The 72,089-nt window shown below is 37.2% G+C and overlaps 2 protein-coding genes and 1 pseudogene across 2 annotated transcripts; 2 read left to right on the forward strand and 1 right to left on the reverse strand.

The window, feature by feature from the left end:
* Positions 1 to 28,180: 28,180 nt before the first annotated feature.
* LOC149162395 (ABC transporter B family member 25 pseudogene) lies at positions 28,181 to 29,236 on the reverse strand (annotated as a pseudogene).
* A 13,389-nt stretch (positions 29,237 to 42,625) lies between these two features.
* Positions 42,626 to 44,361, forward strand: LOC149162396 (disease resistance protein RUN1-like). The gene is made up of 3 exons (XM_089435177.1): positions 42,626 to 42,713; positions 42,775 to 43,090; positions 43,212 to 44,361. Exons 1-3 carry the CDS (start codon positions 42,626 to 42,628, stop codon positions 44,359 to 44,361), a joined length of 1,554 nt encoding a protein of 517 aa, XP_089291303.1.
* On the forward strand, positions 44,350 to 46,193 carry LOC149162397 (uncharacterized). The gene is made up of 2 exons (XM_089435693.1): positions 44,350 to 44,709; positions 44,811 to 46,193. The coding sequence occupies exons 1-2, from the start codon at positions 44,425 to 44,427 to the stop codon at positions 46,065 to 46,067; spliced, it is 1,542 nt and encodes a 513-aa protein (XP_089291819.1). The 5' UTR covers positions 44,350 to 44,424; the 3' UTR covers positions 46,068 to 46,193.
* The last annotated feature ends 25,896 nt before the right edge of the window (positions 46,194 to 72,089 follow it).

The following is a 72,089-nucleotide window of genomic DNA, read 5'->3' on the forward strand; positions in this document are numbered from 1 at the left end:
TTCAACAAAGAATGGGAAGAACACTTGCAACATATTCAGTGGGTCCTACACACTTTACGATAACACAATCTATGTGTTAACTTGGAAAAATGTTCTTTCAGCATGGACAAGGCCCAATGCTTAGAATACATTATTGATGAGAGAGGAGTGCATGTGTATCTAGCCAGGATCCAATTCATTCAAAATTGGCCAACCCTAACGACTCTAATAGAGCTTTGCTACTTCTTAGGCCTTGCTAACTTCTAACGAAGGTTCATGCTAGAGTTCTCTTATATGGCTTGGCCCTTAAGTCAAGTAACCAAGGGCAGAGTTTTTTTTTGGTTTGAATCACTATAGAAGATGTTAAATGAGTTAAAACACTGCCTTTTCTCTGCACCCGTCCTCACCCTACCAGACCTGCAACAGGAATTTGGGATCGACACATATGCCTCTGACTATGTTATTGTTGCAATACTTACTCAACAAGGACATCGTGTGGCTTATCATATTGAAACCCTCTTTGATATTGTTTGGAGATACCCCACCTATGATAAGGAGATGTATTCTATTATGTAGGCCTATTGGAAATGAAAACAGTATAGTTTGGGGAAGCATTTGATCATCCACATAGATCCTAAAACACATCTTTCATGTGATTGGAAGTCCTCAGTCACTCCCATAGCCTTGTCTCCATGCGATTGGAGATTTTATGGCACTCCGATGACTCAACATGCATGCGACTGGGGTGAAGGATAGTCAAAACTCAGCCAAATCTGCTCAAAAACTTCTCAAACTTCTTCCAGAGCTTGACAAGCCTCTGTAGGACCTCTAAAATTGTTTGGAACTTCTTCAAAACTTCATCAAGTCACTACAATATCACTAACATCATCACAAGTCAAACTAGGTTGACTAGGATGCCAACCAACAACCAAAGTAAACATCTGAGCCATAAAACTTCTCCACGACATCTCTTCCAATAGTATGCAACTCTTGAACATGTTAGACATACTCCAACACTTATACAACCATCTCAAGCATCCACTAACACATGTATATCCTCTCCAAGCCCAAAATATAACTTCATCAACATGAGAGACCTAATCCGAGACATGGAGACCAATCAACAAGGCTCCTCAACTCTTACTCCTGTAGCAGCCACTAACATATGTATGCAACAACATGATCAAGGAGATGATCATCATATACAAGCTAGTCCAAGCTAGTAGATATGCCAAGGACCATCCATCACATCTCCAAACTAGTCCAGGCTAGTAGACATGCCACAAACCATCTACACCTAAACCATACACAAGTCACCTGCAGCCACCTATACACATGCATATCCAAAACACCTATAACCTAAGCAACCAGGTTGATATCAATGCGAACCAACCAACACATTTGCAACAATGCAACACACATCAATGTCAAAAGTTAAATTTTAGACTTTATCCCAATTCAATTCTTTAATTAGAAATATTTGATGAATAATTAATATTTCCAATCATCAACATTAATTAAATATAGAACAGTAAATACAATGATAAAGGAGACAATCAATGCATCAACAATAGACACCATATTTGTGGTCAATGACCAGGGAAAAACCCACTATGGGGAACCCTTGGTAATTATTCTTCTATTAGATTGTCATGAAATGTTTAACGGAGAGTACGATGAGCCAATACAAAATAATCCAACAAAATTAACCCAACGACATTTAGAAATATGTTCCCAACATCAATCCAGATTAGAGACAACTTTTCCTATTTGTGGACAATTGTGGTCAAATGTCAATTTTCAACCCTAGATCCCAACTTGGAATGGAGGAAGAGTATCCATACGGTTGAGAGCTTCCAGGCACACAGATGATCCTGCATGCCTGCGGTTATAGCCAAAAATTGACGATGTTAAGCCCCCAGTCGAAAATGAAAATCCTAACACATGTGTGAGCTTTCGACCCTGCAATATTGGACCTGTATGAACCAATTTCCTCAACCCAGTCTTAGGCCTTTGCGAACCAATCAATGAAGAAGAGAAGAAAAATGTGCTTGGTCATGTACAAATGAGCTTGAGGTCACTTGTATTTATAGGCTTCCAAGGGTGTCCATTTTCCTATTAGGTTTGATCTAATCAAATGTGACATTGTGGGATTCAATTTAAAAATACACTTTCCCTTGTCCAAATTGAGCACTTTAATAGTCAAAATTGGTCCTCTTGAAAAGAAGAATCTACTCCCATGGTCCAAATTAACACTCCCTGTCAGCTAGGGAGAAATTACAACTACATCATGTAATCACCATAAGTATCCTATCATCATATCATGTCCCATATCTTCTCAACTTTATCTACTAAATCATTCTCAAATATAAAGAAGAAGAATCATCTGGGAGATAGAGCTACCACCCTCTCAGACAATGAGGAAGGTCTTATTGGACACTCTCACCTCATGTCTATGACAATGGGGAAGGTCCTATTAGACACTCTCACCCCATGTCTATGATGGCGGGGAAGTTCCTATTGGATACTCTCACCCTATGTCATCTCATTGAGAAATAGGAGAAATGAAACTTATCGAGCAAGGATCACAACCATCCCATGATGTAATCAATGGGCGAGATACTACTTTATATATAAAAGCTAAGGATCACATCCATCCTATTGCCTGTCGATCTTTCAAGAAATGAACCTCAAGATTCATGTGGTAGAACACCTACATCATAATCAGCTTGGTTGAGATACCTAATTTACCAAAGGTGAGGATCACACACCTCCAATCTCTCTCTCAACCCATTGGCTAGACGGGGAGCGATAATCCCAACAAGCCTAACTTGTGGATATGATGTCAACTGCGGTATACTCTGCATGGACCAATATATGGGAGAAACATCTTCGACCCTATGGGTAATGGATAGGGTAATAGCCTATTTTCTAGAGATCTCTCAACCCTAGGAGCCCTCAATGCTCCATTCCTTCCTAGGGAAGCTCAACATGGGGGAAGAGTTATGCTCAGTGTTCTCGATTAGTTATTCCCCTTATTAGGAGGGGTCACATCTATCAGTCCAAGTTTATCTTTGAAGACCAAGAACTTCCCTTTCGGAAAATCCTTGGTGAGAATATATGTTATCTTTTCATCTGTCGATATGTGATGGAGTCTAATGACTCTTCTCTATACCATGTCTCAAATGAAATGATATCATATTTCTATGTTCTTAAACTTGTCAAGAAATACATTATTATCTACCAGATAGATCCGACCCTTGTTGTCGTAATATATCACTATAGTGTCTAAGACCTTCTCAAATAGCTCTCCAAAGAGATTCCTCAACCAAACTTCTTCGTAGACAACCATGCTAGCGGCAATGTACTCTTACTTGCTAGTGCTCAGTGCTACGAAATTCTTCTTCATGCTCATCCAAGATATCATGGCAGATCCAAGGCTAAAACAACATCCAAACATACTCTTCTTGTCAACAACATTTCCTGCCCAGCAAGCATCAGTATATCCATGTAGTCGAACATATTCAACAAAATATATTAAACAATCCAATGTGCATGGAGAGGCCCAATCATGAATTGGCTCAGTGTGTTCACTGCATAGCATATGTATGGATAGGTATCCACTAGGAACATCAGAGCCCCAATCAACTTTCTATACTCAGATGGATTCGCCAAGTCGGGCCTTTCAGCTGCTCTACATAATTTATTAAAATCCATTTCCATCAGTGTGGGCAAGGACTTGCATTCTGTCATTCCAAATCTCTCGAACAACTTCACGACATATTTTGATTGTGGAAGGGAAATATTCTTGGGTCTTTTCCACACCTAAAGGAATAGAAATTAGTGCATTATTCTAAGGTCCTTCATCTTGAATTCAGAGGCTAACTCACTCTTACACTCGATCATCAAGGGATCACTACCTGTCAAGAATAGATTATCAGTATATAAAACCAAAATCAATGACATGCCTTTGTAATCCATTGCAGTAGAGGTTGGTATGGACATTACTTCTTGTGGATCCAAACTTCACCAAATAACTATCTATGCAGGTGTACCATGCTCTGTGGGATTGCTTCAAACCATATAATGCCTTCTTCATCCTGTAAACATGTGTCTTTCGATCCTCTACTTCAGATCCATGTGGCTGCTCAACGTACACTTCTTCTTGTAACATGCCATGGATGAATGTTGTCTTGAGGTCCATTTGATCAAGAGTCCATCCTTGACTTGCAGAAAGAGAAACTATTGAGCATATGGTTATATATCGAGCCAGAGGTGTAAATATATTTTCATAATCTTCTCCCTCTTTTTGGGAGAATCCTTGAGCCATAAACCTTGCCTTATATTTCTAAATTCTCCCATAGATTCCATGTTTGATCTTGAATATCCATTTTGAAGACACCACATATTTCCCCTTAGGCCTCGACACAACATCCCATACGCCAATCTTCATAATTGATTCATATTCTTTAGCCATAACATCCTTCCAAACTTGTTCTTTCATGACTTCTTCGAAGGTGGGAGGTTCGAATTGAATCATAGTGCCGATATCTACAACATATCCCTGTTACTTGCATGGATTCTTTCTTTCTCTAAATGATCTTCGAATGGGAACACATATCTCGTCATCCTGTAATGTGTCATGAAGCCAAAGTGGCTTCTTCCTAGTAGGAGGATCACATGGAGGAGGATCTAAGGGGCCCATGGGCTTCATGGGATCATAAAAAATGTATATCTTGGATTGAAGCATGGAAGGACCATCTAAAACATTAATGTCATCACTCTTCTTCTCATGAGGAGGAGGAAGAGGAAGGTCCCTTGTTTTTCTAAGGGCAAGATATTCATTAAACGTTACATCCCTACTAATTTCAACCTTCCTTTGACCAGGAATATATATTCTAAATGATTTATAATTTTCACAATATCTAACAAACGTACCTTATCTTCCCGTGGCTTCTAGGTTTTTTCTTTTGTTCTTCGGCATGTGTAAATATACGGGGAAGAAAAATATATGGATATGGCCAACCTCGGGCTTGACACCTGTAAACACTTCTTTGGGGGTCTTGTTATCCAATGCTTAATGAGGCACACTATTTTGAACATATATGACAACATTTTTTGCTTCTCCCCAAAGGAACTTCGACAACTTTTGATCATGCGTCATGGCTTGAGCGACTTCTACAATGGACATGTTCTTTCTTTCAACTACATCATTTTGTTTGGGACTATAGGGTACAATCGTCTCGTTCTTGATACCTTCCTTCTTGAAAAAATCAATGAACTCATTATAAGCATACTCTCCACTATTGTCAGACATGAAGATCTTAATTTTCTTCCTGTTTGATTTTTCAACAAACATTTGAACTCCTTAAACATTTCAAATTATTCATCCTTATGCTTCAATAATATATCCACATCGTTCTTGAGAAGTCATCAATGAAGGTGATGTAGTAGAGATGGCCACCAATAGAATGTACGAGCATCAGACCACATATTTCAGAATAAATGAGATGGAGGATATCTTTTGTCTTGTTCTCACTAGAGGGGAATGGTCCCCTTGTCTTCTTTCCACTGGCACAACTTGAACATACTCCATCGTGTTGGGCTTGAACATTAGGAATACCATAGACTAATTTCTTTAATTTCAAAATAGCATCATAATGTAGATGGGCCATTCTTCAGTGTCATATCTCGCTTAAATGATTAGTATCATTGACCAATTATAGAAGAGGTCTATGAGTGACTCTATATAGTCCTTCAAATATCAATCCCAATGTGAATGCATATCTCATAGAAATTCCCATAGAACAAGTAAGAACCTTTCCCTTGATGAAGGAAACCCTCATCCATTTGTCTTCTAAAAGAGATATTGGTACCAAATTCTTCTTCAATCTCGGCACATACATCACATCATGGAGAAAAATAGATTCCCCGCAATCCAAACGAAATTTGACGGACACAAAGCTTTTAATGGGATGAGTGGAGTTGTCTCCAAGAATAATTTTCAAATTGGACTCCCTCTCTACCAAATTAGAGAGAACTTCCTTATACCAAAAGAAATGATGAGTTGACCCACTATCGACCAACCAACTAACCCACGAATCTGGAGGAGAGGAACTAGTGAGATGAGAAATAAGAATATATTTAGATTGATTTGCAACATTAATTTCACACTTTGAATAACATGACTTCTTTTGAGGATGATGATCTTCTTTATGATCACTTGGAGCATCTATTATTCTTCTTTCATATCTTCCATTACAATCATTCCTTCGATCATCTCTTCTTCTTGGATTATTAAACATGTTATTGTTTCTTCTAGTGTTGTAGCGAGGACCATTTTTCATATCAAGGTAGTCTCGAGCATAATGGCCTTTCTTATGAAAATTGTAGCATTCAATGTGTGATGATTCCTTTATTCCTCCATTCCTCCTATTCGAATTTCTAGGAGGAGGCTTCTTTGAACTTAATGAACCTCTTTTTACTTTCTTCTTCTTCTTGTGACTGACAAATGAAACTGGATCTCCTTCTTCATTCTTTTCTATCGTGCCTCTAAAAACCATCCTTGATTCTTCTTGAGTGAAATTTCCAACAATATTATCAAATGATGGGAAAAAATTGTTATTTATTATAGTGGTAATGAATGTTTACAAAATAGGAGGCAGACCTCTAAGGGTTACAACTACCAATTCCTTGTCAATCACCATTTACCCAACTCTTTGCAATTGATCTATAAGCTGAGATATACTCATAATTTAGGATTGGACAGGATCTCCTTTGTTCATCTTCATGTCTTTGAGTTGATATTTCAAAGAGATGATTTCACTCAAATTGTTGACTTTAGACATGCTAACTAGATTATCATACATGTCCTTAGACTTCTTCAAATTTCCAACATATGCAAGTAAATTATCTTGTAAACCATCAACTATAATTTTCTTTGGTTTTAAATTACCTTTCTTGTACTTGTTCTAGGAAGCAACAAAAGTGTTCTCTAGAGGCTCAGGTACCTTTCCCTTAATGTATTCCAAAAACATCATTGCTATCAGCTATGATCTCCAACCTAATCTTCCAAGCAGAAAAGTTAGACGAGTCACCCAACTTCTCATTTTCCTTGAAGTGAGAGGAAGACATATTGACTTGATTAGATAGGCTCCTTCAAATTTCAAGGGATGATTGCTTCAAATATTATCTTATTTTGGGCTTGTCCTTTACCTTAACTCTAATACCATGTTAAATTTGAGATTTATCTATGTTGTTTCAATTACTTTAGCCAAATTCAATTCTTCAATTAGCAATATTTAATCAATAATTAATATTTCAAATCATTTAACAGTAATTGAAGACATAACAATAAATGAAATGATGAAGGAGACAACCAACACATCAACAAGAGACATCGGATTTTTGGTTAATTACCAGGGAAAAACCCACTACAGGGAAAACCCTTTGTAATTCTTCTTTTATTAGATTGTCATAAAATGTTCAACAGAGAGTAAAATAAGCCAATAAAAAATCATCCAGTAAAACTAACCCAACAACATTCATAAATATGTTCCCAACATCAATCCAGATCAGAGACAACATTTTCTGTATGTGGTCAAATGTCAATTTCCAACCTTAGATCCCAACTACATGGAGGAAGACGTATGCATGTAGTTGAGAGCTTCCAAGTGCATGGATGAGTATATGCATCTATGATTATAGCAAAAAATTGATTGTTTCAAGCATGAGGTCAGAGAAAAAAAAAACCCTAACACACGTGCAAGATTTAGACCTTGTAATTTTGGACCTGTACGAACCAATTTCCTTGACCCGGCTTTAGACATGTGTGAACCAATCAATGAAGATGAAAAGAAGAAGATGTTTGGTGATTTACAAATTTTCTTGAGGTCACTTATATTTATATGCTTCCAAGGGCATCTATTTTCCTGTTAGTTTCGACCTGATCATATCTGATATTGTGGGCTTCAATAATACACTTTCCCTTGTCCAAATTGAGGCCTTCAATAGTCACAATTGGTCCTCTCGAAAAGAGGAATATAGTCCCATAGTTGGGATTTTTCAATGAGTTGCCAAATTAACACACGATCCACGTTACAATGGAGTTATCGAGCATTTATATGCTCTTGATCCACTTAACACATAGAATCTTCAACTTATCTCTTTGCAATCTTTTATGCATCTTCTTCATCCATATGTGCGTCCGCATAATGGGTTTCACTTTTACAATCTTAATGACCATCATCCACATTTGAGTGGGATTCTCGAAGCTCTATTGTTCTCCTAGACTTTCTCAACTACTCTCAGACTTACAATTTACTTCTATATTGATTCTTCAACAAATTGTCACACAAATTGTTGTTGCATGCCACTTTCCCTTATACCAAATTATTCTTCCAAGATCTTCCTTGTTTCCTAAGAAGATGTAGCTTTTGCTATCTTGAACTGTAAAAAATTTGCATCCAATGCCTATTTGATAAGATCCATTACTAAAGCATCACATACTTCATCATACGGGTTATTGGACCGGTACTAAATCAAATCTTTACATCGAAGAAAAGTTTTCATTTGACAACCCAAAAATCAATTTTTTTATCAGTAAATTTTGGAAGTGTTACTGGATCCATCTTGATCCATTCATCCTTGTATTGTTCTACTTAATCTACTTGTAGTTTAGGTGCCTTAGCTACAGCAAGAACGTCTATGAGCTCTTCGAAATACTCTTAACTCTTCCTTTCGATTTCTTTTCTTGGTCTACTTTAGTCTCACTTTGTGACCCATCATTGTTTCCTTTATTTTGTCTTCTTTCCTCATTGCATCAAGCTTCTTTCCATATCTCCCCCGAAAAAAAAATATGGCTTTTAATATGCACCCCCATAAGCAGAAAAATTCACCAAATTCATGTATCCTTATTAAATAGAGGGATTTTTCCAAACCCAAAACACTATCATGCTTGACAATTTTTATTTTATTTTTATAGACCGACACGCAATTATGTTCTCAATATCACAGTGGTACTTTAGACCACTCACAACCGTTGGTGACTATTTCCAACAATGGCACTCCTCTTACAAATCACAACAATCCAAACAACATGGCACCTTTTTTTATAAAGCTTAGATAAACTATTTCAAATAAAACCCATGAATAAATAAAAACCCTTTTTTTAATTCTCATTTTCAAATAATAATAAAATAAAACTTTTGTCCATAACTGGTAGCACAATTGGAAAAAATCATGTTGAAAATCCCTTGTGAATTTAAGCGATCGGAATTTCAATTACCGTTGGACATGTCTCACCAGCCAAATTTTAAAAAATAAAAATAAATAAAACTTTTATTATAAACCTCGCCTTCTAAGCATTCCCACAAAAAATATTTTAAAGCACCATTTATTATAATATACTAAAAAACTTTAATAGCTCAAAAACTTGGATAGATAGTTAATGCTTTTTCCATTTAAAACCTTTGCAAATAATTTTTTTTGAAACTTGTCATCTGGCTAGTCCTCTCCCTTTAAACAAAAAAATTGTATTTTTTTTAACTTTCAAACATGCCCACACAACTATTTACTTCTTTGGTCTAAACAACTTTCGTTGTAGAACACTCGTGACAATTTTGAAATATTCACCGTTTTGTAAGTTAAATCATGATCATCGCACTCTCATTACTCTCGGTTGTGTCTTTTAATTTTTAAAACCCTCATAAAGTCATAGTTTTACCCTATCGGGTATGTAGAGGATTGGTGGATTAAATGGCATTACTTCAGGTAAAGACAGGGGTAGAGTGTACATGGGTACACTATATAATTTAGAAAGATGGTCAAAATGCTAGGTATATCCCAAAATAATATAAATGTATTCCTCAAGTATCTGGGGATTCTACACAACCATATGTGAAAGCAAGTGATGTTCTTCAAACCCAAAATGATGGATGTGACTTGTGTAAGGGCACAATACCTAGAGAAAATAGCCCAAAAGAAAGAGAGGAAGAATAAGTGGAAAGGAGGAAAAAAAAATACAATTGATCTAGACGGATCCCTAATGGTCAGAAAATTGAAGTCTTTAGATCTTATCCAAACCAACATTAGATCTAAGAGCTTGTCGCTAGAATTCCAATGGCATAGATGACACCTCAATCCAACTCGGTATGTAGAAGTTATCATCAGTCAAGTTCTCGTCAAACTAGGCCAAATGACAGGTTTAGCAGAAAAACAATGAAAGTTGGAGCAGTTCCAAAGTTGGAAATTCGACTAAATTTGGCAGACTCTGGCTAAAATTAGCAGGACTGCCAGATAAAAGTAGTGAGAGTACTACTACATTTAGTGACACTGCCAATTTGGTGGCACCCTACCAAATATGGAGGAGAAACGTGTCCCAATGATGTGGGACCACGTGGCCCAATGAAATGGTGCCACGTGGCTCCCACTTGGCAGCCAAATTGGCCGGTCCATCCAAATTTCGCCACAGTTTTAAATGGTAAGTTCGGCAGGTGAACTCTATTGGTAGTAATGATGGTTATATTGATTGATTGGCAGTCATGTTAAAAATAATTGGTAGATTGTCATATTAAATGCCAATGGCTATCTTTCTTATATTAACTGACAGTTTCGGAAAACTAGTGCGGCAATATTTACCAACTTGTGACAACATATGTCATGGTTAACAATTTAAAACTATGCTAAATATATATATTTGGTCGGCGGCATAACCGACAGGAAGATATATTAGACGGGTGGTCACATGTTACCAATGGCAACAATTAATGTTATATAACTCGATGGTGTTTGAAATAACCAACATGCAACCGAAAGATAAATGGTTCACGATTACAATTATTTAACATGTGGTTCCAGTGAGAGATTAATATGGCCTACAGTTAACATATATCACTAGCGGTCTAAATGTGGCGACATCAGTTATAACTACATGCCTAGAAATTCTTGGCAGTGTTATTTAATAACATGTTATTATTAACAGTGGTCTAGTTATTTAAAACCCGTTGTTAAAATAAAATGTTGGGGCCACAGGGTTTCACCCTTGTACCACCCAAACCATGATGCCTTGATATTTTTTGTGCCAGCTAGGATACCACCAGATGGGTTTTTGGAATGACTGTCAATGGGCCCATATAAAATACCTTCATTACCACTCAAATGAGATTGGTTGGAGGTGGCAAAGACGTGACCATGGAGCAATGAGCAGAGAATGAACAGACGAGTCATGGGTAGAACCTAGCCTTTTGGAACCATGAACTTGACGGAACACTAAAATCGACGAAACCTTGAGTAGAAGAAATAGGAGGGCATGGTTCCAACAGAGAATATTTCATGCAAAATCTTCGAGGAATCTAAAAGATTTCCCACGGGGCCAGAATTGCACGTGGCAGAATGTGGTCGATTTTATACTCATATTAACCAAAATTCCACAAGGATTGCAATGGTTGTTGAAACTGTAATTTCCAACTGCCCGCATTTATTCCAGCGAAACCACCTGTTTCTTATCGCACCGCCTTTTGCCGAGCATGGTATTTTTGGAGGGGGCTCCGATCAGTGCGACCTATTAATGCGTGTCCACTGTACGTTTTCAAAACCGCCCATCCCCTGGAACGTAAAGTTCGTGCAAGTGGAGCCTCCGGGGAATTGATGACAGCCATTCGATTAAATCAATGGTTGTGTACAGGCCTGAAATTGGAGATTGTGTAAAGTTATTTTGACCGCCAGTCCTTTTCTCCGTAAAAGTCATTAATGAAATTTAATGTGGTTCGTAGGATGGTTGGTAAATGTTTTAATTTTATTGTTTTTTTTACTTACGGAGGTATGGGTAAGTCAATGCATTGTTAAGTTTTTTTTTGGTTTTGGTATATGTAATTTTTGTGTTCATTCGCATATGTAATGCAAAGAAAAAAGGCACAACAATGCGAAAAAGAAAAGAGCAGGGGTTAATTTTTCAGAGAAGGCATTTTGAAATGTGCAGCAGCGCATATAAAATTTTTATTGGTGGATATGTAATGTAACAAGCGCAGAAGCATGAAAAGGGTGAAGCAAGTTTTTTTTGTTTTGTTATTGAAATGTATTCTCCAGCAATATGAATATAATGAAACCAGAAGTGTGGGAATGAAAAATAATTTATTTTGTTGGTTGAAAATGAAATGTAATGAGCTCCAGCAAATGTATTGAGATTGATTTTTTACAGCTATAAATGTAAGTTTTATTTTTACACACAGTAGTGTAAAAATAAATTTTTGGAGCTGAAACAGAGTATTTTGTTTTGTGGAAGTTCTTGGTGAATCCCTCTGAGAGAGAGGAAGAAATATGTAACAGGCAGTTTATTAATGAATAGAAATTTTTTATGTGTGTTGCAAAAATCTCTATTCTCAAAAAACAATTTAGCTTCCCTATGTTAAAGATCCTGTGGAGAAAATAGAGCATTATTCTTTGTTCTTTTGTGTTTGAAATTACCAGAAATTTCCAACATGGTATCAGAGCAGATCCAGGCTCTTTGAAGGTGTCAAAGAAGCTGAAGGAAGGAGTTTTTTTTGCTGCAACAACTTCTCCAGCTGAGTGAAGTCTCAGGCAAAAGAATCCAAGGTATTTCTCAAAGTTTTTTTTGTGTAGTTGTTGAAGACAGTCAGTGTTTTTTTAAATACACAGTCAAATATTTGAAGCATAGTTGAGAGTGCATGGAATGGCCAGCACCGGCACTAGTATGGGTATTTTTAATACTCAGCTCCCACAATTTAATGGGAAAAAGTATGACTATTGGGCAATAACCATGAAAGCCCTGTTTGCCTCACAAGATTTATAGGAACTTGTTGAATATGGGTTTGAAGAACCAGGAGATGAAGATGAGTTTAATAGATTAACTCAGGCAGAGAAAGATCTGTTAAAGAGAAATAAGAAGAAGGATTCAAAAGCCCTTGTATTTTTGTATCAAGCAGTGCATGAGAGTGTGTTTCCAAGGATAGCAGCAGCCAAGACATCCAAAGAAGCATGGCAAACTCTCAAGACAGCCTATCAAGGCATGGAGAAAGTGAAGACAACAAAACTACAGTTGCTGAGGAAAGATTTTGAGAATCTGTGCATGAAGGATTTAGACAATATTGACGCATTCTTCACACAAGTAATTGTTCTGGTTACACAGATAAGGACTCATGGAGAGACTCTTGAAGAAAGGAGGATCGTGGAGAAAATATTGAGAGTCCTACCCTCAAGTTTCCATGTGATTGTCACCACCATAGAAGAGACAAAGGATCTCTCAAACTTTTCAGTTGATGAACTTCATGCATCACTGATAACACATGAGCAGAGGTTGAGTAGAAATGAAGACTCATCTCTAGAGCAAGCCTTCAAGACCCAGATGTCATTTGGAAGAGGAAGAGGTCAAGGCAGAGGAAACAAGAGAGGAAGAGGCTGAAGCCAAAACAAAGGTGGAAGGAACAGTCCAGCAAATGCTCAAGGAAGAGGCAGCAATCCAAATCAGAACCAAGGTCAAGGCAGCAACCAACAAAGTGGACAACATCATGCTCAAGGACAAAGGCATGAAAAATCCAATGTCCAATGTTATTATTGTAAAAAATATGGGCATTATGCCAGTGAATGTAGGAAGAAGCAGCATGATATGAATAATAGATCTAGTGCAAATATCACTAGAGAAAATATCAGCCAAGATAATGTGCTTCTAGCTTATAACATGGCTGAAACAAACAGTGATGATATATGGTTTCTAGATTCCGGTTGTAGTAACCATATGACAGGAAACATAGCCCTGTTTTCTGCTCTAGATCAAAATGTGAAATCACAAGTCACACTTGGGACTGATAGTAAAATTTCTATCATGGGAAAAGGAGAAGTAAAAATATTTACAAAGAAAGGTGAAAAGAAAACAATAGCAGATGTCTATTATGTTCCCGGAATGAGATGTAACCTCTTAAGTATTGGGCAACTTGTTCAAAAGGGTTACAATGTTTTCTTTGAGAATGATGTATGCACTATCATGGATAGAGCACCCAGCAAAAGATGTATTGCTGAAGTGAAGATGACAAGGAACAGGATGTTCCCTCTCAGAATAAAGGCAGATTTGAAAAATAAAGAAGTAATTGCAGCAGTGACACAAGAGGCTTTCCAAAGCGTACCAAAGGATGAAAATTGGTTGTGGCACTTGAGATTTGGACATCTCAACTTTGGAGGTCTTAATTTGTTGAGTAGAAAAGGAATGGTAAGAGGATTACCATTGATAGAGAAACCGGACAGCCTTTGTGAAGGTTGTATCTTGGGGAAACAACACAGAGAAAGTTTTCCATCAGGGAAAAGCATCAGGGCAAAATCACCCTTAGAAATTGTCCACTCAGATTTATGTGGACCAATGCAAACTCCATCACTAGCAGGCAGCCAATATTTTCTAACATTCATTGATTATTTCACCGGAAAGACTTGGGTTTATTTCATGAAGAACAAAAGTGAAGTGTTTGAAAAATTTCGAAATTTCAAAGCACTTGTGGAAAACCAAAGCGGGCTGCATATCAAAGTTTTAAGAACTCATAGAGGAGGTGAGTATATCTCCAAGGAATCCTATGATTTTGTATAGAAAATGGAATACACAAACAGTTTACCACAAGGTACACTCCGCAGCAAAATGGAGTAGCTGAGAGGAAGAATAGGACCATCATGGATATGGTGAGGAGTATGCTAAAGGGAAAGCATTTGCCAAATGATTATTGGGCTGAAGCTGTACACTGTGCAATATATATTTTGAATAGGTGTCCTACAAAAGCAATCATGAACAAAGTGCCGGAAGAAGCATGGAGTGGGAGAAAGCAAGGAGTCACCCACATGAAAGTTTTTGGTTGTGTGGCTTATGCACACATTCCAGATCAGCTAAGGTGGAAGTTGGACATCAAAGGGGAGAAATGTATTTTCATTGGATACAGTGAGGAATCCAAAGCTTACAGGTTGTATATCCCATCTACCAAGAAGTTTTTTGTGAGCAGAGATGTTCAGTTCCCCAAACCGCATCGCAAACACAAGGACAGCAAGGGACACCCTTGAGGAGAAATGAAAGTGCTTCTCCAAGCACACCGCAAGGAAGAAATTCAAGTGCTTCTTCAAGCACTTGTACACCAAATGAAAGAGGCAAGAAGTTCAGAAATTTAAGTGATATTTATGAGCAAGAGGCAGCAAATGAAGGTATGAATTCTTTGTTTGCATTATATTGTCGTGTTGATGATCCTATTCATTTCGAAGTAGCAATTAAGGATAGGAAATGGATAGAAGCTATGGATGAGGAGATCAATGCCATAGAAAGAAACAAAACATGGGATTTGGTTGAACTACCAAAAGGTAAAGAGGTCATTGGAGTTAAATGGGTTTACAAGACCAAGAGTAATGCTAAAGGCAAGATAGAAAGGCACAAGGCAAGACTTGTTGTCAAGGGATACAAGCAGCAGTATGGGAGAGACTATGAGGAAACATTTGCACCGGTTGCAAGAATGGAAACAGTGAGAGCAGTGCTGTCCATAGCAGCACAAAACAAGTGGGAAGTTTACCAAATGGACGTGAAGTCAACATTCCTAAATGGAGTGTTAAAGGAAGAGGTTTACATTGAACAACCTCTAGGCTATGAAAGGAAAGGCCAAGAGCACAAAGTATGCATATTGAAGAAAGCTCTTTATGGGCTGAAGCAAGCGCCAAGAGCGTGGTACAGTAGGATAGATTCCTATATATTGGAAAATGGATTTGAAAAGTGTGAGGGAGAACCCACCCTCTACATCAAAGAAAAGGATGGTAAAATTCTAATTGTTGTGTTATATGTTGATGATGTTATCTTCACAGGTAATGATGAATATCTCATTGAAAATTTCAAAGTAGTCATGAAAGAGGAATTTGAAATGACTGACATGGGTTTGCTGAGATACTTCTTAGGAATAGAAGTAGATCAAAATGAAAATGGAATTTTTATTTCACAAGAAAAATATGTAAATGAAGTGTTTGGCAGATTTAATATGCAGGACAGCAAGGTAGGAATCACTCCCATGGTAATGGGATTAAAACTCAGCAAAGAGGACAGCAGCAAGGATTTTGATCCTAGCGTGTACAAGAGCATAGTTGGCAGCCTTATGTATTTAATTGCAACTAGGCCGGATATTATGTTTGTTGTTAGTTTAATTTCCAGATTCATGGAGAGGCCGAAAGAAGCACATTGGCAAGTAGCAAAAATAATTATGAGGTATGTTAAAGGTACAAAAATATTTGGCATTTTATATACTACTTCAAAATGTTCATATTTAATTGGATACACTGATAGTGATTGGGCTAGAAGTGTAGGTGATCGGAAAAGCACATCCGGTTATGTCTTTCACATGGGTTCAGGAGCTATTTCATAGGCTTCTAAGAAACACCCTATTGTAGCGTTGTCTACAACAAAGGCTGAATATGTGGCAGCTATAGCAGCAGCATGTCAAGCAGTTTGGATGAGAAGAATGTTAAGGAGCTTAGGCCAAGAGCAGGCAAAAGGAACGGTGATTTTTTGTGACAATAGCTCAGCTATTGCATTATCCAAGAATGCAATGTTTCATAAGAGAACGAAACACATTGACACAAAGTTTCACTACATCAGGGAATTGGTGAACAATGGAGAAATTATTTTAGAACATTGCAGAACTCAGGAGCAGGTTCCAGACATTCTAACCAAGCCATTGAACCAGAAAAGTTTTGAATTTTTGAGGAAATGTCTGGGTATGACTAATAACCCAACAGTTGAAATTAAAGGGGAGTGTTGAAACTGTAATTTCCAACTGCCCGCATTTATTCCAGCGAAACCACCTGTTTCTTATCGCACCACCTTTTGCCGAGCGTGGTATTTTTGGAGGGGGCTCCAATCAGTGTGACCTGTTGACGCGTGTCCACTGTACGTTTTCAAAACTGCCCATCCCCCAGACGTAAAGTTCGTGCAAGTGGAGCCTCCGGGGAATTGATGACAACCATTCGATTAAATCAATGGTTGTGTACAGGCCTGAAATTGGAGATTGCGTAAAGTTATTTTGACCGCCAGTTCTTTTCTCCATAAAAGTCATTAATGAAATTTAATGTGGTTCGTAGGATGGTTGGTAAATGTTTTAATTTTATTGTTTTTTTTACTTACGGAGGTATGGGTAAGTCAATGCATTGTTAAGTTTTTTTTGGTTTTGGTATATGTAATTTTTGTGTTCATTCGCATATGTAATGTAAAGAAAAAAGGCACAGCAGTGCGAAAAAGAAAAGAGTAGGGGTTAATTTTTCAGAGAAGGCATTTTGAAATGTGCAGTAGCGCATATAAAATTTTTATTGGTGGATATGTAATGTAACAAGTGCAGAAGCATGAAAAGGGTGAAGCAAGTTTTTTTTGTTTTGTTATTGAAATGTATTCTCCAGCAATATGAATATAATGAAACCAGAAGTGTGGGAATGAAAAAGAATTTATTTTGTTGGTTGAAAATGAAATATAATGAGCTCCAGCAAATGTATTGAGATTGATTTTTACAGCTGTAAATGTAAGTTTTATTTGGAGCTGAAACAGAGTATTTTTTTTTGTGGAAGTTCTTGGTGAATCCCTCTAAGAGAGAGGAAGAAATATGTAACAGGCAGTTTATTAATGAATAGAAAGTTTTTATGTGTGTTGCAAAAATCTCTGTTCTCAGAAAACAATTTAGCTTCCCTGTGTTAAATATCCTGTGGAGAAAACAGAGCATTGTTCTTTGTTCTTTTGTGTTTGAAATTACCAGAAATTTCCAAAAATGGTGTAGTCAGTTTTCACATCTAGGTAGTATAATTTAGCGGTCATGGCAGAAACCGGCCTTTATCATTAATTAGTGGGCACGAAATTTGAGATAACAATGCACCTTTTAGAAGTAGGTCATGTTTAAAATCAAAAGTATCAAGATGAAAAGACATATCTACTTGTGCTATGATTGTTACAATTTGAATAGTCTAATTTCAAGTCACTCTTAAAAATGGAGGTATAATGATGTATTTTTCCATGTACTTTCCTTTCTTTTGATGAGATGAATGAAATGTTCCCACCACTATTAAAGCAGGGCCCGAAGATGTAGTCCACATTTGACGAAATGTGTTATCAAACTTTTTTGTGCATGGTTTCATGCTCCCCTTTATGTTGATTCTTCTTTAAGTGTTTGCATACGGTTTTTACATGCTCATTCATGTAATTCTGCTAACATTCAATTGAAGAAAACATTTTGGATAATGTTGGTAAATCAAATATTTCGGATCAATAATAGCCACAAATTACTAATGCAAATATCCCAACAATCACTGCAACTAGTGTAACATTGATGGTCATATAGAGAAGTGTTGGAAGTTGCTTTCAAATCTCAACCCAAAGGACCAAAAGGAAGATATTAAGAAAACAAATCTCATGGCCATAGAGTCGAGTAATCAGGTAGAAGGTACCTTGGGCATGGATGAGAATATTACATACACAACAATATAGAAGGGGGTGAATCTAAGTAGCCTTCAAAAACATAACAACCAAAATCTTCCATATAAGGATATAGGTCAAGAACGCAAGAAGTGATGCACTATTCAACTCAGGATCACAAGTGAATCTCATAGTAGCATATCTAGTTAAGAAAATGAGATTGGACAATCATGACCATCATAACCCATATCCATTGGGATGGTTCAGCAAGGAGGCAAAGTTAAAGGTAACTAAACAACATACAATCAAATTTTCTCTTGGTGTTGCCTTTATTGATGCAGCAGAAGCAGATGTAGTTAGACTAGATGTATGTGGTGTTATGTTTGGGAGTCCCTATATGTACATGTGGGATGCGGACTTCATGTGGAGATCTACCCAATACCACCTGATCAAGGGAAAAATATCCTTGGTAATCAACACACAAAAGGGAAAATCGAATATTTTGTTGATAAGTGTCAATTAGGTCAAAAAGTTAATCATTTCTAGTAAGAAATATGTTTTGTTGTTTTGAAGAGAAAATTAGTCTGTAGAAGAGTCCATGAGAGTTATGTCATCCCTAGAGGGGTCTACTAAGGAACATTAAAAAAAAACTCTAAGAATTACTATAGGGGTACATGGTTGTGTTCTAGGAGCCTAAAGAGATACCACTTAAAAGGGAAGTGGAGCATGAGATCCAATTGGTGCCAAACTCTCCATTACCAAATATTGGGTTGTATAGGTAGTCTATTATAAAGGCGAACAAGGTGAAGAAGTAGTTGCAACAACTAGTAGAATAGGGTGTTATTCAACCACATACCTCACAATGTGGGTCACCCATTATAATTGTGCCTAATAAGGATGGGACTTGGTGGATGTGCATTAATTATAGGGTGTTAAATAAAATTATGTTCAATAACATGTGCCCCCTTCCTAGGATATATGATCTTTGGATCAATTGCAGTAGGCTAAATAATTCACCAATCTAGGCTTAAAGTTAGGATATCTCAAAGTTCGGGTCAAAGAAGAGGATACATGGAAGGCCACCTTCAAAACCAAGTAAGGTTTGTATGAGTGATTTGTAACCTTTTTTGGCCTATGTAACACACCAACTAGGTTTATGGGGTTAAGGAATGATATATTGCACCCATTTATAGATTCATTCATTATCGTTTATTTTCATTATCTAGTGGTATAAAGTGCTACCTCAGAGGAGCACATCTTACATTTGATGTAGGTACTAGAGACATTGAAAAAGCACCAAGTGTTGACAAATCTCAAGAAGTGTGAGTTCACACAACAATATTTAGTGTGTCTAGGACATATGATAGGTTGGGGGGAGCTAAAGATATATCTTACCAAGATAGAGGCCATCATCAGGTGGTTGGTTCCTACTAATGTTTTTGAGGTTAGGAGTTTCATTGGCGTAGCACAATACCTAAGGAAATTCATAACCTCATTTTCAGTAGTAACAACACCACTCCATGCCATAAATGTGAGTGGCAAGAGTTTTAAGTGGGGAAAGGATCAATAGAGGGAATTTGAGGAGTTACCATGACATAGACTATAAATGAAGTTTAATTCTTTCATGTGTGCATGATTCTTCTTTTTAGAATATACACATTATTAACATAAGTGCATGTTTAGGATCACTTCCTACTCCATGTTGGGGTGCAATGTGAACAAAAACATAAGGCTATGATCATAAGATGGTGAAGTGACAATATAAAACAACGATTAACACTACTTTTGTTTCCAATGGTGCAAAGTTATAGTCTATGCATATTCTTGGACTAGATCCAAATGAAATAATTGTAAATAGATTTTTTTATGGATTTTGTAATCCCCTCACTAAATCACCCTAGGTTAAATTCATTTTCATAATTTTCCGCCAAGATCGATCATGGTAGATTGGAAATATTGGAAGTATAAATTAGGTGTTTAGATGATTTGAAAGCTTTTATAACTTCATTGGCTTGTTCGACTACCATAGTTCAAATGATATTATTAAGTAAAGTCTCAAGGTCTCATTTAGAATCATTCCTATGTGCAAACATCCATCATATCTTTAATCCCCTTGACACATGTTTTTCTTTGGATTATCAATGGAAGGCAAGCCATTAGGGACAACCATAGAGTGGATCATCATGTGGTTAATCAAATTGTTCTTATTATCCTGGCTACGTTATACTGGTTGTACTTTACGTTCACAAAACTAATAATAAATCGCTCATCCACAAGCTTCATAGTCACCTACATCATGAACTTTATGTGCCCTTAACGAAGTAAAAGAATGAGAATAATATGGTGTTGCCAATTACAATTAATATCCATTATTCCTTCCTTTCTCTATTCCACAATCTCACCTTTCCTTACAACATAACACTTTCCATCCTCTGAATGCTTATGGGGTTTGAAGGAGGGAAGTCGTAGTAGACTCGATTTCTATGGTTGGAGAAAATATTAAAAGTCATACCTAATTTGTTATTTCTACTAAGAAAAATCCATGGATGAATGGTTAACCCTAACTTCATTAATTAATTATATAATTACGCCGTAAGGCGTTCCTCTATGAAATCAACTCTCCTCTCAATATAGTGTACATTTGTGGGCCTTTGATTTTAGTGTTAGACAATTAAAATAATGTGAGCCATTCGATTAATTTGACCCTTGCCCTTCTCGACATTATCTGGATTGCTCTTGTTCAACTCTACTTCCAGGTGCTTGACCACAGGAGTGGAGCGGAAAGGTAGAGCCCTGTACCCTCTATGATTGGTATTGTTCCTCTCTTCATTCATGTCGAGACTACAGAGTCATTGCCCATCATATCCTTCTTCCATGGTGGAGGGTTTGTTGCCCATGGCACAAAATCAAAAAACCTTTTGTGTCTCCATGGCAGAGCATTTTCTACCCTGTCTTCCGATTTCGTGTTCTACGACATTTTCTACAAACAAATGGGGCCATTCACTGCCATATAAATGCTCTATAAGAGTTTTCAGTTAACCCTAAGTTGTTTTTCTTCTTTACTATCAATTTTACAAATTCTTTCTTTAACCTTGTGTTTTCATCATGACCACAGGAGTGGAACGACAGAGCCCTATACCCTCTACAATTGGTATTGGATATGCGTTGAGTAGTGTTATATTTCTCCTCCATGCCCCAACGGGAGTGCAGGTTCCTCTCTTCATTCCTGTCGAGACTGCAGAGTCATTGCCCATTGTCTCTTTCTTCCATGGTGGAGGGTTTGCTACCCATGGCATGAAATTGGAAAACCCTTTGCATCTCCATGGCAGAGCATTTGCTACCCTGTCTTCTGATTTCGTGTTCTACGACATTTTTTGCAGATGGCTAACCAAGAGACGCAGTGTTAGTGATCTTCGTGGATTACAGGCGATCACCATAGCACCAATTTTCCATTCCATACTACGATTGTGTGCAGGCCATCACATGGTTTAGCTTTGACAATGGTAAGCCCCATTTGCTCCCCCACGTTATTTCTCTTGTTGCTTTCTCTCGTTGGTGTTTGGGCCTAATCCTCCCGAGCCCGATATCTTGGCTTTTCCTCCCCCTCCTGGTTTGGTGGTGGTGGGAGGTCATGATACACTGCAAGATTAGTAGTTGGGATATGCTAAGTATCTGTGGAAGATAAAGAAGGTTGTTGAGGTTCTATTATACAGTGAGGGTATTCATGATTTTCACATATTTTAGTAAATGTTTAACTAGAAAATAATAGAATTAGTGTCCTGTCAATGTCTGGTGTATTCTATGCCTCATACATGATTCTCACATGTTCTGTTGCAGTAAATCTAATCTAATATTGTGTCAAAAATTTTCTTGATCTCGTTTTGATTATCAATGCTTCAATGCTTCTTCTGATTTTTTTATTTTTTATTTTTTTGCTTCTAATTCAATAAAGTTGTGAAACTTCTACTCCTTAATTATTCCAACTACGTGAGGTTTTAACATAGTGCTTAGTCTTTACAGGTTCACCTCTTCCTCTGGACCCCGACATAGTTATCTTGATATGGATTTTCCCTAAACTTCATCAAGCTCAAAAAATTTAGTTAATATTTAATTGCTTTCTCCAAAATCTCTGAAACATACCTTTCAAAATTATTGGGAGTTTGATTTCAATGGTGGCATTCCTCCCATAGACTCGTTCTGGAAACCCATACAATTTTTGTTTTACATGTTTTTTTCTGTTCTATTTTGATTTACTTAACTGCTTCTGGGGATCCTAGTTATAAATACTAAATAGTGCTTGGTATTATGTTGTTTTGAAGCTGATTGTGGTTCAATGAAGTGCAGCGAATAACATCAGAAGAAGCCCTCAGGCATGAATGGTTTAGGGAGGCTCCATTGCCAAAATCAAAAGAGTTTATGCCAACATATCTAGCTCGACATGATCATGATAGGTACGATGCTTTAATTGTTAATGGCTGTGTCATTTGTTAGCATTATTAAGGAAATTGCTATTGGATCAATATGCAGATCATGAACATACTGTGTAGCTACATGGCTAATCAGATATGCTTTTGGTTTTAGGTGAATGCGGCGGATTATTTAGAGTCCAGATCCTTTAGAAGAGTAGTGGAGAAAGGAGCTGCGACAAGGTGAACTAGGTGCTGGCGGGTTATTTTGTTGATATTACCAACATAGACATTTATGGGAGAAATTGGCATGCATTTTGGCAGGGTGTTGATTCCTGAGGTATAAATGGACATCATTCTGATTAAACTCTTCAAGGCCAGATATTATCAACACTGGGAGTAGGAAAAATTGTCTTCGAGTGTTCAATAGTTCATAATGTTGATGAGCAAGCTTACGAGATCAGATTTGTAAGTGGAGGAAGTCAATCAATTTGGGCTTTTGCTACCAAGTAAAAAATGTTATGGATTTGTTTATTGGTTCATCGGGGCTAATGGTTTTAGAGTGCGTCATGCATGCAGTTTGCATCGCAAGGTGTGGCATAAGGACTTCCATTGGGGTAACCTCAGTTTCATTTCAAGGTTGTGCATGTAACATATTTCTTTGGCATATTGTAAGAGATAATCAAATTTTCACCAAAGTTGTGGGAAATGATATGGATGGTTTTTTTGCAATATGCGCAATTATTATTTTTTAATCTTGCCTTGTGTGTGCAATAGAACACCTGGTGATAAGTGGAGGACAAGTTCTTTGATATTTATACCATAGAACGGAAGGAAGGCAAAATACTGCATACAAGGTAATGATGCTTATGCAATCTTTCTAGAACCTCCACAATGAAGTTCCAGATGGTTTTTCTTTCCATCACTGATGGATTATTATTGGTGGCAGGTAGAAGGAATAGGGGAATAACTACTCTATTATGACTATCTTGTTTTATAAAAAAAGTAGTACTTTTACAGAGTATGTTACATGACTGGACAATTAAACAATTTAATGATAAGAAGTTAAGGCATGGAAGTTTGGAGGGTTTTGTTCGAATCATTGTGTTAGTCATCTTTGGGATTATAGATACACAAAAATGCCTTGTTTTATCATGTTTTTATTCCACGAAGTGTTCATCCATTTATTTTACTTGGATATTCAGAGTGAATCCTTGTCAATAACATGCTTTTAGAGGATTTCAGACTACTTTACTGTTAGTTTCAGTGACTACATTGTAATGAATTCAACAATTTAAAAGCAATTAGCAACATGCTCTTCAGCCAAGATAGTTATTCTCTCGTGATACTTTCTCTTACCCTTGAGTCCATCAGCCTTTCACTGGGTGGCACTGTAAACAAGTTTTGGTAACTTTTTCCTCAGATATTTTGGAATGCAGTGTGATGGGTTAAAGAATATGGAGAAGTTGAGAGTCTGAATTAACCATATATTACATCTCTTACTAGTCCATGCATAAGAAGATCAATTTATGTTTCCCGTGATTTTTAAGAGCATTATCTTCTTTAAGAAGTATAAAATAAACAGTAAGCAGGATTTGCAATAAGTCCAGGAGACAACCCCAAACACATGAAATACTCAACAAGATTTCCTTCCATAAAATTATAAGCAAGGATCATCTAACAATTGTTAATCGTCAAATTTCTGTGTTAGTGACTCTGGTATCAGAGATTCAGACTAGATGTAATTAGCCATCAATGTAGTATGGATTTATGAAACGCAACTCGAGTAGTTTGCTCCATGTTCGTTCGGGCTAAGAAAACTTAATTTTTAGTTTTGGATCCTTGCAGTTGCCTTCGAATTAGAGATGCATAGATACCATTCTTTTTCAACAATTCCTCATGAGTGCCAGTTTCAACTATTTGACCGCCTGACACAACTGCCACGGTAGTTTCACTTTAGACTGCTGAAAGTCTATGTGCTATAACTAAAACCGTTGTCCTTTTATCAATTGGTCCATGGCATCCTGATTAAATACAAGCAAGGGCATTGTTAAGGAAGAAAATAAGATCAGACGAAAAATCAAGAGTAATAGAAGAACAAAGAGGCTACCATGGTTTGGGTCATGGTATCACCTGAGCCAGGTATTCACTCTTTACATCCAAAGCACTCATAGCTTCATCCAAAAGAAGTACACGAGGATTCCTCAGTAATGCCCTTGCTATTCCAATCTGTTGTTTTTGACCCCCTGACAACTTCACACCATGCTCTCCAACAAGTGTATTGTACCCTTCCAGAAAATTTGATACAAACTCATGGGCATTGGCCATTCTCTGTATTTGTTGAGTCAGAAGTGGACAATGTTTCAAATTTAGGAGAATTCCATATTCATTGAAATAGTCAAATGAAGCAACTAATTGTACTCTCAATTTGACAATACAAGTCGCATGTTTCTAGTTCAAATCAAACGAGATTTAAAACATGTCTAAAGGTTTTTGAAATGTACGACAACATTTTCAATGTCAACAGTGCTGGCTCTGCCTTTCAGTCCATATAGAATATTGTCTACTACTGAGCAGTTGAAAAGAACAGGTTCCTGGCTCACAATACTTACTTGCAAAATTTGCCAGTTGGTTTTAAATGAGTGCATGAAAATCAATTTTGCTTCCAGGTTGGTACTTTCCCCTGAAAAATCGAGTATAGTAAACATGAAAATAGATTGCCCCTTGTTTATATCTTCTAAAAATGCCTGATTATAGTAGGCACCCGCATTAACAGGTGTAATAGATGAACAAATATTAGATAATATCGACACATCGTTCACTGTTGATTCGAAACATGGTGCAACTCCTAGCTCATCAAACAAGTCTATAGTCATTGCCTGCAACCCAGCAGTGCCTCCACACACTCGTGGTTGATGCCTAGACGACAAAAACAATACATTCTTTAAACTTGTCTACTCTCAAACATTTCGAATACTCCATTGGAACCAAATTTAACAGAACCCCAAATCGGAATTACCTGTACTCCCATGGACCCAAATTTAGCAAATTCCCAAAACAAAATCAGATTATATGCATGGCTCATCCAAGGAGAGTCAAGATGGTTGCACAGTAAAACAGGAGGGAGATAACAGATATGCTTTTGAGGGACAAGATATTACAACAGGCCATTCTTTTAGAGATTCCACTAGGAGCAGACAAGTACTTATCTTCATTAAAAACAATCAGTGATGTTGAAGTGTCAGTCTACCAAAAAGGTACATTTATATTCTGTAATGTTCTCAATCTTATCTTGCCAGCGTTCTGCATAATCGGAACTAAATTCTTTTCAGAACTCTCATTTGATGTCAAACAACTCTCCATTGAAAAATATGTGACTTGAAATTTCTGATTAAGGCTATGCATAGCATGTACCATATGTTGATGCTACTTGTATAATGATGGCATTTCAAGGAAACTAGAAAAAGCATTGTTGAGGCATTCACTGGACACTTTTGAAGCCAATTCTGAGATTTCTGCACTGGCAGCTTCTAGTCCAACAGAACCCAAATTGTGGCCAGCAACAGTTTCCTTGGCCTTCTCTAGCACAAACTACAAGTGAAAGAAATTGTAAGACAGACGTGTGTGAGTTTGAGAGAGTGTGACAACGATGATGAAGATAGAGAGATACATACCAAGGTATTGTTAGGCATTTCGTAATACCATTCATTAACAAATGCTGGGAATATAGCCTGGGCTGCCCTGACAAAAATAAGCATCGCTTTCATTCCCATCCATTCAAAGGAGAAAAAATGGTCTCCTTAAACCCCAAATATCAATCTAAAAAATCAACAAAATCAACAAACACCGTAAGGGAGAAATTCAATGTCATTGCAAAATTGGATATTCATTTCAATAAATTTATTTTGCAATGGGGATTCATCTACACTTCAGGTCAGGTTTATCAAATAGGGCTTATATATCTACTATTTAAAAATATACCTTGCCTATTAGTTATCCAACCTGGCAGTCATATGAAGTTATTCAGAAGAATGCTAGAACACATCCATCTTAACATTGAAATTGTTGCATCAAGGAATTTGATAGCGTTAACCACATCATAGATCATGCATTAATATGGATTTGAGTAATTATACTAAATTATTCACTGCTAGATACATGCCATCTTAGTATTTCCACGAGTGCTGAGAAATACCAGAAGATAAAAGGCCAAGAAAACAAGCCCTGCTGCTCCTGCTGTGAGGCAAACATATTATTTTTTAATCTTGCCTTGTGTGTGCAATAGAACGCCTGGTGATAAGTGGAGGACAAGTTCTTTGATCTTTATACCATAGAACGGAAGGAAGGCAAAATACTGCATACAAGGTAATGATGCTTATGCAATCTTTCTGGAACCTCCACAATGAAGTTCCAGATGGTTTTTCTTTCCATCACTGATGGATTATTATTGGTGGCAGGCAGAAGGAATAGGGGAATAACTACTCTATTATGATTATCTTGTTTTATGTAAAAAGTAGTACTTTTACATAGTATGTTACATCACTGGACGATTAAACAATTTAATGATATTAAGAAGTTAAGGCATGGAAGTTTGGAGGGTTTTGTTCAAATCATTGTGTTAGTCATCTTTGGGATTATAGCTACACAAAAATGCCTTGGTTTATCATGTTTTTATTCCACGAAGTGTATAGCTACAGAAAAATGCCTTGGTTTATCATGTTGTTATTCCACGAAGTGTTCATCCATTTATTTTACTTGGATATTTAGAGTGAATCCTTGTCAATAACACTCTTTTAGAGGATTTCAAACTACTTTACTGTTAGTTTCAGTGACTACATTGTAATGAATTCAACAATTTAAAAGCAATTAGCAACATGCTCTTCAGCCAAGATAGTTATTCTCTCGTGATACTTTCTCTTACCCTTGAGTCCATCAGCCTTTCACTCGGTGGCACTGTAAACAAGTTTTGGTAACTTTTTCCTCAGATATTTTGGAATGCAGTGTGATGGGTTAAAGAATATGGAGAAGTTGAGAGTCTGAATTAACCATATATTACATCTCTTAGTAGTCCATGCATAAGAAGATCAATTTATGTTTCCCGTGATTTTTAAGAGCATTATCTTCATTAAGAAGTATAAAATAAACAGTAAGTAGGATTTGCAATAAGTCCAGGAGACAACCCCAAACACATGAAATATTCAACAAGATTTCCTTCCATAAAATTATAAGCAAGGATCATCTAACAATTGTTAATCGTCAAATTTCTGTGTTAGTGACTCTGGTATCAGAGATTCAGACTAGATGTAATTAGCCATCAATGTAGTATGGATTTATGAAATGCAACTCAGGTAGTTTGCTCCATGTTCGTTCGGGCTAAGAAAACTTAATTTTTAGTTTTGGATCCTTGCAGTTGCCTTCGAATTAGAGATGCATAGATACCATTCTTTTTCAACAATTCCTCATGAGTACCACTTTCAACTATCTGACCGCCTGACACAACTGCCACGGTAGTTGCACTTTAGACTGTTGAAAGTCTATGTGCTATAACTAAAACCATCTGTCCTTTTATCAATTGGTCCATGGCATCCTGATTAAATACAAGCAAGGGCATTGTTAAGGAAGAAAATAAGATCAGACGAAAAATCAAGAGTAATAGAAGAACAAAGAGGCTATCATGGTTTGGGTCATGGTATCACCTGAACCAGGTATTCACTCTTTGCATCCAAAGCACTCGTAGCTTCATCCAAAAGAAGTACATGAGGATTCCTCAGTAATGCCCTTGCTATTCCAATCCGCTGTTTTTTACCCCCTGACAACTTCACACCATGCTCTCCAACAAGTGTATTGTACCCTTCCAGAAAATTTGATACAAACTCATGGGCATTGGCCATTCTCTGTATTTGTTGAGTCAAAAGTGGAAAATGTTTCAAATTTAGGAGAATTCCATATTCATGGAAATATTCAAATGAAGCAACTAATTGTACTCTCAATTTGACAATACAAGTCGCATGTTTCTAGTTCAAATCAAACGAGATTTAAAACATGTCTAAAGGTTTTTGAAATGTACGGCAACATTTTCAATGTCAACAGTGCTGGCTCTGCCTTTCAGTCCATATAGAATATTGTCTACTACTGAGCAGTTGAAAAGAACAGGTTCCTGGCTCAAAATACTTACTTGCAAAATTTGCCAGTTGGTTTTAAATGAGTGCATGAAAATCAATTTTGCTTCCAGGTTGGTACTTTCCCCTGAAAAATCGAGTGTAGTAAACATGAAAATAGATTGCCCCTTGTTTATATCTTCTAAAAATGTCTGATTATAGTAGGCACCCGCATTAACAGGTGTAATAGATGAACAAATATTAGATAATATCAACACATCGTTCACTGTTGATTCGAAACATGGTGCAACTCCTAGCTCATCAAACATGTCTATAGTCATTTCCTGCAACCCAGCAGTGCCTCCATACACTCATGGTTGATGCCTAGACAACAAAAACAGTACATTCTTTAAACTTGTCTACTCTCAAACATTTTGAATACTCCATTGGACCCAAATTTAACAGAACCCCAAATCGAAATTACCTGTACTCCCATGGACCCAAATTTAGCAAATTCCCAAAACAAAATCAGATTATATGCATGGCTCATCCAAGGAGAGTCAAGATGGTTGCACAGTAAATCAGGAGGGAGATAACAGATATGCTTTTGAGGGACAAGATATTACAACATGCCATTCTTTTAGAGACTGCACTAGGAGCAGAAAAGTACTTATCTTCACTAAAAACAATCAGTGATGTTGAAGTGTCAGTCTACCAAAAAGGTACATTTATATTCTGTAATGTTCTCAATCTTATCTTGCCAGCGTTCTGCATAATCGGAACTAAATTCTTTTCAGAACTCTCATTTGATGTCAAACAACTCTCCATTGAAAAATATTTGACTTGAAATTGATGATTAAGGCTATGCATAGCATGTACCATATGTTGATGCTACTTGTATAATGATGGCATTTCAGGGAAACTAGAAAAATCATTGTTGAGGCATTCACTGGACACTTTTGAAGCCAATTCTGAGATTTCTGCACTGGCAGCTTCTAGTCCAACAGAACCCAAATTGTGGCCAGCAACAGTTTCCTTGGCCTTCTCCAGCACAAACTACACGTGAAAGAAATTGTAAGACAGACATGTGTGAGTTTGAGAGAGTGTGACAACGATGATGAAGATAGAGAGATACATACCAAGGTATTGTTAGGCATTTCGTAATACCATCCATTAACAAATGCTGGGAATATAGCTTGGGCTGCCCTGTCAAAAATAAGCATCGCTTTCATTCCCATCCATTCAAAGGAGAAAAAATGGTCTCCTTAAACCCCAAATATCAATCTAAAAAATCAACAAACACCGTAAGGGAGAAATTCAGTGTCATTGCAAAATTGGATATTCATTTCAATAAATTTATTTTGCAATGGGGATCCATCTACACTTCAGGTCAGGTTTATCAAATAGGGCTTATATATCTACTATTTAAAAATATACCTTGCCTATTAGTTATCCAACCTGGCAGTCATATGAAGTTATTCAGAAGAATGCTAGAACACATCCATCTTAACATTGAAATTGTTGCATCAAGGAATTTGATAGCGTTAACCACATCATAGATCATGCATTAATATGGATTTGAGTAATTATACTAAATTATTCACTGCTAGATACATGCCATCTTAGTATTTCCATGAGTGCTGAGAAATACCAGAAGATAAAAGGCCAAGAAAACAAGCCTGCTACTCCTGCTGTGAGGCAAACATAACTAAAGTTGTACAGTTGTTTGTTCAGTGGAATAAAATTATAATCTATATAAGCTATTTGAAACATAGGCCTTATGACTGGCAAGGTCAATACAAATTAAAATCTGATTCTATTCTGCATTTGCATATGATGCAACATAGGTATTAGGCCTTATATCACCCTGGAGATCATGGTTTATTGCATCATCAATGTAAATAAGGCATCGATTTGAAGAACAAGGTACTTAATTTTTAACAGCATGTTATTCTTGACAACGTCATGGCTTATTCTGTGTTCTAATTTGCATACAATCTCTTTGCTTTTTCCAAGGAGTGATGTTCTTCACAACATATCTCCCTGTGGGTGTCCTTAGTTCAAGTTTGGTGTCATTGGTGCACACAAAAACAAGTTTTCACCAAAGTAATTATATAGTGAGCTAGTGATAACAAGGATCTTCATATATGATACATGGAATTAACAAAGAGATTTTTTCCAAGATTTTGATGCTCAATGGAGACGTAGTGGGTGCATATCGTTCTACAACATTCCCATCTTTGTCCACCAGAAACTTAGTGAAGTTCCACTTTGTTCCATTACCAAAAAGCCCACCTTTGCCTAACTTCAAGAACTTGTAGAGAGGAGCTGCATTGCTACTATTAACTTCGACCTACATCACAGAATTTCTACTTAACACCAAGGATCCAATGAAGCAACCACATGGACTGGTTAAGTTTAAACTTTAAATGAATCCTCTAGCATAAAGAGAGAAGAAATCCAAGATGGTATAAAGATCAGAAGAGGCTGTCAGATTAATAGTTAATAGTTAAGAAAAAATTAATAGTTAGAGTTTCTTGTTGCTAAACAATTTCTTGATGGCTTAAGGGTTTCTCAATGGTTTCTCCAAAGGAGAATTTATCTTATAGATATTTTGAGTGTTGAACGTGAAATATCATTTTTGGTAGATGGACCCTTTAAGGAAACCAACAATATTTACTATAGGGCAAGTTCTTGCGTGTTCTTTCAGAGGACTCATGTTCATTTCTATGCGGGAGAGACCACTGGTGGATTCTAACATTCTGGCTGCCCTCGGCTGTGAATGTTTTATATGAAGGAAAAATACTGCATATAAGGTAATGATGCTTATGCAATCTTTCTGGAACCTCCACAACGAAGTTCCAGATGTTTTTTCTTTCCATCACTGATGGTTTATTATTTGTGGCAGGCAGAAGGAATAGGGGAATAACTACTCTATTATGATTATCTTGTTTTATGTAAGAAGTAGTACTTTTATAGAGTATGTTACATGACTGGACACTTAAACAATTTAATGATATCAAGGACGAAGTTAAGGCATGGAAGTTTGGAGGGTTTTGTTCAAATCATTGTGTTAGTCATCTTTGGGATTAAAGCTACACAAAAATGCCTTGGTTTATCATGTTGTTATCCCACGAAGTGTTCATCTATTTATTTTACTTGGATATTCAGAGTGAATCCTTGTCAATAACAAACAAGAGGTGACATGTATTTTTGGTAGAGAATCTGGGTCACCAAGATATTATTCGGACTGCCAGTCTTTTTGTACACTGATATTATGAATAATATTTGGCCTTGCTTAAAGCAATGACATATTTCTCCCCTGAAATATGAATGTACAGAATTCTTATCTCTATTGTTCAAAATTTTTAAATTTGTTTGGAGAAAAAAATGTATATTTTACTTGTCAAGTTTTTCAAAAAGTTGAATTTTGAAAGATTTATGGGAAGTAGTTGAACTTTTTACAACTGTTATCTCCTATTTACTTCTCGTCATATTGTTCTGCCTTCTCTCTCTCTTTTTCTTTTCCCCATTTCATTCTCCTCTGTTTTCTATTTGCTTCTCGTCATATTGTTCTGCCTTCTCTCTCTATTTTTCTTTTCCCCATTTCATTCTCCTCTGTTTTCTATTTTCTTTGTGACGAAATTCTTAGAATATTATATATTTAGAAAAATAAATTTTTATTTTGTATTTACCAAGCATTTAACTGGATTTCAAATTCTTAGAATATTTTGAAATATTATATATTTAGAAAAATAAATTCCTCACTGCGTTTACGAATTCCAAATTCTTAGAATATTTTGAAATATTATATATTTAAAAAAAAAATTCCATGCCGGAAACTATTATATGAACCGCCCATTTCCGCGGATACATAGATGACCAATTTTTTAAAATATTTGTGCAGATTAGATATCTCAAATTCTGAAAAGTTGTCCTAGAAGCTCTCTCCGAGGAAGGAGATAGTTTCGGATTTGTTGACAGGAATAAAATTTGATCTTAGGAGAGATTATATCATAAATATTCATGCGACACTAAAAATATCCAAAATATAATTAATACAACCGATCAAAATTCCATGCTCTGCTAAAATCGAGTTATGGAACACTTACAGGGACTAAGATTGTTGACCATGTTGATTCTCATTGTCATAGTTATAAAAAAAAACCAGCTACATCAAACCTATAAAGCAGAGCGCCCTTCATTAACCAACCATTTTTGTCATGTCTTAGCCTTGCTAGTACAACATTTGAGCGAATCTATTCACTAGCTCACTAGCTTATTGCGTAATATCACAACTTGTACCAAATACGCTGCCACTTTTTTTGGTTTCCTGTCAGAACTGTCGTCCTCTTTAAACTTTCCTCTCGATATATAAGAATTTGTCTAACAAAGGTGGGAAAATTTCCATTCATTAACAATTAAAGAGCATTACTTTATGCATTATTTATTACATTTTAGTAGAAAAAATTTATAGGAAAAAATTTAAATTATTGTTTCTTAGGTGGACTTTTTTGCTTTGACACATTTCTATTTTATGATACTAGGCTATTTTTTCAAAATCTAAAAAGGAAAATTACATTATATTCATTGAAATTGATATCTACATCTTTTGAATTCAAAAGTTTAAGGAATTTGTTTGAATTTAACACGTTTTATCGAATTATATCATTTCAATTAAAAGAAAAGTATCTGTTTGCATTTGTTAATTTCTTTATTTTTCAACCTCTTTTAACCCTCATAACATACTTTAACATTCTTGACCCAAGAATGTATTTAAAGTCTCACTTGGTTATTATTAACTAATTACGGGTTGGTATAATGTAAGTGATTTCTCTTTATCTTCAAACTTTGAATGAAATTTTGTCTATTAATTTTTATTTAGTAATTTTCTATATCTCATGATTCTTCTCGAAAATATAAAAGTATAATGTAAGTGATTTCTCTTTATCATCAAGTTTTGAATGAAATTTTGTTTACTAAATTTTATTCAGTGATTTTCTTTATCTCATGATTCTTCTCAAATTTATGCCTTAGGGCGTTTCCTTTGCAACATCTCGTGCAAATGCTAGTTAATTCGCAACGGGAACACAATGTGACACACAAATTATTCATCAAATTTGACAAATGCTTTAGGATTGAAATTCCTACCCTGATTGGCAATTAACAGAAAATGGCTTTATATGTCTTCACCGCTATTATAGCTAAATTGGTGCACTCAATTACAAAAACGAACAACACATCATATGACAGGAAAAGTGCGAAACGTGGCGAAGGGGGAGTGGTTAGCTTGGAATGTCGTTTCACTCATCGACATTGCGAAAATACGTTGAAGGCCAAAGTCCGCGATGTTAGGTGGAATGGATGGTGTTTGGTGGAGTTCTGTGTGATCGTTGATCGTGGGTAACAAAAGCATTTTATCCGATCGTCATTACTAAGCGCACTATTCTTGGAATTTCGAATCTGAACAGCCGTCATATTTGACTGTTTTGAAAACTTCAGTATCCCATTATAATGGTTTTGACAATTTTTTTAGTTAATTTGGTTACAGGATTTTGAATTGGGTTGAATCTATTTTTACTATAAGGGAAAAAAAATTAATTTATTTTTATTTTTTTAAGTATAATGAGAAGAATTTTTTGGTGGAGATCACATTATAATATTTTTATTGACGCGTTTCGAACCAACGAGTGTGGTTCATCCAGAAGGCAAATTGAAAAACCAGATCATGGCTACAGGGTAAATAGGGAGAGCAGATATTCCAACGGCTATATTTGACTACAAAACAACTATTTTGACAAAGAAACAGTTAAATTTGACAGGCCAAATTGACTCAGAGAGAGGAAAAGTTATTAAAGTTATGATTATTATCAAAATTATTGTTATATATATTACAAGCATTTGATTTTTTTTTTTAAATTAATAAATTAGTTGCCTAATTATAATAAAAATATATAAATGGTTAGTAAATCATTAAGGAAGTTAGTTTTTTGGCTAACTCAAAACTGCTAATAAGAATACTAGTTAAATGATTTTGCATATTGTGAAATAATTATAAAACAAAAAAATACATCAATATTATAGTAAGGAAAGATATGTAAAAATATACCTTCCTAATTTAATAAGTAAATAGTCAATAAGTTATTATGTGAAAAAGTTCCATTTATTATTAATATTATACACATAAGATATAATAATTAACTCACAAGACCCTGGCCTATTAATAGCCTATCTAAAACACAAATAAATGATCTAAAAAGGATGAATATATATATATATATATATATATATATATGGAGAACTAAATACATGTATATTATGAAAACAAAACTTTAAATCATTTACTGAATAAATATATAAATAGTTAATTAGTTGTTATGCAAATTAGTTTTTAGAGAAAAACAACTCACATGACCTAAACCTATTAATTTTCCTATCTATAAAGAAAAAAAAACCAATTATAAAAGGATATATATATATATATATATATATATATATGGAGAGAGTGAAGGAGAATAGAGAGACTAGAAGGGAAAATGACAACAATCAAACAAGGCAAGGCAAGGAGGGAAAAAAAAAGAAAAACCCAAGGAAATTTAGCCGGGACAGGGGAGAAGGAGGGAAAAATGGGGAGGTGGCTAGGAGGAGAGGGCATTGATCCAACAACTACTAATCTTCCATCCCTCATCCCTATTGAGGTTTCTAGGTCTTTTTTCGATTTCTATAGCTTCCTTAAATTTATGGGGATAGAAATGCGCCACTTTGGCGATAACATGAGCTTCCTCAATACATACATGGTACTTCATCTTCTCCACATGTTCAGCCAACCTGGAAGACTGGAAAAAAAATAAGATTTAAGCACTCTCAAAGGAAAAAAAAACATAAAAAAAATAAGATTTAAGCACTCTCAAAAGAAAAAAAAACATAAGATTTAATCACTCTCAAAATTTTATTTTTTTCAACTTTTTAATTTGTCAAAATTTCACCATCCCGGCGGACTTGTGGCCTCGGTAGACAACGACAACACTGTTATAATGGTTTTGAAAACTTCGCTGGACTTGTGGCCTCGGTAGACAACGACAACACTGTTATAATGGTTTTGAAAACTTCGCTGGCCTATGGAAAAAATTTCCGTATTCCACACGCCGTTTACCCGTAAAATCCCATTCCTTTGGGATGCGTTGGACTGAAGGCATTGACTGCTCCATTAAATGAGCTTGCTATCTATGTCCTGCCCACCCTCTTGTTCTTACTATTTTCTTCACCCAGATCGATCCCAGTTTTGAAAGCTTAGACCGCTTTATTTATGCGCATGGTCACCTGCAGTTTTCAGTGATCACTGCGCTTATTGTTACTATTTTCATCCTTACAGCAATCATCCAGAGTCCAATTCCAATGACACAGCTTAAAATCGCCTCTAGTCTCTCTACCGCTCCTTCTTTTGCCTCAACCTGGTATCCCCGCTACGATGTTTTTATTAATCATCGTGGCCCTGATTGCAAACACACATTCGCCACTTGTCTCTACCGTCGGCTTCGTGACCAGGGATTGCAAGTTTTTCTGGACGACAAGGAATTGAAAGGGGGGCATCACATTGTTGTTGGGTATTTTTCAATGGAGAAATACCAAAACCAAATAGAATTCACCACAGAGACAATGCTCTGTTTACTCTGTCCAGGATCTTTTGCAGACAACCTCTTAAAAAACAAACTCACTCAGAACACAGCATTACACAGTCACAAACACATTTCTATTAATTTAAAACTGAAACTCTGTTACATATTTCTTCCTCTGTGCAAAGAGGGAATAAAAAAAACTCTGCTGCTCTCACAGATTTTCCACTGCTGTGGATATTACAAAAATTGTCTTCTGTTCTTCAATGGCTAAAAACAAAACATTTCATTCCAAATTCTATAACGCACTGCTGTGCTTTTTACAAAGACAATCGCACTCACATGCGTAACCACCACTCACAACAAAAAAAACTTACATGAACTACATACACTCACGGGCTCGACACAATGTTTTATATAAAACATACATCCCCAAAAAAAAACTGAACTACCGCACGTAGTCTATTTACTACATCATAAAAAATATATAAAAAAACATATAATAATATATGCCCATGACTATATTAAACACATGGGACGTATGCCCATTATCTCATTAATGGCCGCCACCAAAACTACGTAAACACATTAAAAGCATTTAATCCCCTTCTCGGCGGTCAACAAAAACTTCACGCAAAATCTGACTTGTCGTGGGCCCGTGCACCTTCCGGAGATCGACGGCGGAGATCGCGCGTCCAAAATACTTGGCTGATCCAACGAGGTTCGCACACCAACCTCCAGCAAAACAAACGGACTTTAGCGTCCGGGGAAAGCAGTTTTCGGTCGCTCGTACATGGGACGCGTGGCGGCGAGTGAGGGTGTTCGGAGCCTCCGCTACGGAAACCGCCTTCAGCGAATGGTGGTGCGGGGAGACCGGGCTGGTTTTCGAAAACCTCCACCGCGCTGTTCAAATTAACATTTTAACACTCCCCTTTAATTTTAACAGCCGCACGTTCAGTCATTCCCAAGCATTTTCTCAAAAATTCGAAACTCTTCTGAACCAGTGGCTTTGTCAAGATGTCTGCAACCTGTTCCTGGGTCCTGCAATGTTCGAGGACAATTTCTCCATTGTTCACTAATTCTCTGATGTAGTGAAACCTTGTATCAATGTGTTTCGTTCTCTTATGAAACACAGAATTCTTTGACAAAGCAATAGCTGAGCTATTGTCACAAAAGACCACTGTTGCTTTTGCCTGCTCTTGGCCTAAGCTTCTCAACATCCTTCTCATCCATACTGCCTGACATGCTGCTGCTGTCGCTGCCACATACTCTGCCTCTGCTGTAGATAATGCTACAATGGACTGCTTCTTAGAAGCCCATGAGATGGCTCCTGAACCCATGTTAAAAACATAACCGGAAGTGCTCTTCCGATCATCTACACTTCCAGCCCAATCGCTATCTGTGTACCCAACCAAATCTGAATGTTCTGAGGCATGATATAAAATTCCAAACATTTTAGTGCCTTTGACATACCTCAAAATTCTCTTTGCTGCCTGCCAATGTGCCTCCTTTGGCCTCTCCATGAACCTGGAAATCAAACTAACAGCATACATAATATCAGGCCTAGTTGCTGTTAAATACATAAGGCTGCCCACAATGCTTTTGTACAGGCTAGGATCAAAATCCTTGCTGCTGTCCTCTCTGCTGAGTTTTAATCCCATCACTGTGGGAGTGATGGCTGCCTTGCATTCTTGCATCTTAAATCTGCCCAAAACTTGATTTACATATCTTGCTTGAGATATAAAAATTCCTTTTTCATTTTGATCTACTTCTATGCCTAAGAAGTATCTCAACAAACCCATGTCAGTCATTTCAAATTCATTCTTCATGACTGATTTAAAATTCTCAATAAGATAAATATCATTTCCAGTGAAAATAACATCATCTACATACAAGACAACAATTAAAATTTTACCATCCTTTTCCTTGATGTAGACTGTGGGTTCTCCTTCACATTTGTCAAATTCATTCTCCAATAGATATGAATCTATCCTGCTGTACCATGCTCTTGGCGCTTGCTTCAGCCCATAAAGAGCTTTCTTCAATTTGCACACTTTGTGCTCTTCACCTTTCTTCTCATATCCGAGAGGCTGTTCCACATAGACCTCTTCCATTAACACTCCATTTAGGAATGCTGATTTCACATCCATTTGGTAGACTTTCCATTTGTTTTGAGCTGCTATGGACAGCACTGCTCTCACGGTTTCCATTCTTGCAACCGGGGCGAAAGTCTCCTCATAATCTCTCCCATACTGCTGCTTGTAGCCTTTGACAACCAGCCTTGCTTTATGCCTTTCAATCTTGCCTTCAGCATTGCTCTTGGTCTTGTAGACCCATTTCACACCAATGACTTCTTTGCCTTTTGGTAGCTCAACCAAATCCCATGTTTTGTTTCTCTCTATGGCATTGATCTCCTCATCCATAGCTTCTATCCATTTCCTATCTTTAATTGCTTCTTCAAAATGGATAGGATCATCAACATGACAAAACAAGGCAAATAAGGAATTCATTCCTTCATCATAAATGTCACTTAGATTTCTAAACTTCTTACCTCTTTCACTTGGTGTGCAAGTGCTTGAAGATGCACTTGAATTTCCTCCTTGTGGTGTGCTTGGAGAAGCACTCTCATTGATCCTCAATGGTGTACCTTGCTGTCCTTGTGTTGGTGCTGCTGTTTGGGGATTCATTTCAGCCACCTCCTCTTCATCTTCATCATGAGACAAACAGTTTTTAATGTTCACTGTTTTCTCTATGCTTCCATCCCAAGCTTCCTCCTCAATGAATTGAACATCCCTGCTGACAAAGAACTTCTTGGTAGATGGAATGTACAGCCTGTAGGCTTTGGATTCATCACTGTATCCAATGAAGATGCATTTCTTTCCTTTGCTGTCCAACTTCCTCCTTAGCTGATCTGGAATGTGTGCATAGCCCACACACCCAAAAACTCTCATGTGGGTGACTCCTTGCTTTCTCCCACTCCATGCCTCTTCTGGCACTTTGTTCATGACTGCTTTTGTAGGACACCTGTTCAGTATATAAACTGCACAATGTACAGCTTCAGCCCAATACTCATTTGGCGAATGCTTTGCCTTCAACATGCTCCTTGCCATCTCCATGATGGTCCTGTTCTTCCTTTCAGCAACTCCATTTTGCTGTGGGGTGTACCGAGTTGTAAACTGTTTATGAATCCCATTTTCTCTACAAAACTTTAGGAATTCATTTGAGATATACTCACCTCCTCTATCAGTTCTCAATACTTTTATGTGCAGCCCGCTTTGGTTCTCCACAAGTGCTTTGAAGTTTTGGAATTTCTCAAAGACTTCACTTTTGTTCTTGAGGAAATATATCCAAGTCTTTCTTGTAAAATCATCAATGAATGTCAAGAAATATAGGCTGCCAGCTAATGATGGAGCTTGCATTGGTCCACACAAATCTGAGTGGATAATCTCTAAGGGTGCCTTTGCCCTTATGCTTTTCCCTGATGGAAAACTTTCTCTATGTTGTTTTCCCAATATACAACCTTCACAAAGGCTGTCCGGCTTCTCTATCAATGGTAATCCCTTTACCATTCCTTTTCTGCTCAATAAGTTTAGACCTCCAAAATTTAGATGCCCGAATCTCAAGTGCCATAACCAGTTCTCATCCTTTGGCACGCTTTGGAAGGCCTCTTGGGTGACTGCTGCCATTTCCCTTTTGTTTTTCATGTCTGCCCGGATTCGGAGAGGGAACATCTTGTTCCTTGTCATCTTCACTTCAGCAATGCATCTTTTGCTGGGTGGTATGTCCATGATGGTGCACACATCATTTACAAAGTAAACATTGTAACCCTTTTGGATAAGCTGTCCAACACTCAATAGGTTACATCTCATTCCGGGGACATAGTATACATCTGCTATGGTTTTCCTTTCTCCTTGTTTTGAAAATATTTTTACCTCCCCTTTTCCCATAACAGACACTTTACTATCAGTTCCTAGTGTGACCTCTGATTTCAAATTCTGATTTAACGCTGAGAAGAGGGCTACATTCCCTGTCATATGGTTGCTGCAACCTGAGTCTAAAAACCATATGTCCTCACTATGTGTTTCAGCCATGTTACAAGCTAACAGGACATTTTCTTGACTGTTGTTTTCTCTTGTAACATTTGCACTTTGTCTGCTGTTCATATCATGTTGTTTCTTTCTACAATCACTAGCATAATGTCCATACTTTTTGCAATAATAGCATTGAACATTAGATTTATCATACCTTTGTCCTTGAGCCTGATACTGTTCTCTTTGTTGGTTGCTGCCTTGACCTTGGTTCTGATTTGGATTGCTGCCTCTTCCTTGTGCATTTGATGAGCTGTTCCTTCCTCCTCTATTCTGGCTTCTGCCTCTTCCTCTTCGGTTTCCTCTTCCTTGACCTCTTCCTCTTCCAAAGGACATCTGGGTCTTGAAGGCTTGCTCAAGAGATGAGTTTTCATTCCTACTCAACCTCTGCTCATGAGTCATCAGTGATGCATGTAGCTCATCAACTGAATATCTTGAGAGATCCTTTGTCTCTTCAATGGTGGTGACTATGGCATCAAACCTTGAGGGTAAGACCCTCAATATTTTCTCCACTATTCTTCTATCTTCAATTGTTTCTCCATGAGTTCTCATTTGTGTGATTACACCAATCACATGAGTGAAGAATGATTCAATGTTGTCTGACTCCTTCATGTTCAAGTTTTCAAAATCCTTTCTCAGCATTTGCAATTTTGCTGTCTTCACTCTCTCCATGCCTTGATAGGCTGTCTTGAGGGTTTGCCATGCATTGTGTGATGTTGTAGCTGCTGCTATCCTTGGGAATATACTCTGGTCCACTGCTTGATACAACAAGACAATGGCCTTTGCATCCTTCTTCCTATTGAGTTTCAGTTGATCCTTCTCTCCCTGAGTTAATGCATTGAACTCAGTTTCATCTGCTGGTTCCTCAAACCCATATTCTACTAGTTCCCATATATCTTGAGAGATGAACAAAGCTCTCATGGTTATAGACCAGTAGTCATAGTTCTTCCCATTAAAGTGTGGGAGCTGGGTGTTGAACATACCCATGCTTGTGCTTGCCATTCCTTGCATCTTGAACTATGGTTTTAAATCCTTGACTGTGATTTTTTTTAAAAAACTGACTGTCTTCTGCAATAACAAGAGAAATGCTTTTGGGGAATACCTGAATCCTTCGCTGTCTGAGTCTTCTAACTGCCTGAGAGGTTTTGCTGCAGCAACAACCTTCTCCCTTCAGCTTCTTTGTCTCCTACAAAGAGCCTAATCCAGCTCTGATACCACTGTTGGGTATTTTTCAATGGAGAAATACCAAAACCAAATAAAATTCACCACAGAGACAATGCTCTGTTTACTCTGTCCAGGATCTTTTGCAGACAACCTCTTAAAAAAAACAAACTCACTCAGAACACAGCATTACACAGTCACAAACACATTTCTATTAATTTAAAACTGAAACTCTGTTACATATTTCTTCCTCTGTGCAAAGAGGGAATAAAAAAAAACTCTGCTGCTCTCACAGATTTTCCACTGCTGTGGATATTACAAAAATTGTCCTCTGTTCTTCAATGGCTAAAAACAAAACATTTCATTCCAAATTCTATAACGCACTGCTGTGCTTTTTACAAAGACAATCGCACTCACGTGCGTAACCACCACTCACAACAAAAAAAACTTACATGAACTACATACACTCACGGGCTCGACACAATGTTTTATATAAAACATACATCCCCAAAAAAAAACTGAACTACCGCACGTAGTCTATTTACTACATCATAAAAAATATATAAAAAAACATATAATAATATATGCCCATGACTATATTAAACACATGGGACGTATGCCCATTATCTCATTAATGGCCGCCACCAAAACTACGTAAACACATTAAAAGCATTTAATCCCCTTCTCGGCGGTCAACAAAAACTTCACGCAAAATCTGACTTGTCGTGGGCCCATGCACCTTCCGGAGATCGACGGCGGAGATCGCGCGTCCAAAATACTTGGCTGATCCAACGAGGTTCGCACACCAACCTCCAGCAAAACAAACGGACTTTAGCGTCCGGGGAAAGCAGTTTTCGGTCGCTCGTACATGGGACGCGTGGCGGCGAGTGAGGGTGTTCGGAGCCTCCGCTGCGGAAACCGCCTTCAGCGAATGGTGGTGCGAGGAGACCGGGCTGGTTTTCGAAAACCTCCACCGCGCTGTTCAAATTAACATTTTAACAATTGCTTCTCAAATAGAAGCAGCCATTGAAGTAGCTTCTGTACAGATTGCCATATTCTCTCCGAATTACGCGGAATCATATTGGTGCCTGAAAGAGCTGGTTCTCATGGTAAGCTCGGGGGCTACCATTCTCCCTGTGTTTTACCACGTTGAACCTTCTATGGTACGGTGGGCGACCGGAACTTACGGTGAAGCCCTGCAAAAGCTCCAACAGAAGAGAACACGCGACCCTCAAACTGGCGAAGAGAGGCCACGTTACGACTCAAACACTGTTCAAAGTTGGAGAGACGCACTTTTTCATGTCGGGGGTATAAGCGGTTTCGTGCAGCACGGGTAAGCAGGATTCGTACCTTCCAATCTATTTTAGTTTTCCATTTCTTAAACTGGTATAGGGTGCTTGATATTTACATAGGCCATTTTCATTACTTATTTCGCTCTCTCAACTATTATTCAGGGAGAGTGAGCTCCTGGAAAATGTCGTGCAAGGCGTTCTGAAGAAAGTTCCAAAAACACCTTTGGATGTGGCAAAATATCCAACAGGGTTGGGCGAAAAATTGCAAGATTTTGAAGGAACAGTGCTCTCCAGGCAGAGGGAGACTGTGGGGGCAAAGATTGTGGGCATTGTAGGCGTAGGCGGAGTTGGTAAAACCACGCTGGCGAAACATTTCTTCAACCTTAAAAGATCACATTACAATGCATCGTCCTTTTTATTTGATGTCAGAGAAAAAGCACTGACAAGCTGTTTAAATTATTTGCAGAATCAACTCATTAGGGAGCTGAAACATACAGATGTTAAAATTGAGAGTCCTGATCAGGGTATAGAGGAACTTAAAAAACATCTCTCATCTTGTCATGTTCTTATAATTCTAGATGATATAGATCATATAGACCAGATGGAAAAGCTTTTGTCAATGAAGCATTCCCTTAGCCCTGAGAGCCTTATTTTGGTTACCTCTCGTGACTGGCATGTCCTCAGAATCTCAGGACTCGAAGAAGAATCAATTTATAATCTAAAGGGTCTGAATATAGCAGACTCCAAGGAGCTCTTCTGCTCCCATGCCTTCTTTCGGAGCTATCCACCAGAAGGGTTTGCAGATCTGGTAACTCGGTTTGTAACTGTGTGTGATGGATTGCCATTATCTTTGAAAGTCTTTGGGGCAGTTGTTTGCCGACGAAAACAGGGTTACTGGGAAGAGATACTGGAACGACTTCAAGAAAGACTTCCTAATGAAATACAAGAGAGACTACGCATAAGTTATGAGTCACTCGAAGAAGAGGATCAGAAAATATTCTTAGATATTGTTTGTTTTTTCATAGGAGAGGAAATAGATAAGGCAATAGAGATATGGGGTATTGTGGGGCTGGAAAATCTAGAGAGCAAGTGTCTCTTGGAGGTGGACAATGGAAAGAAGATAAAAATGCATGACCACATTAGAGATATGGGAAGAATTATTGCCAAACAAGGATCAATGCCGCGTCGCCTTTATCAGAGTGACGATTTTTTGGAGCAAACGTCATCCGTAAGTGCCTCACCATTAAACATTTCTCTTCCCGTACTAATCTTTATAGTCGTCTTATTTTATTCTATGGAGTGCAATGGATAGTGCTATTTCACATGTATACTTTTTTGATTGTATAAGGGCATAACCGAGGTCCGTGGAATTTCGATGCTTCCTCGCCTGCCAGTATTGAGAGACTTCCATTTTACATGCCCGTCGCATTGGAAAATGTTCAATAAAGATCGTTATGATTGTAGAAATTTGAAAATTCTTGCAACTGAAGGTGATTATGTAGAAGCTATATTGAGGAGTGCTCCATCAGCACCTCTCATATGGCTCCGCTGGTATAATTGTCCCCACTCTTCCCTGCCATCTTGGATTCCCATGCAGAGCTTAAGAGTTTTAGAAGTGACCGGAAACAGATTGGAAACGTTGTGGCAACTTGAATCTCAGGTTCGCAAACATGTTTGCTTATTCCTCTTCGACATTTCATTTCAATGTGTAGATGAAATTCGTCCTAGGTCTTTCTTATGGTTGAAATGTGAACGTTGCAGGCGCCGCTCCAGCTGCGAGAACTAAACATATTTTCTCCTCTTTCACACTTTCCGAGGTCCATAGGGCAGATGAAGTGCCTCGCAAAGATTTTTGTGAGTAATAAATGGATGACCATCCCACTCAAAACATTGCCGGAGGAATTTTGCAATCTGCGCTCTTTGAAATGTTTAACCCTATCTGCGTGTTCAGAGATGATGTCGCTTCCAAATTCTTTTGGAAATTTAACAAATCTCCAGAACATAACTTTGTTTGGTGTTTCCAGTTTGGAGATGCTTCCGAATTCTTTCGGAAATTTGATAAATCTCCAGCGCATCAATTTCTCAGGTGCTTCTAGTTTGAAGACGCTTCCCAATTCTTTTGGAAATTTAGGGAATCTCCTGCACATCAAGATGGATGGAGCTTCGAGTTTGGAGACGCTTCCTAATTCTTTTGGAAATTTAACAAATCTCCAGCTCATCATCTTGGTAGATGCTTCCAGTTTGGAGAGGCTTCCGAATTCTTTTGGAAATTTAACAAATCTCAAGCACTTCACTTTGTTAGGTGCTTCCAGGTTGGAGACGCTTCCGAATTATTTTGGTAATTTAAGAAATCTCCAGCAGTTCAGTTTGTTAGGCGCTTCCAGGTTGGAGACGCTTCCGAATTCTTTCGGAAATTTAACAAATCTCCAGCACTTCAGTTTGTTAGGTGCTTCCAGTTTGGAGACGCTTCCGGATTCTTTTGGAAATTTAACAAATCTCCAGAAATTGTTTTTGTTCGATGCTTCCAGTTTGAAAATGCTTCCGAATTCTTTTGGAAATTTAGTAAACCTCCAACAGATCGAATTGTCAGCTTCCTGCTTGAAAAAGCTTCCGAATTCTTTTGGAAATTTAGCGAATCTCCAACGCTTCACTTTGTCAGATGCTTCCAGGTTGGAGACGCTTCCGAATTCTTTTGGGAATTTAACAAATCTCCGGCACTGCATTTTGAAAGGTGCTTCCAGGTTGAAGACGCTTCCTAATGCTTTCGTTCACCTCCAGAGCTTGAAAAGTTTAGAACTTGATTCTTGCTTCAAATTGAAGTGTTTGCCCGACTCCTTTGATATGTTGACTCAGTTGACAGAATTGAGTATATCTTGTTGTGGGATACAAGTATTACCAGAAGATCCTCGAATGATGTGCAATGTGGAGGCATCCTGGTTCAAGCGATTATGGCTATGCTGCTTAAAACTATCGGAGGTACCCTTTCTGAAGGCTATGGCCAGAATATTCAAAATCTGATATGGAGGCAAATATGAGAGCTTTCTTGTTTAGTGAAACTTCAAATTCTGGATATAAGAAGCTGTGCAAACTTTAGCGGAGCTGGTTTGTCTGGAAACGTGGATATCTTTGGAGTATAAGGATCAGCTTGTTAAGTGTGAAGGTGGAGTATAAGGATCACCTTGTTAAGTGTGAAGCTAAATTTATGAATTTTAGATCTTTTTACATCGCCATTAGTTTTTAGATTTCTATCTGAATCACATACAGGTTCCAGATTCTAGATCCTTCTTCAGCCTCTATAAATTTGTAATTTTTCTGGCCAAGGAAAGCAACCCAAGGCTCAAGCCAAGCGTGTTATGTAATGCTAAAAATTTGTAATTTGTAATTTGGAAAGCAAGCTAAGGCTCAAGCGTATTATGTAATGCTAAGTGATTTCTGTTATACAGTGATTGTTTTATCTATTCTGCTGTTTCTGATTGAATAGTCTTGTTGTTTCTTCATTTGTCTGTTTATAAAATTATTCTTTGCTATTACCGTTTAAGTCTCTCAGTATAAATCTGCTATCTATATTATGAATGCTCTGATCTAACTGGTATCAGAGGCAAAGGCAAAGGTCTAGAGGGTCAGAAAGCGAAGTATTAATAGTTATTGTTTGCCCTGAGCTAGGAGATCGACCACCAGCTATGGAACATGTGGATTCCGAAGATTTGTGTCAACAGAGTCCCTAACTATCTCTAAGATAATTTGGCAGGCTACACACGGTTTAGAGAGCGCTTAGGGCGGCCACAAGTAGTCGGTCCTTGGGCATATAGGATGCCGTTGGAGGGCTTGTTGCCCGTGGCTGTCCCAAATTGCTGTTGGAAGTAATTGGAACTACGTCGCCAATGATAGGATACTATTTGCTGCTTTGAATGTTTTTCAAGTTTTTTTTTTGGTTTGTTTGGGGACACAGGGCTGCAAATCAGATATTCTAAGATCTCTTTTTTTTTATATTCTAAGATCTTATGGTTTTAGGAAAGCAAGATTTTGGGTAGGGAATCTGTTTCTCTAGCATCCACCACAGCAGGCCAATGTACTCAATGAGATTGGAACTTCAGTCTCCCAGGCTCCGCCCAATTAGATTTACCATCAAACCACACATGATTGTACTTGAATCATTTTCAAGTTACAGATAACTATATTTGCAAATTTATGGCACCCTAGAAAATGATAGAAGGTAGTTTTCTTTTACTTTCTTCTTGAATGTTACTGGAATTGATAATTAATTTGGAATATAGTTAGAATTGATAAATATTTTTTTTTCGAAAATTGATCAATACTTTTGCTTTTCTAATTTAGAGTTAGAATTGATAAATAATTATTTTCAATAATATCTTAAATTTAAAGTGAATAACATCTTTATAATATCTTTTTTCTCAAACCCATTAAAACATTTTAATTTCTCTGTCATGATATTATGAATGATCTCTAACTAAATTATGAAGAGCATTGAATCTCACCATTCCTTAAAAAAAAAAATTATAATATTAAACAAATAAAGTTAAGATTTGACTTTCTTTCATTTTTATATACAATATTGTACATATATAATATTAAAAAACAAAACTAAGATGTATTATCTTTTGAACCTCGAATGTCCTTCATTAATATTTACAATATTTATCATTTTTTTGGAGAAAAAAACAACATAGCTTTATATTAAGAGTATATAAAGGTCATGAATACATAATTCAGAAATGACTGATTGGCTTGGATGCCCAGACCTCTGCATAATGATGCAAAACCAATTCCCATGCCAGCAGATAATGCCTATCATCATTTACAAAACCATAACAGAAAAACACATGAGAAAGAACAAAGACAATATATATACATCTCCCGGATCAGATGATAATGGAGATGAGACAAAACTTTACAATATTTATCATTATATAGATAGTCAACAATTCGTTATATACAATATTTTAATATATTTATTATAAGTTTTTTTATCATAGAAAAAGATAGCTATTTTTTAAAATTAGAAACTCTGGATAACATTATTTCTCATTAAATATAAAATTAATTAATTTAGAAATGTTATATTTCATTGAATTTAAAATTAATTAATTTAAAACCAAATAAAGTGGGAAATATTTATTTTTATTTACAAGCTATTGAATTTATTTATTTATTTTTTTGTTCTCACCTTATCCTTAAAGATATTACATCTTCACATTTCACAATCATATAAAATCAATGGATCAATAATATATTGAACCTATATATCTGTGTTTTCAACACCACAATTTCTATTAACTTATGGTGGTTGTAAATTCCCATATACTTATATAAAGGGACTTCTTCCAAATTATACGCGTCACAATAAAATCCAGGTATGTGAGGTGCCTTTAGAATTTAATCATTATATTTTTGTACTTAGTGTCCATACAAAACTATTACATTAAGAGTAGATGTGTCACATTTGTAATGTTAAGTTTCACTAGTTATAATGGTTAATACTATATAATTTAAAATATATATATATATATATATATAAATTTTATTTTTTATAATAATATTAATAATAATAATATAAACTTAATAATAATATGATACGAGTAGATATGTCACACTTGTAAGGTTGAACTTCAATAGTGGTAATGGTTAATAATTAATATATATGTATATATTTATTTATTTTAAATAAAAAATAAAATATATATATTTTTATAAACTTTACTCTCTTACACCAACATCTTAAAAAAAACCATGATAATAATACAAACCTAATAATAATAAGACACGAACATAATACTAAAATAAAAATTAAGTAGTGAAGTCTCCTATCCCTCAAATAAGGAGTTTAGTTTATTTCCTTATAACTCTATGTTAAAATTGTAACCATATTAATAGTATAATGATGAGTTCTTTACTGATTTTACATACATTATAACCATATTAATAATATAGTGATGAGTTGATGAGTTCTTTATTGATTTTACATACATAACCATATTAATAATATAGTGATGAGTTTTTTTTGATTGATTTTACATAAGTTATGGTTTAATATATATATTTTTTATTATCATTTTATATGAGATAATTTTTTATTTATTTTTAAATGAAACATTAAAAAAGTTTTTTAGCTCATTTGATTATGACATAGATAATTACTAGATTGTTTAATTATATATATATATTTTAATTATCATTTTATATTAGATAAATAATTTTTATTTTTATTTTTATGAAATATTAAAAAAAATTGTTATATTATTTGATGACTAGATAAACTTAAATTCATTACTAGATACAGTTATTGTTAAATTTATTAAAAATATAATTCATACTTAAATTTATTTTCATATTACTAATAATTTTTTTTAAATAATAATGATATTATTATTATTATTTCATAATTATATATTTAAAAACAAAAAAAAACAAAAAACATCTATAAAAATTTCATTGCTTCATTTTGTGTGCATAAAGAAATATTTTCATTACTTTGTTTTAGGGCATAAAATAAGATCATGGCATTCGCAAAGAATACCATATATTAAAAAAATGTCATTTCACAATATTTCATTTCTTCATTGTATAAGCATGAAAAAATGTCATAGCATTCATATGAAAGAAGAAATAATGAAAATCACACACACACACACACACACATATATATATATCTTAATTTTTTTCTTATCAAGAGAAATGATAATATGCATGGATTCAAATAGACTAAAAGACTGTTGTTATAAAAAATAAGAGTGATATCTATATAGTATCATAGTTTTTGTCTCTTTTGATTGTTATTGATATGTTGACATGATTAAGGCAGTGTGGGGTCTGCACTTTGTGCATATGAAAATGGTTTTTTGTACGGACGACACCTCTCGTTTCTGCAATCTGCTATAACATATACCTTTGCACTTTTAGAGTAAATGTTATTAAGAACTTGAATGATGTCCCGATTATGCATTGATTCACCAAAATGAGAGATTGATTGAGTTTATGTGGACATTCAACAAAACGTTTGTGAAGGACGGGGTATTATGTGAGATAAGTGTGCAGAGGGGGAATGTGTGAGGAGGTGTGGAAGTGGGGAAATAGTGACTCTCCCATGCATACTCCTCTTCCATACTCCTCTTCCACACATCCTCTCAATTTACTAGGATGGATATTGGTGAAATTAATAATTCAAGTCTCTCACCATTCAAATTTCTATGCCAAATAACGTGAAAATTTACATTTTGTAGTTTGTGTTGGATGGAAGTGTGTGGAAGAAGTGTCTAGTAGGGAAAATGTGTGAATAGGTGCGGAAGCCTACGTATAATGGTTCTCCCATGTATATTTCTCTTCCAACACATGAGTCAAGTTACTAAAATGATTTTAAAATGTGAATTTAAGATTAGTTTTAAAATGCCAATTTTTAGCATAACATGGAATAATACAAAATTAAATTATGATCTATTTTAAATTGAAATTAAACTATAGTAGAGTAGTGTTTTTTTGTGTGAAATCCTCATTTAAATATGTTGATTCACCAAAACGGGAGCTTTATTAAGTTTATGTGACATTTCGTTAAAATATTTCAATGAAACGGGCCCATGTGTTGTGTGGAGGGGAATGTGTGTGGAGCTGCGGAAGCGGGGGAATAGAGGTTCTCCTAGCATACTCCTCTTCTGCACATCCTTTCAATCTTGTATGATGAATATTGGTGGGATTAATAATTCAAAGTTATAACCATTCAAATATCTATGTCAAATAAAGTGAAAATCAACATTTTGGAGTTAGTGCCAAATGGAAGTGTGTGGAAGAAGTGTCTAGAAAAAAGAATGTGTGCGCAAGTGCAGAAGTTGGTCACGTATAATGGTTCTCCCACACATATCTCTCTTCCACGCATGAATCAAGTTACAAAATTTTAAAGTGTGAATTTAAGATTGGTCTTAAAGTTATGAGATTAGTTTTAGCAGAGTAGAGTTTTGTGATGTGAAAGCTGTTAGAGTCGGTCTTGTCGCCCTCCATCAGCGATCAAAGCTCTTTGCATTTGCATAAATAGGTGTCTCATCAGTGTCAATTTTTGCATCCCATTAGGCATGCCATAACCCTAATGGAGGAGCTGGTGTCTTTGTCCCCCTCTTGGCATTGCTGGATTAGGTCATTTCAGTCCTTAGTCACTTTCAAGCTTGTCTTGTCTTGTCTTGAGGTCAAATTCCTAGGTCTAGGGTTTTGGTCAAAATCGTTTACAAGGTCATGTCTCTGAAGGTCAGTAAGTGCTCAGGAAGCCAAAGGGATGGTTTTAATGGTGTTTCTTCGCAAATTTCTCTTTTGTACAGTTAATCTTCACCTTGGATTTAAAAACTCTGTTTTTAAAGCCAAGGTCATTTTTAAATGATTTTGCAAAAAATGTAAAAATTCAAAAGTTTTCAAAGGACAGCATGTAACCCTGGCTCCCTTGCCAAGATCCCTCAGATGATCTCCCTGCAAAAGAATCAAGCAAAAGCACTAAATGAGTCAATTTCAGGACAAAGGAAACCAAAAAAGTCAGTTTTATAAAGTGTCAAAAAGAAACATTAGAAAATGGGTTTGAGCATGAAATTTATTCAAATAAAGCTTATATAAGCCCAATCTCCCTCCTTTTACCCTCATTATGCATCCAAGACACTTGCAAGAGAGATTGGGCGAGCATCCAAGCGGTTTTGAGTGAAACTGGTCGAAATTGGGGAGCAGGACAGGCGCGCGACCTGTCAGAGCTCATCCTGCAGTGTAATTTCATAACGGGCGCGACCCGTCAGGCGCGCGCGACCCGTTGGGTGAGGCGCGCGACCCGTCAGTGACCTCCCTTTCAAACTAACTGCAAATTCGTTCAAGCACCCTCCAAATCATCAAATTGCTTGAGGTAGGTTCTCCAAACTTTGAAATGGTTGCTGATTATATTAGAGGGACATTATGCATTTGTTGTTGAAGATCAAATTGTGCAAGAGCAAGACCTCCATATGGTTGTATGTTACATTATAAAAGTGTGCTAGGGTTTATTGCTGTTTCATGGTTTTTCCCTTGTAATTATTTTCCTCTTTCCCCTTTTCTCTTTCCTTGTATTTCCATGTAATTTCCCCTGCTAAATTTGTAAAAGAAATACAAACCCTACCCCTCTCCCTAAACACTAAAAAAAAACTCAAACCCTAACCCTACTTCTTCATATGCCCATGTAAACACATGAATTTGATGATGCATGTGCAGTGATGTTTGCAGTGTTTTTCCCTAAATTCCCTGTTGTATACATGTATTCCCATTTTCCTTGTAAAAATGTCCCTCCCCTAACATTTCCCTCATGTTCCTTGTCCCCTTGAAACAGCATATAAATCAGCTTTTTACAGGCAGAAACAACAACACAGTTTGTCCACTTTGCTCCTTAAACAATGTCAAAAACCGAAACCTATGAGCAAAGTGATGACCGGTCATCAGCTTCAGAGATTGAGGTGCAGAGGAGGCCTCATAAGGGTGGAAAAGGTGGTCATCATAGGCAAGAGGAGCCCACCTCTTTAGCAGATTTACAGGCTTGTCCTATGGCAGTCACATGTTTCCAGTATATGTCTTGCTATGAGTTTTGTGAGAGGATCTCTCGGATTCAGCACCACAGAGAGTTGGCTCACCTATTTGTTTTACACTTGCATGATGGACATGTCAACCTTGTAGGGGTGAACTTTACATTAACACCCGAGGTGATCTCACATGCCACAGGGATACCTAATGTTGGGGAGGTGTGGAATAAGCGCAAGGTGCTGGATAGTGTTCACTTTGAGCCTTTTGTCCGGCCACCATTCATGAGACATTTGGCAGGTGTGTTTCCATTTAGATTTCTCAGGAGCGAGTATGCTCCCATGATGAGGCTCATCATGCACTATTTTCACTGTGAGGGCAGATTTTCACAGATATATTCGTACCATATTCGCCTATTGATGCACTTCACACGGGTACGGATGATGAACATCCCTGTTTTCTTCTATCAGAACATTCAGAGGATGGTGTTCATGTTGCAGAGGAAGAGCCCGGCACAGCAGTATAGGAGCCTATACCATTATGGTTTGATTCAGCTTGTAGTATTGCATCAGTTGGCTCAGTAGGGCATCTCATGGGAGGAGTTCATCTCTCGTGAGTTTTTCACAGCACCACCCTCACCACATCCTGAGGTTGTTCACGAGGAGGGAGGACCATCACAGCAGCATGACATCCCTGTCACTAGACATGTCAGCTCCTCACCTTTGGTTACCTATCAGAAAGGCCCGAGGGCCTTATTTGCAGCAGCTCGGCGAGTACTATCTCCACAGCAGGTGGAAGGGGTCTCGCCTTCATCATCAGCTCAGCGAGTGTTATCTCCACATCAGGTGGAAGGGGCCTCGCTCTCTTCAACAGCACAGACAGCACAGAGGGGCAAGCAACCCATGATTGATGAGGGGCCATCAGGAGTTCCAGATATTGAGCTTGTTGATCTTGAGGCCGGTTCTCCGAGCCAAGAGGCAAAGGAGATCATTCAGCACCTTAGAGCTGAAAATGAGGTATTGCAAAAGAGACTAGAAGGTGCACAATGGACCATCACATACCTCGAGCAGCGCAACAAACAGTTGGAAGATGAGCAAGCACTTGATGAGCTGTGGAGGATTTGTAGTGACCGCATTTTGAACCGGAGAAGACCCGGTGATCCATTGCCCGCTGACCGAGAGTCCATGCTCATCCGGGTAAATGCACACTTGGAGAGGCTGTTGGCTAAGGCCAACCAAGAGAAGAAATTGCTGAGGAACATGAAGAACCATTACTGGGCAAGAATGCATGTGTGCAAGGCAAAAATGAAAATGTTTCAAAGGCGGTTGACCGAGGCACTAAAACGGAGAAAGAGGCCCAATCCCCTCCGTATCTTGGCTGAGGCTTCACTCAAGGATCAAGGCACTAAATAGCCTAGCCACAACACAAATCCCAAGAAATTTTGAGAATTTTGGGTGAATTTTGGCATTTTCAGGCAATTTGCAGGTTTTTCCCATTAACGGGTCTCACCCCCCGCGCGACCCTTCATCATGGCAACTCCATTTGGAAAAAACTCAGCATTTCCAGATTTTTCATGCAAAGTTACACATGCTCATGGATGGACTTGAGATTTGGTGAAGTTTTGGGCCTCCAGAAAGTCAAAAAACTAGCAAAAAATGACTTTCTGCCACTTTTTTGAATTGCAGAAAGCAGTCTTGGGAGATTTGATTTTTGACAGGGCAAATGAACTCCAAATTCAAAAATTCCAGTTGGGTTGGAAAGTAGACTCACAGACCTTTCCAACAAGCCTACTCTTACCCAATTTGGACACCTGCAAGTGCCCCAAAAGTGGCTCCAAAGGCGCGCGACCCGTCAGGCAGGGGCGCGCGACCCGTCAGGCAGATTTTTCCAAAATGCACTGTACAGCTCAGAAAAACGCAATTTGACCCAGTTTGACTTCTTGGGGTGAATTATGATTCTCTTTGATGTAATTATTGTACTTTTAAGACACTTTACTCTTATGTAACACTTCTAGAAGATTCATTCATGAAAAGGGTAAATATTAAATGAATGAATTGGTTTCCTAGCTTATAGAGGCAAGTTGTTTTGATTGCCTAGTTTGTAGTGCTTAGTTTAGAAGTGGTTGAAACAGCTCCTAGGATAGTGAGCTCGACCCATGGAGGCAGGGAAAGAGGTTAGATCATCTATATTATGTACTTTCTTGCTCATTTTCATGGTTGGACTCTTGAGGGATAAGCTATCATTGTATTATTCACTGTATCTTTGTAATTTTTGGCTAAGGAAGACCAGGGTTTTGCAGTCCTCTTTGGGATTCTTGTGGACTCATGTGTTGATGGTGTGTTTCTCAATGTACTTGTAAGTGTGTTATGTGACTCATTTCCTTTCTTTCACTGCTGCACATTAAACAAATGAAGTGTTAAAGTAAGAATTCATGCCTGCCATGCTCTGCTTTTAAGTTTGTTTAATTTCAATGTTTTCTACTGTCTAAAGAGAATTCAAAGTTATTGTTTGCTCTCTTTAGCTCTTCACCTTTCATTCCTGACCATCCACCTCAATCAAAGGCATCAATACTGTCTCCTACCTCGCCCCAAAGAACCCCCTGCAGAAACTGTGTCCAATCCCCGCACCCAAAATTGCCCTCTCCTCAATTTGCCACCAAAAACCCAAAAAACCCCAAATCAAACTCTTTGATCAGTTTACTAGCCTAATATCAGTGTTACCTTATTGGTCATCTCATCTATTGAAGATTTTACCGAGATAGACCGGAGAGAGCCTTCTCCTGCCCCGTAGGGCTAGCTACAAGGCTAAATGGTTTGATGTTGCCTTGAGGTTTACCTTTCTCAGCCTGAGGTGAAATTTCAAGAGCTAACAAAAGCCTCATTTAAATTCTTGTGAAACCTGTCATTCATTGTAAGTTGAAATGACTTTTTTACATGTCGACAATTATAGTTATTACAATTCACAATGATGGATATCGATTGTAGATCCTTTTGCACATTATTGATTTGTTTACAACTAATCATCATTACACAATGCTTTAGAGTAAATGCAATTGAGAACTCGAATGACGAACTAATTATGAGTCGATTTTCTCAATAAACACTGAAAATACTCAAGAAATGTATGTCAAATGACGTGAAAATTGACATCTTGTAGTATGAAAAGTCATTAAATGATCCAAAAAGGATCCTAAAAACCCTCTAAGTCTTCAAATACTTAAACTCTATCGCATGGGAAAAACCTTCACAAAAGGCGGAAAACACTATCGCACAAGAAAAACATGAAGAAATGGTGAAAACAGAGCCTATCGGAGGCTAAAACAACATTGCATAGGAACCATCGGATCTGGTGATCAATGGTCCAGATCTAATCGGCATATCGCAATCGGAGGCAGTAGGTGGATTTTATCAGAGGCGGCCTTATGGAAATCGCAATGGCGATCAGCGTGATTAAACGAGGGCCATTGATCAAGTGTGCAGATCAACAGTCCAGTTTTACCCACACTGTCACATCACTCATAAGAAGAAGGACTTAGCCCGCGGTTAGAAGGATTGGCGATATGCGATTGTGATTTATCGCATCGCAATATCGCATCGCAGCTTTGTAAGGGGTGATGCCAAGGAGGCCAGTGACCATGCGATGCGCCAATAGTCGATAAGGCTGATTGACGCAATCGGTGATCAGAAGCCAAAAGGGATATGCAATAGTGATATATAGCCGGACCCGAAAGGGTTATGAATGTGATATTATAATATTTGAAGTCCGATATGGAGCATTTTGTCGGGTTTTCCTTTGTATTTGGGGTTTTTCACTATAAACCCAAATACAAAGGAAACCACGACTAAGCGATTTGCGATAGTGATTTAAAGGCGGACCCGATGGAGTTTAGGGTAGATTCCATAATATTTCAAGTCCGATAAAAGGCATTTTTGCGGATTTTACAACATTTTATGTGTATTTCTCTGTGTAAATAGAGGAACGATATTTTTGGGATTTTAACGCGCCGATGGTCCCTTCCGTTACAAAACAGGTGGCCACCATCCCTGAAGACGTTTAACAATGATTGTTTAATGCTCAGAGGGGATTTGAGTGGACAGAGGCTGGGAGCTAGAGAGCCCAAAAGGGAAAATGAATAGACAAGCGCTGATTGGCTTAAAAGCCACTGAATGACAGAGACAGGAACAAGCAGTGCTGAGACAGAGAGAAAACAGAGACAGAGAGCGAGAGGGAGAGTCTGTGTACTCATAAAGGCTTGAGGGATTCAAGCAAACCCTCGTTGTTTGTTTCTGTTGTGTTGAGACTCAATTTGAGCTCACACTTGTTAAAACTCTGCTCTTGAAAGACATAATAGAGAGGTCACCACTGAAAGCTGGACTAGGAGATGTAGCCCAAGAGTTTTTGGTGAACACCTTGATTATTTTTTGTGTCATGTGTGTGTGTCTATTATGTTTCTCTAAACTGCTCATTATCTATATTATTCACAATCTTTTCAATCCATTGCACTAAGTAATATAGGAAAATCTTGCACATGAGTCTGTAATACCTTAAAAATAATCTAAGATATTCGTTTTCAAATCAAGTGGTATTAGAGCTTTTGATTTTTGGTTTTGTTAAGGTTAGACAAGCTTGTGCTGGATTTTTGTATACTAACTAGGTCAAAGCTCAAACTAGGAGAAGGAGAACTTTTTGAAGCTAATCGAGATATTGGTAGAGTCTATCCTAGGAGGAGAATGGTAGAAGAAAGTCCATTGGAAACAGAATCTCAATTCATGAACATTTTTATGGCCATACGAGCCATGGTGGAAGAGATGTATCGATAATTTAAGAAGGGTCGAGGTGAAAGCACTTCAACACCCAAACAAGAAAAAGGAGCAGAAGAACCTTCTCTAGTTGACCCTCCAGAGGGCAAAGGGAAAGGGGAAAAGCCTCCTCCATCGTCTCCTCCACCCACCTTCATCATCCTCATCTCCTAGCCCTGATAAGAAAAAGAAGAAAACTTCTTTGGTTAAATTAGATGTAAAGTTTGATTTTCCAATTTATGATGGAGAACTAAATGCAGAAAAGATATATAATTGGATTAGACAGATTGATGTATATTGCAGGGTGCATAACATTGATTCAGAAAGGAGAAAGATTTAGATGGCTAGCCTTCACCTTGGAGGAACTGCACTAGTATGGTGGGAAGGCGAGACACAACCTGATCTGAAGAGACATGGTAAAATTCTTTCTACCTAGAATGAATTTGTTTCTGCCATCAAAAAACAATTCTATCCTCTAGCTTATATGCAACAAGCAATGATGAGTTGGAAAACTCTTTGCCAATTAAAGGGCCAAAGTGTACAAAGTTATACCCAGGAATTTAGAAAAAGAGCTTTAACTCTAGGCATATCTCTAGACTCACCTGAAACTTTGTTGAAGTATATAGGTGGTCTGCATAGCTATTTGAGGCACACCATTCTCATGTTTAATCCCACTAGCCTAGATGATGTATCAGTTCAGGCTACACATCTAGAAGCTAGAGGCAAGAATGTGAACCCAGAGATTGGGGGATCATCAAAACCCTCTGCAAGCAAGAACAAGGAAAAGAAGAAGCTGAAATGGAAGGAGAGGAAGACAAACACTGTACAAAAGGAAAAACCTTCATGCACTCACTGCAAGAAGGATGGACACAATGATGAACATTACTGGTATTTGCATCTGAAGCTGAAACCTAAGAAGTTTGGTGGTAAGAAGAAGAAGACTACTGCTGCTATTCAGAAGTACTTGGGGTTAGACTCAGGTGATGAAACAACAGTCATGGCCACAGGTATAAAAGGTAAAAATCATGAAGCATCTACAAGTAATTCTGCACAATCTATTGATAATGAAGATAATGAGAGGAAACACCTCACAAGAAGCCATATCCATTAGGTTGGGTATGTGATAAAGCAAAGCTACAAGTGACTAGACAATGTAAACTTAGGTTTGCTAGTGGGTCAACATTTGTAGATGAGGTTGATTAGATATAGTTCCCTTGGATATATGTGGTATTGTTTTAGGAAGTCCTTACTTGTATGATAGAAAAGCCATTTTCTATAGAGCTAAAAATAAGTATCAACTCACTAAAGATGGAATAGAATATATTGTAAGAGCTCATAAACTCAAAAATAACTATTCTCTCATAAACTCGGGGCAGATGAGAAGAATTGTAAATTCATGCAAGCAATTTTTACTAATGGTTGTGAAGGAAAAGAAACCTGATAAAACCAATGTATTTGAAGACTGTGATGCTAAACAGAACGCTGATTTAGTTAAAGTTGTTTCAAAATTTGATATCCTATTTTAAGAACCTAAAGGTCTGCCACCTAAAAGGGAAATAGTACATGATATTCATTTGCAACAAGATGCTCCATTACCTAACATTGGAATGTACAGGTTATTCGCTTTAGAGAATGCAGAGATCAAGAAGAAGGTACAGGAGCTGCTCGATAAAGGGTTCATAAGACCAAGCACATCACCATGTGGATCTCCAATCGTACTGGTGAGAAAGAAAGATGGTTCGTGGAGGATGTGCATTGATTATAGAGCACTGAATAAAATAACGATCAAGAATTGTTATCCTCTTCCTCACATTGATGATCTATTAGATCAGTTGAAAGAAGTAGTTTACTTTTCCAAGTTAGACTTGCGTAGTGGTTATCATCAGGTCAAAGGTGCAGAACAAGATGCATGGAGGACTGATTTCAAGACAAGGCAAGGGCTGTATGAATGGCTAGTTATGCCTTTTGGCTTAACTAATGCTCTTGCCACTTTCATGAGAGTTATGAATGATGTAATCAGACCTTTTATTGATGATTTTGTAATTATATATTTAGATGACATTCTTGTTTTCAGTAAAACATGGGAAGAACATTGAAGCATGTAAAGCAAACTTTAGATGTTTTGAAAAGAGAAAATCTCTATGTGAAATTATCAAAATGTGAATTTGGCTAAACATCTTTAAATTATTTGGGTCATATTGTAGGGGGTGGTGAATTGAAGATAGATCCCTCTAAGGTTGAAGTCATTGTGAACTAGCCTAAACCCAAATTTGCTACAAAAGTTAGGAGTTTCCTAGGAGCAGCACAATATTGAAGAAAGTTTATTGCTAACTTTTCCTTGATTGCAGCTCCATTACATGCTTTAATAGGATTGAACAAGGTGTTTCAGTGGGGAGGCAAATAGCATAAAGCCTTCGACACCTTAAAAGAAAAAATTAGTACATCACCAGTACTAGCACTGCCAGATCTTCAACGTCCATTTGAGAATGAAATAGATGCCAGTGACTATGCCATGGGAGCAGTGTTGATGCAACACGATAAACCCATATGTTATCATTCTGAGACATTTAATTCTGTAGTAGTTAATTATCCCACATATGATAAAGAATTGTATGCATTAGTACACAGTGTGAAAAAGTAGAAACATTACCTAATGGGCAAATAAATAATCATACATACAGATCATCAACCACTTCAATATTTGCACTCACAAACTAAACTGCAGCAATCAGGACATTATAGGTGGATGGGTTTTCTACAACAATTTCATCTTGTAATCAGATATAAGAAGGGAATACACAATAAGGTTGTAGATATGCTATCAAGACCAATCATAAATGCATCTACTATACTTAAGCATAACTCAGTAATGCATGAAAGCTACATTGAACAATATGCTCAAGATGTAGATTTTAAATATGTATATGCAACTTTAAGTCATGGCAAACAAGTAGAAGAATTGGATTATTATGTTAAGGACCAACTCTTGTATCATTTGGGAAAGTTATGCATTCCACAAACTGAAAGAGTTAACATAATCTGAGATGCACATACTTCTCTCATATCAGGTCATTTTGGTGTAAGTAAAATAGTTGCATAATTGCAAAGGTTCTGTTATTGGCCAAGAATGCATGAAACAATTTCTAGATATATTAAAGGGTGTACCATGTGTGCTAAAAGCAAGCCCAACAATAGAAAAATAGGCTTGTACACTCCACTTCCAGTTCCTTCTCATCCTTGGGAAAGTGTTTCCATGGACTTTGTTGGGGGATTGCCAAAATCTAGAAAAGGTCATGATTATTTATATGTTATTGTGGATAGGTTCAACAAAATGTGTATTTTGATACCTTGTAACAAGCAGGTTACAGCTGAACAAACAACGAAGTTGTTCTTTCAGCATGTATGGGTTCATTTTGGGTTACCCACTTCTATTGTATCTGATCAAGATTCCCGATTTGTTGGAATTTTTGGTCAAGTCTGTGGGAGTTTATGGACACTGGATTGAAGAAGAGCACATCATTTCATCTACAAACAGATGGTCAAATAGAGGTGGTCAACAAGACAATGATCCAGTTGCTCAAAGGCTATTGCAGAAAGCATCCCAAGCTTTGGGATGAACATTTGTGTTATGTGCAACATGCTTACAACCGTGCCAAGCACTCTTCTACTCAGAGATCTCCTTTTGAGACTTGTTTTGGTTTTATACCAAAGTCTCCCTTGGATTTTGTCTTTAGTAAAGACATAGCAGTTGATGGACACAGTGATGTGGACAAAGAAACCAAGTTCATTGAACAGATCCAAGAAATTCACCAGGCAGTACAGGAACAGCTAGAAAGAAGCCAGGCCAAGTACAAGGCAAGGCATGACAAGCATCGAATTGAGCATAGCTTCCAAGTTGGTTATCAAGTCTGGCTGTACATCAGTAAAGACATAATGCAAGGTGAAGGTAAGAAGCTGAAGCCAATAAGGTATGGACCTTTCAAGATACTTGAGAAAATTGGTGAAAATGATTTTCTCCTTGATTTGCCAGCTTATATGCATATCTATTCAGTCATTAATGCAGAGAACTTGAGATTGTATGAACCATCATTGATTGAAGACCCCGAAGAGCAAAGCCAGTTTAATTCTATTGATGATTTGTTGCCTAAATATCTCAATTAGTTGTAGGAAGACACAATTCTGGACAGGAAGGTGAGAACTACGTGCAAAGGGATGTTGAGTACCTAAGAATCGGACTCAAAGGTTCAAAACCAAGCAGTGCATGATGGATAGAAGTTGGGCAAGTGAGAAATCTGTATCCTCACTTAATCGATGCTTAAAAACCAACTTTTGGTGGTCCAAAAGCTTTTTAGTGGGAAGGCGTGATCCAAAAAGGATCCTAAAAACCCTCTAATTCTTCAAATACTTAAACTCTATCGCATGGGAAAAACCTTCACAAAAGGTAGAAAACATTATCGCACGAGAAAAACATAAAAAAAATGGTGAAAACAAAGCCTATCGGAGGCTAAAACAACATTGCACAAGAGCTGTCGGATCTAGTCGATCAACAGTCTAGATCTAATCGGCATATCGCAATTGAAGGTAGGAGGTGGACTCTGTCGGAGGCGGCCTTATGGAAATCATGATGGCGATCAGTGCGATTAAACGAGGATCGTCAATCAAGTGCACAGATCAATGGTCCAGATTTACCCGCGCTATCGCATCGCTCATATGTAGAAGGACTTAGCTCGTGGTTAGAAGGATTGGCGATATGCGATTGTGATTTATCACATCACAATATCATATCATAGCTTTGTAAGGGGTGATGCCAAGGAGGCCAGCGACCATGCGATGTGCCGATAGCCGATAAGGCTGATCAGCACAATCGGCGATCGGAAGCCAAAAGGGATATGCGATAGCGATATATAGCCGGACCCGAAAGGGTTATGAATGCAATATTATAATATTTGAAGTCCGATATGGAGCATTTTGTCGGGTTTTCCTTTGTATTTGGGGTTTTTTGCTATAAACCCAAATATGAAGGAAACCACAACTAAGTGATTTGCGATAGCGATTTAAAGGTGGACCCAATGGAGTTTAGGGTAGATTCCATAATATTTCAAGTCCGATAAAAGGCATTTTTGCGGATTTTACAACGTTTTATGTGTATTTCTCTGTGTAAACAGAGGAATGATATTTTTGGGATTTTAATACGTAGTTCCGTTACAAAATAGGTGGCCACCATCCCTGAAGACGTTTAAAAATGATTGTTTAACGCTCAGAGGGGATTTGAGCAGACAGAGGCCGGGAGCTAGAGAGCCCAAAAGGGAAAACGAACAGACAAGCACCTTAAAAGCCACTGAATGACAGAGACAGGAACAAGCAGCATTGAGGCAGAGAGAAAACAGAGATAAAGAGTGAGAGGGAGAGTCTGTGTACTCAGAAAGGCTTGAGGGATTCAAGCAAACCCCTGTTGTTTGTTTCTGTTGTGTTGAGACTCAATTTGAGCACACTTGTAAAAACTCTGCTCTTGAAATACATAATAGAGAGGTCACCACTGAAAGCTGGACCAGGAGACGTAGCCCAAGAGTTTTGGGTGAACTCCTTGATTATTTGTTGTGTCATGTGTGTGTGTCTGTTATGTTTCTCTAAACTGCTCATTGTCTATATTATTCACAATGTTTTCGATCTGTTGCAATAAGTAATATAGGAAAATCCTGCACATGAGTATGTAATACCTTAAAAATAATCTAAGATCTTCGTTTTCAGATCAGTAAATATCACCCAAAACAAGCAAACATGGCAAGATTCTTATGCGGCCAAAATAAGTGACACATGGCAGTACACCACGCTAGACATGTGAGACTTAGTTATTTGCTTTTGACATGAATTCATAGTGTATCATTTAGAGCTGACTGAGAGCGTGACCTAACAAAACTCGTGAGATGGGGAACTTTATGTAATTTAATCAAAGAACTAATGTGGGTCCTTATTTGATTAATACATGACACAATTACAGGGGCTATATAGAAGCATATTATTCGTATCATTTGTGCACGCTAACAACTAAAAAAACCCACCATATAGTGCCAATTTCAAGGATTATTGGAAAAGGTAAACATCATGCTTTCTATAACGAGAGTGATTTACGATCGTCATGGAACATTAGTGTTAATCCTTGCAATCATAGCATTAATCCATGTACTTTAACTAAATATTATACCATGAAATATTTGTAATGAAAACAAGTGGCATACAAGCTATTGAAAGCATTGAGTAGAAAGACGTGTGAGAAAGAACAAATGTACAATGCGGCCATATATGACAAAATTGTGTCGAGATGGAAATTATTGGAGAGGCGTGGGAACTTGCTATGACAAATACGAACTATGGTGTAGAGGAATGTGCACCAAGTACTAAAAAAATAATTAAGGCTTAGTGGTATTATTAACATATATTTAACAAATCAATGTGCAATCAAGACATCGTTTGAGTGCTTAATAACATCTATTATGACGCATTGTGTAATCATTATTGGTTGTAAACAAATCAAGAAGATTGTATCCACCCACATTATAAAATAGTATTTTTGACATTTATTCAAGGAATTGATGCGTAATCAATACATCGTTCTAGTGCTTAATAACATTTACTACTTGTAAACAAATCAAGAAGGTGCACAAGACTCCACAACCAGTATTATTTGTAGTAGATTGAAAGGAGGTGTGTACCCCCTCCGCACATTTCTTCACACACTGTGTCATTTGGTGACAACGTTTTGGTGAAATGTTACATAGACTCAATCACCATCCCAAAACACAGATTACTGGATATTAAAAAATTAATTAAGACTTAATATTATGATTAATAAAAGATTTTTTGTTAGTAAATGTAAGTCTTTTCGACATTCATTTGATGAATCAATACATTGCTCATGTGCTTAATAGCATATTAAAACCATAAAGGCTTAATCCTATAATTAATAAAAACACACTTCCCAATAAACTTAAGTATTTTCAGCATTTATTCCGTAAATCGATGCATAATAAAGACATGTTTTAAGTGCTTAATAGAATTTACTCTAACACATTATGTAATGATTATTGGTTGGAAACAAAACAAGGTCATATCCATCCATATTATAAAATATTTTTTTTCAACATTTATTCAACAAATTGAGGTGTAATAAGGACATCGTTTGAGTTCTTAATAACATTTATTGGTTGTAAGCAAATCAAGAAGGTTTACATGGATCTGCAGCCAATATATGTCCTAACAGATTGGAAGGATGTGTGGAAGAGGGATATGTGCATGAGACCCTTTGTTCCCTCACTTCCACACCTTTGCACATATCAACCTCCTACAAAGCATATTAGAAGATAATAAAAAACTAATTAAGGCTTAATCCTATGATTAACAAACATATTTCCAAATCTTAATGACAAGTAGTATTGAAATCATAAGCATTTGTACCTGAGTAATGGTGAAATAATCATATATTGAGAGCTTAAGAGAATGAAAGCCTATTACATTTTGGTAATCATTCTTCTTTCTTCACGCTACATAGTTTTCACATTTCTTTTTTCATGCTACATAATTATTCCATTGTTACATTTTTTATGCTAAAGATGTTGAAACATAGGATAAAGTTGTTTTACTGTTACTATTGTGTTGAGAGTAACAGTCAACAGTAAGAAGAAATTGTAACAAGTTCCTCTTGTCTAAATGCTTTCTATGTCATAATGAATGAGAGAACACAAGCCATTGAAATATGGACCCTTGTTCATAATCCAGAAGCGAAATGGAACACGAAGCTTAAGTATTCTTGTTTCAGTATTGCAGAAAGAAGCACGACACATTATACATTATTAAATACACCTATAATCTTTACGAGATCAAAGGCCAAAGTTCAGTACACACAAAGGAATGAAGGAACAAGTTCAATTGAAATTCCTGCGAAACTCATAGCTTATAGATGTACTCTTTATACCAAAATCATTTATGGTATGCTTTGTCTTATCTGCTAAGTTATTGTCTTGTTGTGAACAAGGATGATGAAGAAGTTGAGAGACCTTTGTAATGAAATACAAAAAGAGGTAAGTGATTGTGATTGTAGTTTATTCAATACTCAAATCTAGTAACCATTAAAGGTAACAAATTAGAGAATGGGGTGACAACAACTCCAAAATTTGTTCCAAGGAATACGCAAGTATGTATGAAGTAAAGAAGTCAATCTCATATTTCTATTTACTTAGGTTATGTACATATGAACAAAGGTTTTTGAAAGGAAATCATATTGATCGCTTCCAAAACACTGTCTTAATTTCCATATAGGTATATTTCTATATGCTACATCGGCTACTTAGAAAAAATTACGTTGAATATAATAAAACATCAACTGTAATTTGTCTAAATTTCATCAATTATGGCCTCTGTTTTGAGTGCATGTAATTTATTAATTGTCTACTATCTTCACTATCTAAATTTATGTCAATATTGAAATTTACGATTACTATAAAAATATAATAAGCTTGAATTAGTTGTATTTTGTTGTTGCAATTGTTTTGATAACTATTGAAATAAATGCAAGTGGTGTAGCATATAGATTTTACCATGCATATTCGATATTGGAAATATATAGCTGATAAAATAAGTCTAGTTATGTTATTGCAAATATTCGTTTAAGAGTTGACTCTATTGCTTGGAAAATAAAAGATATCAATCTAATAATTCCTATCGAATTGTATGTCAATATTGAACAATTTTTATTTTTGTTTAGTGATACTATCCCTGGTGATAAATGGATGAATAATTCAATTGATAATTTTTTAGTGCTGAAATTGTGGGAAATGATTTATTACGTTTAACTCAAACCAACATAAATTTAATATTGGATAAGAAGCATCCATGATTAGGGGAACTTGTGTTTGGGTCTACCTCTAAGTCAATTAATAGCTTTTCTCCGTAGCTAATGTGTGAAATGGCAATCGCTCATATGTGCCGAAGAAAAATTGTGTTCTTGTTTCCGTACGTGCATTACTTCGCATAACATTTCTCCTGCATGTATTTGTATTTCAAATCAAATGTGAAATGAAATCATATAACATAGTTTATCCATATAATTGCATATCATTCAAAGAAACTAATTTAAATCCTTATCTAATATGTTTTTTGTTAGGGTCCAACCCTGACCCCTTTATTTATGTAATAAGCCCAATGGGTCGAGTCATAGTCATAGTTAATTAGTGAGTTAATAAAGCCCACATTAATAATTGTAAGTGCTTGACCTGCATTAGAGAAAAGGGACCATAGTTAGCTGTAAACGGGCCATAGTTAATAAATAATGTGGTTAGCCCATGTTATGCAAGGTACCACTAGCAGTTAGGGTTTTGGATGTCATTTAGCTATAAATAGTCTTAGTTAGTAAAGGAAAGATCATTTAAAATTATTGTAATCGAGCTCTGCTCTGCTGGAGGTTTCCCCCTCAAAGAGGCAAGTGAACCTTGAATCAATTTCTAAATAATAAAATACTTGTTGTTTTTCTCATTTTATTCTATGTTATGGGTTATATTTCTTTGGATTTCCGGTATTCTGGAATTTCTCACAGGCCAAGAGCATAACAAGTGGTATCAAAGCACTTTCCAGGGCCTGTTGTACCTCCAATTTTTGCAGAATTTTCTTAGGCTAGAGACATGTTCCAGTGTCTTTAAACCATGTGATATGTCATTAAGTGCATAAACCTGCAAATTTGGGGAGGCACGCACACATGAACTACAAGAGATGGTCATGATTGTTGGACTCCCTTGTAACCCTTGTGGGTACCCCTTCGAGTAGTAGCGCATTAGATAGAACCACGCATAGACTGCACTTCCGCATACCCTTGGGTATATCGGAAGCCACATAGGCTCACCTGAAACCTAGCCTTAGATAAGTCGTCGAACATCTTGTTGCTATAGTACACTGAGAACAACACTCGGGGAGATTACTTGCACATACAATAGGGAAGTCGGATAGTACAGATAAGGGTACGGTCGATTCTCCTTAGTTAGTGCCCTGAAATATTAGGACGAGTACTTTTATTGGACCCCTGTGTATGTTGCAATCTATAGCACCTAACACTCCTTTGTGACCATAGTTCCCTCTGCTATTTGAAGATTGCACACTACCTTATCTTCCAGATCAGATCCAACAGTTGGGGTTCTGTCGCCACAGTGAAAATCATATCCAGCAGTTGGGGTTATGTCGTCATCATACAAATCAGATCCAATAGTTGGGGTTATACTGCCACCATGCAACTCACATTCAGCAGTTTGGGTTTCAGAGTGATGCTTAGACTCTTTGTGCAGTGAGGCTTGCTACTACTACAGTCTGGGCCCTATTTTCGGAGGACATCGAGCAAGATCAAGTTTTCTGGAATTCAGCGACTGCAGTATTGATCAATGGGGAGTAAAACTCCTTTCAGAGTAAAAAAAACAAAAAAAATTCAAGAAACTTAGCCCATAAGCTTTAGGACAACAAGTTCACCATAGTGGTAACATTCACTTGTCAGCCTCAATTTTTCGGCGCTCCCAATTTTTTTCCAAAGTGACTTCAAGTGACCCCTTCTATTAGATTCGTAAGCTCGCCATCTTTCCAAGAAGACTACTATTAAGTAATTGACCAGTTTTTGTGTATGGTAGGTACTAGGTCTCAAGTCATTGCCCATGAGAATATCGAGAGCCTTGAAAAAGGTTGGATGAGTTCTAGGGCACAACTCAACAATATGATGCAGAGGTCTCATCGGGAGGAGCATCGCGTTGATGAACACCTCGAAGTAGAATCGAGCCATCACATTCACTTCCATAGAAATCACCAACATTCTCACCCTCGAGCACCCAAGCTGGACATGTACAAAATTGATGGCTCTAATCTGGAAGTATGGGTAGCACAAATGGAGCAATATTTCTCCCTTAATGATATCTATGAAGATCAAACCAAACCACGCATGGGATCCCTTTACTTGGACCAAGAGAGATGGTAATGGTGGTAGTGGCACCATGAATGTTATCCCAGGAACATAACTTCGCACATGTTCTTAAAAGCCCTATGTGACCGCTTTGAAAAGGAATCTAATTTTTTGGGCCGTCTCACTAAGCTCTGATAGACAGGCACAATAAAAGACTACATTACAGCCTTTGACACATTGGCCATCAGAACTAACGATCTAGGACATTACTTCTAATTGGAGTGTTTCATCAGTGGTTTCAGATAAGCCATCCAAGACCATGTCTGGATGCACCACCCAGGTACGTGGATGGACGCCTGCAAAAAGGTCGTCGAGGTGGAACTCACCTTAGTTGCCCAGTCCAATTGTCCAAATTTCATAGCCAAGGGGCGTCCCACTTAGGCTCAAGGCCCTACCCAAACACTTAAGGTTCGAAAGGTGTCTCCATCCGAAATGGCTGAAAGAAGAAAACAAGGATTGTGCTACTACTATGATGACAAATACTCCCCGGGGTATAAATGCAAGGAACCAAAATTCTTTCAAATTGATTCTACTGATAACAACTCATCTAAGGAGCCCCCTGCCCTTAGGGGGCCTGAAGACGAAGTTAAGGAAACCCAACGTGAAAATTATCTCACCGCTACGCCAGATGAACCAGTTATCTCACTACACGCTTTGGCAATAATTTCTTCTCCTCAAACTCTCAAAATCTGAGGTTTTCTTAAACATCGACCAATATTGGTATTGATTGATAGTGGCAACACTCATAACTTTATCCATAAGTGACTCGCCGGATCTTTTCATTGCTTTTTGCAGGTAGTCTCTAATTTCCAAGTCCTTATCGCTAATGGGGGGACCATGAAATGTAAAGGCTGTTGTGAAAATATTAAACTTCAGATGGGAGACTACCACCTAAAGACCCACATGTTTGCTATTGAAATGGGTGGTTGTGACATTATCTTGGGTGCTGAATGGCTTCGTACACTAGGCCCAATCACAATGGATTTATAGGATTTATATATGAGCTTTAAGAAGAACGACCACATGCATACATGATGTGGACACCAGTCAGGTACTCCTAATATCATCAGTTCGCATCGAATGGAAAATATTTTGAAAAAGGGAGATAATGGAGTCATCGCCCAATTTAATGCCATCCAGAAAATTGAATCCAATACTCATACTAATCTTGAGATGCAACAAGTCTTAGACCGCCACCAATAGGTATTTGAAAAACCTAAAGAGCTTCCACCCTTTAGAGGTGAACATGATCATAGCATCCCTTTGGTCCTAAGGGCCTAACTGCGTAATGTTTGTCATACCAATATCCTTTTGCCCAAAAGAATGAAATTGAAAAAATCATCAAGGAACTCCTTGAATTCGGTGTTATTCATCTCAGCGTCAGTCCTTATTCATCACCAGTGGTCATGGTGCTAAAGAAAGATGGAGAATGGCGCATGTGCCTGAAATTCCAGGCCCTCAACAAGTTCACTGTCAAAGAAAAATTTCATATTCCGATTGTTGATGATCTTCTTGATAAACTACCTGGTGCTCAGTTCTTTACCAAGCTATATCTTCGCTCTATCTATCACCAAATACGCATGAAGGAAGTATACATTCCCAATAATGCCTTCTGAACTCATGAAGGCCAATATGAATTCTTGGTCATGCCATTTGGTCTCTGTAATGCTCCATACACTTTTCAAAGCCTCATGAACCACCTGCTGAAACCATATCTCAGAAAAATTGTCCTCGTCTTCTTTGATGACATTCTAATCTACCGACTAACCTAGGGCAAACATCTTCAACATGTAGAACTGATCTTTCAACTTCTCCGGAATCACAAATTATTTGTCAAATTTTACAAGTGCTCTTTTGGCGTGGAATAAGTCGAGTATTTGGGACACATTGTGGGTCATGAAGGAGTGAGGGTTGATCCAAAAAATATACAGGAAATGCAATATTGGACCCAACCAAAAATCTTGAAGAGTTTGAGGGGATTCTTGGGTCTTACTGGCTACTATCGAAAATTTTTCCGCAATTGTGGTCACATTTCTAGACTCCTCACTAATTTTCTCAAGAAAAATTCATTTCTTTGGACTGATGCAACTCAACAGGCATTTGTGGGTCTCAAACAGGTCATGTGCTCCACTCCCGTATTAGCCCCACCATACTTCACCAAATCTTTTTTGATTGAATGTGATGCTTCTGGTACTGGTATTGGTGTTGTATTAATGTAGGAAGGTTGACCATTGGCCTTCACCAGCCAACAACTGAGTCGAAAAAATTTTGGTCAATCTACCTATGAGAAAGAAATGATGGACGTCTTACATGCAGTAGACACCTGGGGACCATACTTGTTGGGGCAATGTTTCCAAATATACACAAACAATCAAAGGCTAAAATATTTTTTGGAGCAACGTCTATCATCACCACAGAAAAATAAATGGCTGGCCAAAATGCTGGGATATAATTATGAGATAATTTACAAGAAATGGCATGACAATGTTGTAGCTAATGCTTTATCACGCCAATTTGAGGATGAAAGCACCCTGCTATCAATCTCTATTTCCATACCAGATTGGATTGAAGGTGCCTTCAAGGAATGGTTCTCACACCCCTCTTGCTCCCAACTTATTAATAACTTGAGAGAAGATCCTAATTCCTTAGTCGACTACTCTTGGAAGGATGATATTCTTCACTACAAGGATCGAGTAGTTATATCACCGACGTCCACCCTCAAAACCCACATTTTGGAAGAATTGCACTCATCTCCACTTGCAGGGCATTCAAGCTTTTTGAAGACTTATGCTCGCACTCGTCGTTCTTTTTTTGGACTCGCATGAAAAATGAAATTCTTACTTTTGTAGCTAAATGTGATGCGTGTCAATGCAACAAAGAAGAAACAATCAAGTTACCAGGAACCTTACAGCCATTTTCATTCCCTGCCTCTGTCTGGATGAATGTTTCCATGGATTTCATCACTGGTCTCCCAAAGTCAGGCAACAAATCCGTCATCATGGTGGTTGTGGACAGAATTTCTAAATATGCTCATTTTTGCACTTTACCCCACCCATTTACCCCCACTTTGGTGGCTCAAGCTTTCATGGACCAGATCTTCAAACTGCATGGTATGCCGACTTCCATTGTGTTTGATCATGACCCCAATTTCACCAACAAATTTTGGAAGAAATTTTCAAGCTACAAGGCACGCAACTCCAACTAAGTACCGCCTATCATATCCAAACCAATGGTCAAGCAGAAGCAACCAACAAATGTTTGGAGACATATCTAAGGTGTTGCACTTCAGAAAGGCAAAATCAATGGGTACAATGGCTACCTTTAGATGAATGGTGGTATAATACTAACTATCATGAAGCCACCAAGATGACTCCATACTAGGAAGTGTATGGCCAACTCCCACCTTCACCTATTATTTATATCCTTGGATGTTATAAGGTGCAGGAATTTGATCAAATCCTACATAACCGTGCCACCATGATAGCTCATCTCAAAGATAATCTACATCAACCTCAGAATTGAATGAAGTAATAGGTAGACCAGCATCATTCCGAGTGCACATTTGATTAAAGGGATCAGGTATTCCTATGACTACAACCATATAAGCAAACATATCTCCAAGAAAAGGGTAGCTAGAAACTAACACCAAAATTCTATGGACCTTATCAGATAGTTTAACACATTGGTGCAGTCGCCTACAAACTGGCCTTGCCACCAACTTCAAAAGTCCATCCG

This window comes from Pinus tabuliformis, chromosome 5_2, assembly GCF_031772625.1.
Source record: "Pinus tabuliformis cultivar Carrire ecotype Pingquan chromosome 5_2, CPIR1, whole genome shotgun sequence".
Classification (NCBI taxonomy): Eukaryota; Viridiplantae; Streptophyta; class Pinopsida; order Pinales; family Pinaceae; genus Pinus; species Pinus tabuliformis.

Coding starts and splice junctions, on each gene's coding strand:
- LOC149162397 (XM_089435693.1), top strand. CDS start 44,425: ATGCTTCCTCGCCTGCCAGTATTGAGAGACTTCCATTTTACATGCCCG. Junction 44,710..44,810: donor TGTGGCAACTTGAATCTCAG/GTTCGCAAACAT, acceptor TGAACGTTGCAG/GCGCCGCTCCAGCTGCGAGA.
- LOC149162396 (XM_089435177.1), top strand. CDS start 42,626: ATGGGACGCGTGGCGGCGAGTGAGGGTGTTCGGAGCCTCCGCTGCGGA. Junction 42,714..42,774: donor GGTGCGAGGAGACCGGGCTG/GTTTTCGAAAAC, acceptor CTTCTCAAATAG/AAGCAGCCATTGAAGTAGCT. Junction 43,091..43,211: donor AGCGGTTTCGTGCAGCACGG/GTAAGCAGGATT, acceptor ACTATTATTCAG/GGAGAGTGAGCTCCTGGAAA.